This window comes from Artemia sp. Qi Xiang Cuo, chromosome 7, assembly GCF_049724085.1.
Source record: "Artemia sp. Qi Xiang Cuo chromosome 7, ASM4972408v1, whole genome shotgun sequence".
In the NCBI taxonomy this organism is placed as follows: Eukaryota; Metazoa; Arthropoda; class Branchiopoda; order Anostraca; family Artemiidae; genus Artemia; species Artemia sp. Qi Xiang Cuo.
The window spans coordinates 22850942-22908883 of NC_142800.1; the positions used below are offsets into that span (position 1 = coordinate 22850942).

General features: G+C 36.1%; 1 protein-coding gene across 1 annotated transcript; it reads left to right on the top strand.

Annotated features, from left to right (window-relative positions):
• Window positions 1-2287: 2287 nt before the first annotated feature.
• Window positions 2288-54376, top strand: LOC148950060 (uncharacterized). Its single transcript, XM_089091432.1, has 9 exons — window positions 2288-2343; window positions 3082-3241; window positions 22465-22569; window positions 27753-27970; window positions 34780-35050; window positions 41088-41279; window positions 45276-45466; window positions 51776-51884; window positions 54044-54376. Exons 2-9 carry the CDS (start codon window positions 3083-3085, stop codon window positions 54251-54253), a joined length of 1455 nt encoding a protein of 484 aa, XP_088947558.1. The 5' UTR covers window positions 2288-2343; window position 3082; the 3' UTR covers window positions 54254-54376.
• Window positions 54377-57942: the final 3566 nt, after the last annotated feature.

Here is a 57942-nt window from a genome sequence, read left to right on the forward strand (position 1 = left end):
TGGCAACGTTGTTTTTCCATTAAATTTTATTAGAAAACGAACAAAGATTAATTACAAAAAAAAAAAGTTTTTCAGGGGGAAATAAAAAAGGGAAGTTGAGACATAAAACGAACAAAAGGTATTACTTCACAACCTATCTAATATATATTAATTAAACTAGTATAAATGAGCCGACTTATTTCATTTCCCTATGATTTACGGATTCTTCGAAACCAGTACTTTACTGAAAACTTAGTCGTAGAGTATAAAAAACAGGATTGCCGATTTAAAAGAACCAAGTAAGTATGTATCCTGACAAAACCAAACGAATTTATAAGGCTTATCACAGTCTTACACCAGTTGTGACATTAGTAACTTTCAGTATACAATTAAATTATCTTAAAAACATAAGCGTAAAACTAAATATTTTTTAATAACCGAGAAGTAATTGAACAGCATATAGAAATATTGGATTGATTTATCAAGCAGTATTTTGCTCTCACCAGCTATAATACCAATAGTGGGTAATATACAGTCTTAAATTGTAAGAAATATGCTTTAGTATCACTTGAAATGGAGATCAAATAAGACATAATATGAACTCAGTGAATTTCAAGCTATGACACAAATTCTAAAGCTAGTCTATAGTCCTAATGCTATCAAGATGGCCTTACTTCGAACTTATGTACAAACTAATCATGACAGATTGTCCTTTTCAGAACCAAAACGACAGCCATTCATTGAACTGAGCCATTGTGCAGATGGGATACCAAATTAAACGTAAAAAAAATAAAGTTAAATCCTAAAATGGGTTGTTGCTTTATCTTAAAAAGAATTGATCCTAAAAGGGATTGATAATATTTTGATTCTATAAAAAGTGACCTTAATTGGTTTGCTTTTATTGTACCAAAACTCCTACATTATTTTGTGTTTTCAGTAAAGTGCTAGTTTTGTATAATCCTAAAAGCATAGGGAAACATAATTAGTTGGTTTATTTTTACTAGTTGCATTATTAATATGTTAGATAGGCTGTGAAGTAATAATTTTTGTTCGTTTTAAGTTTCAACTTCGCTCTTTACTTCCCTCGGGAAAAATTTTTTTTAATTAATTTACTCATAGTTATACAAGTTGTCCATTGCTTAATTTGTTTACATAAGGCCCTTTATTTTGAAAAGGGGGCTTGATCCCAGGTCTCCGAAAGTTGTTTTGATATTACAGTGAAACTTCAAGGAAATGTTGACAAAGGAGTGGCTGAGTGTGTTAAGTAGAAAGTTTCAGGGTGTGACGAAGAGTGTTTGGAAGGCTTCCTCTGTCTTTTCCAAATATTTTCTCCCCAAAACACTGATCGACATTTTAATAAGGTCAAAAGGTCTGATAGCTGTTCCTTCAGAAACCAAGGCTCCCACGCCCCTGGGGCAAGAATCGGGTAGTATATAAAATGCTCCTTGTTGTCAAGAAGGTTCAATGTCAAGAAGGTGTCAAGAAGGAACAATAGTCCATAGTAACTGAAGTATAAATAAAGGATTGGTATGGTCCATTACAAATGGTGATTATACAAGTTCCAATATTATCGTAGTTGTAGCGTAGCTGAAGCCTAGTAAGGAACAAACCACTGCAAATTAAACTGAAGACCAGCAGAATTAAGTTCCTGTGATAATACAATGGAACAGGTTAGTTACCTATAATAAATTTTGATCATTAAATCATTTTAGTTCTTAAGTTTAAGACGTGGAAAACAGTAGAAATATTCATTTTGCAAACCTAAAAAAAACTTAGGTAATAAAAACAAAACAGATATTAATTTAAAAAAAATGACATAAAAAAAGTTTTCTAAAGAAAACTCTTTTTCTCAATAGGCCAATTATAGTTCTTATGACAAATAATATAATCCTATTTTAGACAAAATAAAATAAGAAACGGGAATGTAAAAAAAAACTACTGTTTACTTTTTTTTAACTTCAAGCTCATGAATGCTTTCATATTTTAGCATACAAATTACTCTTAGAATGTCGGTTTTACGATGCGTAAGATATAGGCGAAATTTAAGTCAATGAAGGTGTTGATGATGCTAATTAAAGAATAAAAAAACATAAATAGAAAGAAGCGCAAAATTTGACAATTCAGAACAAAGGTCCTCTTCGCCGATTATTACCGATTATTCTTGCTTCAGGGTACTGAATATGTAATTTTGCCAACGAAGCCTAATTTCCAGGCTATTATATAACTCAACACTAACCTTTATCGATGCAAGTATTTAATTCCTTATCAAATATAGAAATTTGTTCCAATCTGTTGCTAATCCGAACTGAAAATAGTACGATTGACATTGTGAGAAGGATACAACATCTGAAGTGAGAGAAGAAAGTATGTTTACCTTTGCAAATTGATAATTTATTTGGTACTGGTGCGTTATATGGGCCTTTAAAAGGAAACCAGTCACGAAAAACCCGCCAGACGGGTTAATACAAGAGACCGCTATTTTCGAGATTTTCGCGACTAACTCACATATAATTCCCATATCCGAGATTTTCAAGAATTGATACTATTATATAATAAGTATTCAGTCTATTTTCATTAGTTCTTTCTAATCATCTTGATTATTACAGGGATTAATTTTTATTTGCTGTCGAGGTTTTGAAAACTAAAGCACACTGTTCAAATTACATAAAGTTTTCAATAAAATGGAAATATCACAGTAGGCCCTAGAAATTTTACGGCTAGGGGAGGAGGGAGAGGGCGGTAGATAAAACTCTGTTGATTATAATTTTTGTTAGTTTTAAGTTCAGCTTCAATATTAAATATACTGTCTAATCATTTTGGGATTTATTTAGTCATCTTTACCAGTGTCTGTTATCCTTGTGTTTGATATGATTATTTGTTTTAATTTTTGTTTGTTTTGATTTCATTTATTCTTTGATAGTAGTTTCTGGTCGTTTTGAGTTTGAATTATTATATAACTTAATTTCTTCTGATATTAAATTCAATTACTTTTTCTTTAAAAAATATTCTTTTTCGGAAATTTTTTTTTTTTAAATTACTAAGTTAAAACGACCATGCCTATATGCAGATCATCATAGCTAAAACGGTCACGTTAACTTTTAGGATGGACAGCCTAAAGTTAAGTGACGAATTATGGGCGAAAATTTTTAGTACAGATAAAGGTGTTACTGCAACGGAAAAGTTATCAGCAATAGAAACGAAGAAACTTGTTAATTCTTACGACGATTACTATGTGGAAGACGCTTGTGGCACTAAATACAAGGTAAGTCAAAAATGAGTCACCACTTAAGATTATATTGTAGGTATTAGCCCTGCATTCAGCAAATCTTGTTGCAATTAATTACAAGAAACTATTAAATAAACGTGATTATTGTGCTCTGTTGAACTGGCTTTGTACATAACATTGAGCTTCTTACGGAAAAAACAAAAGTATCTTGGAAACCTATAGAACCTTTGACATTAATCAAAAGAATTATTAGGTTATGCCAACATATAAATATTCCAAAAATTTTTTATCTGAAAAGGATGATCTGCAGCTTATTCAGCTCTGTAGCACAATAAGCAAATAATTATTTACAGTAGGTTTCAATAAGTGCTTTTGAACGCAATTTAATAATCGAAATTGGCGCTAAAAACTACGAAAATTTAATTGCAATAAGACAATTTAATGCGGGGTCGCTTTTGACTACTAAAAAGGGCACTAGCCCTTTTAGTTTTCGATAGAATGAGCCCTTTTTGTAGTTTTTACAACAACAAAGGGCCATCTCAAAATTTCCATCAGGTGGATTTTGGGAAAATACGAGACGTGGGATGGGGAAGTTGTCCGCCCTCCGATCACTTTGAATCTTAAAAAGGGTTCTCTGATTACCAATCCAATGAGGTCCTACCGAGGTTTTCACGACCGCCCTTTCTATAAAAATATTACGTGTCCCCCGGGCATAACTTACAAACTTTGCTCTAAGGGTTGGGGGAGTCATACTCAGCGACATAATTTCTGGACCTTTTAACTACGCTGAACAAAATAACCATCTAAAAAAAAACTGAATATGTTTGGGGAAATGGTGGGCGTAGGAGGGGGGTTGTTTGTAGAAGACCCAAGGTAAAGAAGACCAAAAGCAGCGTTTTATTATGCACTGTTTGATAGTTAATCTGCATCTACTGACAACTCATCATATTTCCAAGCCACCTGAGGTCAATGCAGCTACTCACGCTCCTGCTCAACTCACTCCATACTCCCTCCCATGAAGTTTCAATTTCCTTCGCATCTTCTCTTATAAAGTGCTCGAAATCCATTCCATGAAATTTTGCTTGGCTTCAGAAGAGTTGCATAAAACACAAATTCTGGTGGCAACCCGTCACTAGTAAAAAGCGACCTACCACTTCAACCTTGACTTCATTATCATAGGCAGCGCAATAGCGCTGCCAAAGTAAAGAACGATGTGGGCACAATGTATTTTTTTTTCTCCACCCGGGCACTTCGTATCGAAGGAGTTGTCGTAGAAACTTCGAAAAGGGCTCATTCGATTGGAAATTGGAGTGGCTAGTGCCCTTTTTAATAGTCGAAAGTGATTGGAGAGCAACTAGCCTCCCCCACGCCCATCATTCCCCCAAACACATCCAATCAAAATTTTGAGATAGCCATTTTGTTCAGCGTAGTTGATTTCCAAATAGAAAATATCTTTTTGAGGAGGATACTCCCCCACAACCCTCAGGGCAAGGGTTTTAAGTTATGCCCTGGGGTATATAAGGTTTTTATAGAAGGTGTTGTCGTAGAAACTTCAAAAAAGGCCCATTCGGTTAGAAATTAAAAGGGCTACTGCCCTTTTTAATAGTTGAAAGCGATTGGAGGGCAACTAGCCCCCCCCCAACGTCCATCATTCCCCCAAACAGATCGAATCAAAATTTTGAGATAGCCATTTTGTTCAGCGTAGTTGATTTTCAGATAGAAAATATGTTTTTGAGGAGGACACTCCCCTACAACCCTCAGGGCAAAGGTTTTAAGCTATGCCCTGGGACATATAAGGTTTTATAGAAGGCGTTGTCGTAGAAGCTTCAAAAAATGCTCATTTGATTGGAATTTCAAAGGGCTAGTGCCCTTTTTAATAGTCGAAAGTGATTGAAGAGCAACTAGCCCCCCCCCCTCACGCCCATCATTCCCCCAAACACATCCAATCAAAATTTTGAGATTGCCATTTTGTTCAGCGTATTTGTTTTCCAGACAGAAAATATTTGTTTGAGGGGGACACTCCCCCACAACCCTTGGGGCAAGGGTTTTAAGTTAGGGCCTGGGGGCATATAAGGTTTTCTTAGAAGACGTTGTCGTAGAAACTTCAAAAAAGGCTCATTCGACAAAGGCTCATTCGATTGGAAATTCAAAGGGCTAGTGCCCTTTTTAATAGTTGAAAGTGATTGGATGGTAACTAACCCCCTTCTCACGCCCATCTTTCCCCCAAACACATCTAATCAAAATTTTGAGATGGCCATTTTGTGCAACGTAGTTTTAAGCTCTGGAAATTACGTCTTTGAGGATGATAACCTCATCACAGCCCTCAGGACAAGGGTTGCAAGTTATGCCCTGGGGGCGTATAAAGTTTTTATAGAACGCGTTGTCGTAGAAAATTCAAAAAGGGCTCATTTGATTAGAAATTGAAATAGCTTGTGCCTTTTTAATAGTCGAAAGTGATAGGGAGGCAACTAACAACCCTTCCACGCCCAACATTTCCCCAAACACATCCAATCAAAATTTTAAGATAGCCATTTTGTTTCACGCAGTTTAAAGTTCAGGAAATTATACCTTTGAGCAGGACACTCCCCCCACAGTCGTCAGGACAAGGGTTATAAATTATGCCCTGGGGGGATATAAGTTATTATTGAAATCTTTCTCGTAGAAACTTGAAAAAGGGCTCTTTCGATTGGAAATTCAAAGGTCTAGTGCCATTTTTAATGGTCGAAAGTGATTTGAGGGCAACTAGCCCCCCCTCTCGCCCCCTACCTTATGCCCAAAAACCCCCATTCAAAATTTTTAGATAGCCATTTTGTTCAGTGTTGTGGATTTCAGATAGAAATTATGTTTTTGAGGAGTACACTCCCCCACAGCCCTCAGGGAAAGGGTTGTAAGTTATGCCCTTGGGGCATATAAGGTTTTACTGAACGCGTCGCCGTAGGAACTTCAAAGAGAACTCATTCGATTGGAAATTGAAATGGCTAGTGCCCTTTACAATAGTCAAAGTGATTGGAAGGCAACTAACACACCTTCCACGCCCACCATTTCCACAAACATATTCAATCAAAGTTTTTAGATAGCCATTTTATTCCACGTAGTTTAGAGTTCAGGAAATTATACCTTTGAGCAGGACACTCCCACCACAGTCTTCAAGGCAAGGGTTATAAGTTATGCCCTGGGGGCATATAAGGTTTTTATTGAAATGTTCGTTATAGAAATTTAAAAAAGGGCTGATTCGATTGGAAATTCAAAGGGTTAGTGCCCTTTTTAATAGTCGAAATTAATTTCAGGGCAACTAACCCCTCTCTCACGCCCACCTTTTCCCCAAACACATCCAATCAAAATTTTTAGATAGCCATTTTATTCAACGCAGTTGAAAGTTTTGGAAATTAGGTCTTTAAGGATGACAACCCGCATCTCCCCACAACCCTCAGGGCAAGGGTTTTAAGTTATGCTCTGGGAGTATGTAAGGTTTTCATTGAAAACGATGTTGTAAAAACATCCAAAAGGGCTCATTCAATTGAAAATTGAAAGGGCCAGTGCCCTTTTAATAGTCGAAAGTGATTGAAGGGTAATTAACCCCCCTCTCACGAACACCATTTCCCCAAACACATCCAATCAAAATTTTGAGATATCCATTTTGTTTAACGTAGTCGAAAGTTCTGGAAATTAGGTCTTTTAGGATGATAACCCCATCAGAGCTTTCAGTGCAAGGGTTGTAAGTTATGCCCTGGGGACATATAAGGTTTATATAGAAAATTGTTCTAGAAATTTCAAAAGGGGCTCATTTGATCGGAAATTGAAATTGCCCTTTTTAATAGTCGAAAGTGAGTGGACAGTAATTAACCCCCGTCTCAAGCCCTCCATTTCCCCAAAAACATTCAATCAAAGTTTTGAGATACCTATTTTGTTTAACGTAGACGAAAGTTCTGGAAATTAGGTCTTTTAGGATGATAACCCCATCAGAGCTTTCAGTGCAAGAGTTGTAAGTTATGCCCTGGGGGCATATAAGGTTTATATAGAAAGTTGTTATAGAAATTTCAAAAGGGGCTCATTTGATTGGAAATTGAAAGTGCCCTTTTTAATAGTCGAAAGTAAGTGGAGAGTAATTAACCCCCGTCTCACGCCCTCCATTTCCCCAAAAACATTCAATCAAAGTTTTGAGATATCTATTTTTTTTAACGTAGTCGAAAGTTCTGGAAATTAGGTCTTTTAGGATGATAACCCCATCAGAGCTTTCAGTGCAAGGGTTGTAAGTTATGCCCTGGGGGCATATAAGGTTTATATAGAAAGTTGTTCTAGAAATTTCAAAAGGGGCTCATTTGATCGGAAGTTGAAATTGCCCTTTTTAATAGTCGAAAGTGAGTGGAGAGTAATTAACCCCCGTCTCAAGCCCTCCATTTCCCCAAAAACATTCAATCAAAGTTTAGAGATAAGTCATTTTGTCCAACGTAGCTGAAAGTTCTGGAAATTATGTATTTAAGGATGACAAACCCCCCAGAGTCCCGAGGGCAAAGGTTTTGAGTCATGCCTACAAATGAATGTGCATTGTAAGTTTAATATACATATACTTATATTTAGTAATCATAATCTTAATATTATTTGATTTATTAAAGTTATAAAAGTAAAAACATTTATATTATTTTCAGTAAAGTGCAAATTATGTTCTGGCCTTGGGAAGGCATAGGGGTTTTGAGCCCAACTTATGTTAATTTCTGCTCGTTTTTAGTTTGACTCGGTTATTTATTGTAATTTCTGTTCGTTTTGAGTTTCATTTATTTATCGATGCTGATTTGTGGTAGTTTCACGCTTGGTATATTATTTGATTTTATTTTTGCTCATTTTTCGTTTAATGGAGTTCTTTACGTTTCTTTGAAAAACATATTTTGTGGAAAAAGTTTTTTTTAATTAATTGCCCTAAAAAGTCGAGTCTTAACACATTTTTCCTGCATTCCTTGCACTTTCATAAACAGTGTATACCAGGTCAGGTGGCAATTGATGGAGCAGTGAGGTAATCTGTGGCCATGTCACGTCTGGAGTGTCTCAAGCTGCTAACCATACCAAGCGAAGAGAGGCAAACCAATCGCAGAAGGTGGATGTAGAGAATGAATCTACAGGTGGCAAAACCGGCTTTTTGGCCACTTTGTTAAATTAAACTAAAAAAAAAAAAAAAAAGAAGTTTCTTAAAGACAAATACAGAGCTACATCAAGGACATCCGCAGAAAATTTTCCAGGGGGGCAGACGCCAGAATAGCAGTCATGGGTTGGGGACATGGGAATTTATTTTAGAATACATTTTCTTAGGAGTAAATTTATTTTAAATACTTTTTGAAAAAAAAACTCAAATAAAAAGACTAACTAAATTTGCATGCAAAATGAAACAAAACTGAGCAAATTTTAAATGGTGAAGAATGTTGAAGACGGGCCAGGAGCCCCGCAAGGACATTTCTTGGGGGGGGGGGGGAATGCTACTAGAAACTTTGTTTTCATCAATTTTAAATAGTATTATTTCTCTTCTTCTATTTATATAAAATATTTCAATATGCTAAAACATATGTAAAAATTGTTTATATCAATCAGAAAATCATATTTTAAAAGTTGTGACGGCTTTAGTCACACACAAGATCAGAAGTTGCACAAAACTTCAATCCATATGAACAATAATGCCCCTCTTTGTCCATCCGAAATTCTACAGCATTTTATAAGAACAAGTTGAACAAAAATTTTGACCATTTTGTCCAACATTTAAATTGCAATCCAACATTTTAATTCTTAAGCAGAAAAACTGGTAAAGTTGGGCGGTAATAATGAATTTACAATTAATGACACATATATTTTAACAGCAATAAAACAGGTTTTTAAAGGACTGATGCCCCACATTATATTTTGGTTAGGACTAGGCATGACTAGGAAACCAATCAGAAATTCAATTTTTTAAAAGTAGTTTTTTCCTCTGAAAGTAAGGAGCACCTTTGAAATCTAAAATTGACAAGAATTATTCTTTATATGAAGGGGACTGTCTACTTTTTTTTATTATTACAGGCTTCACGGCTTCATCACAAATAATGATTTGCCGCTAGTCCTGGTAGTTACCTTGTTTTCTAATACTGAGTTACTTGTTATACCTTCTCTTGAACGCGTCAAGGGAAAGATTTTTCGGCATTACCTCTGCCGGCAATCTATTCCATGTGGCAACCGATCGCCGGGCGAAACTCGTTTTCAGATATTGTTGGCAGGGAGTATCCTGCTCAAGGTAGTCCTGACGAGCTGTATTTCGGCGAGTTGATCCCAAGGGCTTTGCTTTATCAGGAACGAGCTTCAATAGCTCCTCTGGTGGAGAGTTATACAAGTACCTACAGAAAACCGACTTGGACGCCACATCGAAACCTTCCAGGATCAGCTGTGGGGTTTTAGCTTTCGTGTCGCCAAAGGTTGCTGCATGCACTGCTCTATTTTGAAAATGTTGGAGTGGAGCGATGTAGCTTTTTGGTGCACCAGCGAAAAGAGGAACAGGCCTGATGCACGAAAACAGGTGCACCAGCGAAAACAGGCCTGATGCACGAATTGAAAAGTGGCAGAATAGAATTATCAAGGAGAAGACTTTTGCATCTTAGGATAACTCCTAATTTCTTGATGCAAGTGGATGTAATTTTACTGAGATGCTCAGTCCATGAGAGATCCGAAGAGAAATTAACTCCAAGTAGGCGTAGTGTATCAACTCGCGTTATTACCTCTCCTTTGAAGGCGAAATCAGGATGAGCCCCCATATTACGCGCCTTAGAAATTAGAAGCTCTTTCTTTTTCGATGCGTTAAAACTTTCAAGCCATGCATCTGCCCACGCCTCAACTCTTTTAACTCTGCTCTTTACTCTGAAGTTTGATTTTTTGTCCAAATTCTTTGAGAACATTTATTACAAAACAAGGGCCATTGAATCGAAAAAAAAATGTTTTACAAAGCACTAAAAAACTTTAGCTGAATGAGTGAGAAATTTAGGAGGGGGCAGTCCGCCTTATATGCAGAAGAGGCTCAGATCATTTTAAGTTTTAATGTTGCTTCCTAGTTTCAGTCGAAAAATCCTTTTATTTGCTTAATCACATTATATTAAACAAAAAGAGATGTCAGTATTTCAATACTCTCTGTCTGGTTTTTGATGGGTTGCAAAGCTTAGAGAAAAACCTTTTGTGAAAGATAATGAAAAAGTATATCAAGTAAAGTAGTAAAAATACGTATATATAAAAAGAAGTAAAGTTATTACAAAAAATACAAAAAACAGTAGCCTTCTTATGAAAAATAAGATAGGAACTCCTAGCATTCAGCTCTAATGAGCCATTTCCATGCGTTGAATAGACATAACTTAACAACGTCAACATTTTTAAATTAAGTATTCAAACATCAATATATTTAACCCTTTTAGACTCTGTAATTGTAACAAGTAAAGCATTTTCAAAGTAGTTGGTTCAAAGTAAAGCAGTGAAACTGAGATTAAGAATATCAAAAAGAATTTCTAGTGCTGGGCGTTATTGAAAAGGGCTGCAATTTTTGAACATTACTGAGTAATACTGATATTTCAATTTAATTTTGAATATTAAAAACTGAATTTATTGATTTTCAGGAATACCAAAATTCGTCTTATTCCAACCGCTCTGGACATTCCTACAGTATATATATATATATATATATATATATATATATATATATATATATATATATATATATATATATATATATATATATATATATATATATATATATATATATATATATATATATATATATATATATAAAACGGGTTTTGAAAAAAACTGCCTAGTGAAAAAAAACCACCTGACACTGACACTGACAGGAATGTTAACTATTATTTCGGTTCGTCTTAAAAGTAAAAGTTTATTGCAAAAAGAAATTTATGTTGATTTCGAAGAAAAAGCCTCACACCCCTCGAAAATGGCGTCGTATTAAAATGAAAAGTGTACCATCGAAATCAACATGGTCAAAAATTGTACAGGGAAGTTACGGTTCCCCTCCCTGAACAACAAGGAAAATCACTTTTTTGCATCGGTAGCACTGAAAGCACATTGTACATAGCACATTGAAAGTAATATGTTCAGTTCAATTCAAATATTTGAATTATAGCAGAAAAAAGGGAATGCTAATTGAATTTTGAGTATGAAAAGAAAATTATAAAAATAAGCAAATATTTTTTACTCTGAGATAAGTTGAGCTCTCTTATCTGCAAAATGAACACTCAGAAATTTATGTACAAAAATTGTCTTTTAACGTTTAGAATTGATTTTTTTAAATACATTTTTGTGAGTTTCTTTAGGTCGAAAATATTTTAAGATTGTACCCTGACCTTAATAGTACTAACGGTGAAAATATATTGCTTTCTTAATTCAATTTTCTCTAATTAAGAACGAAAATCCTTTTGTGGGAACAACTTATGTTTTTGTGATGAACGTCATTTTTGTAACGAGACCCAAAAAGTGTTTAAAAAAAAAATCTTCCCTGGATTTGCTATAAATTTGCTGCTTACGCTGAATAACCAAGTAAGCAAATATATCAAAGAAAATAAGACGCCTGTAAGGGTATTTCAGTCCCTTACACACATGTAAAGGAACAAAAAGCTTTCCCAGAAAAGGAATTTTCTAAAATGGTACACATTTCAACTTGACTCAGAAAAACTACACTTTAATAGCATGAATCGTGCTTCAAAAACTCCGGTTTGCTACAGGACACAGGATTAATTTAAAAATAGGACGTTAGCCCAATAAGTTTTATCAAACAGTTCATGGTGTTAAACTGTAATTAAGGAGCGACTCGGCTCAATTGTAACCGAAGCCCAAAAATGGAATTTTGATAACAATTGATAAGAATTGGGTTTTATGCAGATTGCAAATATATAAATTTCATTACGTTTAATATCTACCCACCAAAGGCTCCAAGCCTCAGAAGAAAAAGGGATTTTGAAAACAGGGAGCCTGATTTTCGTAAAAGGGAGAAACACCCCCTAAAAAGTCAATAAATCTTAATGTAAATCAGACCTTTAGATTCAGCGTATAAGAAAATGTTATTGTGGGGGCTATGATCTCCTATCTTATTTTGTTTTCGGATGTTATGATTTAAGAAAAATTTAACAAACAAAAAAATCATCTTCGACTACCTACAAACGTATAATACAGAAGGAGATTTAATGTTAAGACCTTCAAACGACGAAGCGACGATTTTACCTAACGGGCACTCAGATCAGAGAGAGAAGACATTTTGATTGTGATGGTAAGTTTTCAGTTTAGTTTATTAATATTGATAACTTGTGTCTTATGTTTCCCAAAATGTTTAAGATAGTACATTTTTATATATAAAAAAAATTTGGTAAAATTCTACGGTATTGTTCTATTAGCTGTAAACCATGCAAGAAGTGAAGTTTGGTTAATGCTAATGAAATAATACAAAATAGGTTAAAAATGTAATAGTTTGGAAACAAAATTCGGTTATATATTTGCATATTGGGGGGGGGGAGCGGGTGGGTGGGGGGGGTAAAGTATAGCATATAGTAAATAAGTAACCTAACCTAGGTAGCTTTCCCCCCTGAACCCCAAGAAACTAAAGTTTAAATATTGTAAATGGAGTTGGAAACCCTTGTTTGCAATCCATTTCTCCGTTGAGATAACCTGTTTGAATAGTTTCTTTTATCATCTATCTTGCGTTGCTTACAGCTTATAGAACAGTACCAATTCTAATTTAGGTACTTTTGGCTATCATGGAAAAGGGTTAGGTTAGGAAAATAAAACTTTCAGGGATGGGTCTACAGGCTAAAGTATGGTTACTTATGTACTATCTGTAACACACGGAAAAAATGAAGTTTGGTTGATGCTAATGAAGTAAAACAAAATAGGATAAAAATATAATAGTTTAGAAGTAAATTTCGGCCATATATTTGCACAATAGGTGAGGGGATGGGGGGTAAAGCATAGCATATATTAGATACCTAACCTAACCAAACCTAGACACCTTTTCCCCCCTAAACCCCATAAAACAATAGTTTAAAAATTGTAAACACAATAACGAACCACGCTTTACAATCCATTTCTCTATTGAAAGAAACCCATTTCGAAATAAACCCACATCTTTCCTATATAATATAGCGCATGTGTTCCAGATAGTACATAAGTATCAAAGTATGTCCCAGGAAGGTATTTTGAAGTACCTACCTCCACTCCTTCTCCCTCTAGAGGGTCCTTAAATTTGCCTACATGACAGGTCTATAGTTATTGAAATTTTGACAAAACAGCATTTTACCTTAATTTTCAGTTATCAGTTTCTTTTTCTCAAGGTTTAGTTCCAAAAATGTAATTCCTGTTATTTGAGTAGAATTTTAAGCCATATCAATGTTTTTTTTTCTTCAAAATTTACGAAATGTATTTGCATATCTTTAAAACCTTATAAATTGGGATTGAGAAAAGCTGTGAAGCTGAAAACAATTTTGTTGTACTTCATCTAAGCAGAAGATCTATTTTAAAAGGTTTCAATTTTATAACACACACATCTTATGAGGAGGCGAGCAAAAGGTTTGATGAGATATGATGAGTAAATCAAAGGTATTCAGAAAAGACAGGATTCGTGGCATTATTATTGCAACCGTTCACCTTTGGAGGTAGAAACAAGGGGAGAAGTCCGTCTTTTATTTGTGCCTCGATTTGATTTCATCTTCACTTCAGGTCCGAGTGTCACTGTTTTCTTGATTGGAAGATACTTCTTACTCAAGTGTCTTCTGTCGGCCTGCTACTACGTCATTGATTTTCTGATTTCCACCATGAAAAAATGCAGCCGTTAAGAGGTCATATTATCTGGGAGAAAATTTTTGTTGTAATTTTCTGTTCTTGTAAAATAAATGAGGTTTTTTTTTGTATTTATTGATGCTTCAGAAAGAAGAAAGGGAAACTGAATCCTGAGGACTAGATATTAGACTGTAGACCTAGGAAATTGAACAACGCTAGTGATGGAAATACAATAAATGAATGAGAACTGCAGGAAACAAAATTGAAATCCAGTTAAGATCTTAACAACCAACATGTTATTTTTTCAAAAAATTGAAAATTCAATTCGGGTTTGGGAATCCAACATATTCGTTTCTCAACAAATTGGACATTCAATAATGATCATGGAATTCCAAAATGGTCTCCAATATTCAATTCAGCTGTTGAAATTCCAATTTTGTTGTTGAAAAACATTACAAACAATTTTTGTTAAATCTCAAACGATTTTTTTTTACAATGTGGGGCTATTGGGCTAGCAGAACTTCAAAAAGTGATGTTTAATGGCACTCATTTTTAAGGCATATCCCGGGAACCCAGATTTTAAACCTATTACTCATATCTACGTGCTTTTTATCAATTTTACCATCCAAAAGTGCCATACAGCACTAAAACGGCACTTTTGGTACCACTTCTTGAGTGGAAGAGTTTGGAACCGTAAAACTGTACCATTACAATAATTATGGTCCAAATACCCTCTCCAAAGATACTCCCTATACACACCCTCTTAGTAAGTTTCATAAATAAATTAGTCATATTAAAGGTAAAAGACTATTGTGGAAACAAATTAACTAAAACTAAAAACTTTTCAACTAAATATCTACCAAAAATTAATCTTGATTAAACAACAGTTTTGAATTAAACCTTCAAGATTCACTCTTTGATGAAGCCTGTGTGCTAGTTCTAAAGGCGGTAATGAGGGAAAGGGACGTCCTTGCCCTCTTAGTTTTTGCTCTTGCCTAGGTTTTGAAATCACCTTTTTTGATCATTTTATTGAAAAGGCACTTGTTTCATTTAAAAAAGTTGGGGAAACAACCAAAAGTCTTTGTGGGAATGTGCTATCAAGTCAAATTTATATAAAGCAATTAAGTATAAATATAAGCTTTTAAATGAGCCCTTAAAAAGTTCTCTTTTGTTACAGTAGCCTTCTAATTTCTGCTAATCAATAAATCTTTTACAATGCCCTGTCGTCATTAATGGCTTTGTCAGGCAAAGTCTGCCGAGTAAAAACAGATTTTTGATCCTCGATAAACATATATTCCTGAAAACATATTTTGTGTTCTAAAGCGTGGACAATAAACTTTATGTAAAAGACTAAAATTTCTCCTTGATATCAAAATGTAGTGCTGTATTTTTTTGGCCTACCTTATTTCCCCAAGTATGGTGGTAAATTGAAATTATATTAAAAATTCATTTTAGATTAAAACTGAAGAGTAGACCCAAACCATAAAACAAACATACATTTATTCAGTATAGATAAGCAAGATTATGGCAGCGTTGTTTCTAGATCAAATTTTAATCAAAAACGAACAAAAATGAATTTAAAAAAACAAAGTTTTTCTGAGGGAAGCAAAGAGCGAAGTTGAAACTTAAAACGGACAAAATTATTACTTCGCAGCCTATTTAATATATATTAATATACCTAGCAAAGATGAACATGGGTAACTTCTCAGGTGCTTCCCCCAAGCAACTCAGGCGCGTCCCCAGGTGGCGGATAGGGGAACATCCTTCAGATATGGAGGATACCCTCGAATATTAAATAAGAGGGCGCGGACCAAGGGGGGACCCAGTCTCTGGGGGTCTTAAATAGCCAGTGCACCCTTGTCTGGGGGATATAAATACGGACAGAGGAGGAGGTGAGCCCCTCTGAAAGCGATCTTGCTGGGCCCAACGGCGCGTGGATATGTCACGAAGACGTTAAACTCACCCCCAGTAATGGGATAAATTGCTTGGTGACGCCGTGATGCCAAGTGGGATGATCCTCCCAGCGAGGACAACTGCGAAGAGCGGAAGACACCCTCGAGGGTGTCAACGGTCCCGGCTAGAAGCAGAGAGGATTGGCTTGCCGTTGCTTCAAAAGCTAGCCAAGAAACTTTTCCTCTTTATGAATTATGAATAGGCAATCAATGAAAACACGAAATAGGGCTACCGCGTCCGGGGAAACCGACGGACAAGCTACCGCGTCCGGGGAAACCGACGGACAAGCTACCGCACTTCGATCTAATGTGGCGGGATGGCCTATGGCACATCCTGGCACACTACAGTTTTCTCACTGACATTATTGATATTGTCAAGAGCATGTACGAGAAGTCGAGAAGCATGGTGCAGACAAGCAAAGGCTTTACTGACGAATTCTCAACCTCTTCAGGAGTGCTGCAAGGATGCCTACTCTCCCCCATTCTATTCTGCCTATTCCTGAATGCTGTACTGGCACTGGTGCCCAATGACACGGGAGCACTCATGAGTGGACACCTCTTTGACATGCTTGCATACGCCGATGACATTAATCGCCTAAACGAACAACTAGAGGAACAGCAATCAAGCGCTAACGATATTGATCATGCAGCTAGTTCCTTTGGGATGAAAATCAATGCTAACAAGACAAAAGCCATGAAGGTAACGCGGCATATAGATACAGGCCTTCAACCCAGAAAAATTATGATCCAGGGGTAAGATATCGTGTGGTTTTACATTTTGTTTTACCTTGTATTTGAGCTGACGTCAAAACACGACTCTTCAAAAGACATTAAACGACGCCTTGCCCTTGCTTCAGTATGCTGCAAGTCATTGAGATAGATCTAGACAAACAACAATCTATCACTGAAACTAAAAAAACGCCCTTTTCAACCTCTTGTGGTTCAAGTAGCAACGTACGGAGCAGAGACATGGACCTTGAAAGCAGAAGACAAATGCCGGTTGGCGGCCTTTGAAACAAAATCCCTCAGGAAGCTTGCTTGCATCACCTACCTTGACCGAATATCAAACGAACGGCTATTGTCTTCGCTCAACTATTCCCAGAGCGTCATGCAGACCATCCAGCTTCAACAGCTTCGATGGTTAGGCCACGTTCAGTGGATGTCCCTAGCCCCACTTCCCAAAATGGTGTTTGAAGGAAGGATTGATGCCTCCCGCCCAAAAGGACGACCTCCCATGCGCTGGAGGGAAAACTTTCCCAGCCATCCCCTGTCGGTACTCCTTCGGACTGCAGCGAACAGGGAATCGTATAAGAAGCTCTACCATAGTTCAGTCAGAGGAGAAGCCTCGAGTCGGCCAATCCGGCCGGATGGGAGTTAAGTAAGTAGTAAGTAATATACCTAGTACAAATAAACCAACTAATTATGTTTCCCTATGCTTTTAAGATTATACAAAACTTGCGCTTTACTGAAAACACAAAATAATATAGGAGTTTTGGACAGTAAAAGCAAACCAATTAAGGACACCTTTTACAGAATCAAAATATTATCAATCCCTTTTAAGATAAAGCAACAATCCATTTTAAGATTTTTTTACGTTTGATTTGGTATCACTTCTGCAAAATGGCTCAGTTCAATGACTGGCTCTCGTTTTGGTTCTTAAAAGAACATGTCATGGTTAGTTTGTACACAAGTTCAAAGTAAGGTCATCTTGATATTATTAGGACTAAAGACTAGCTTTAGAATTTGTATCATAGCTTGAAATTCACTCTTGTATAGAAAGAAATAATCGGATTTCCAGAGTTCATGTTATGTCTTATTTATCTTCACTTCAGGTGATACTGAAGCCTATTTCTTACAATTTAAGATTGTATATTACTCACTATTGGTATTATAGCTGGTGAGAGCAGAATACTACCTGACATATCAATCCAATATTTCTGTATGCTGTTCAATTACTTGGCAGTTACTAAAAAATATTGATTTTTAGTGCTTATGTTTTTGAAGATAATTTTAATTGTATACTGAAAGTTACTGATGTCAAAACTGGTGTAAGACTGTGAAGAGCTTTATAGATTCGTTTAGTGTTGTCTGGCTACATACTCGCTTTTGACTCTTAAATCAATAATCCTGTTTTTTATACTTGACTTCTGTGTTTTCAGTAAAGTGCTAGTTTTCTATAGTCCTAAAAGCATAGGGAAACATAATTAGTTGGTTTATTTATACTAGTTATATTAATGTATATTAAGTAGGCTGTGAAGTAATAATTTTTGTAAGTTTTAAGTTTCAACTTCGCTCTTTTCTTCCCTCGAAAAAACTTTATTTTTTTAAAATTAATTATTGGTGAAGATGGTAGATGCAATGAAAATGTTAAAAATAGAATAGCCAAGGATCAGGGGTTTTTCCACAGTTGAGTTAAGTTTGGAAGAATAGGAAGAAAAGTCTGTGAACGAAGACTAGAATATAGAAAGCTACAGTGATGACAGTGGTCAAGTATGGTTCTAAAACGTGGTCGCTCCTAAATGTGGAGGAGGATTTGTTAGATGATCTCCAGATGAATTGTCTATCCCCCTTTATATGGATTATTTTGATTGACTTTGTTTTAAGGAGCATAGGAAAGGCAATGGGAGACCACGGAATCTAATGGGGAGGAAAAAGTCTCCTGGACTTGGATTATGTTGATGATTTAAGCATCCTAGATGAAAGTGTGAGCAAAATGAATGAAGTTTTAGACGTTTTGCGAGTTCAGGGTCTAAAATTGGTTTGAAAATTAATGTTTGGAAGACTAAGTCACTAAGGCTAGGAATAAGTGAAGATGAAAAGGTGACGTTGGGTAATGAAAAGATTGATCAAGTGGGCAGGTTCACTTACCTTGGTAGTATTATTAGTAAAGATGGTGGGAGCAGTGAAGATGTTAAAAGTAGACTAGCCAAGCCTCAGGGTGATTTTTCACAGTTAAAAAAAGTCTGGAAAAATAGGAAGATAAGTCTGCAAACCAAGATTAGAATATTAAAAGCTACAGTGATGACAGTGGTCAAATATGGCTCTGAAGCATGGACGCTCCGAAAAGCGGATGAAGATTTGCTAGATGTGTTCCAGAGAAATTGCTTAAGGATTGTTCTGGGTATCCGGCTGACTGACCGTATTTCAAACAATAGGCTATACGAAAAATGTGGTTCAATACCGCTCTCTAGGACTGTAATGAAAGAAAGGTTGAGGTGGCTAGGGCACGTTGTTCGGATGAAGGATGACAGATTGCCAAAGATTGCTCTTTTCGGCCAACCGTCTAGGGCTAAACGGAAAGCAGGTCATCCCCCTCTGGGGTGGGAGGACGTCATAAAGAAAGATTTAAAGGAAATGGGAACCTCGTGGGCGGGTGTGAAAAGGGAGGCTTTGAATAGATTGTTGTGGAGGAGGAGCTTGCGTAGCTGTGTTGGCCTCAGGCGGCTTGGTGCTGCGGTGAGTTGTTAGTAGTAGTAGTAGTAGCAGTAGATGAATTGTCTACGGATTCTTTTCAGTACTCATCTGACTGACCCTATTTCAAACAGTATACTGTGCGAAAAGTATGGCTCTATCCCGCTTAATGAGAGAAAGGTTGGGGTGGCTAGGACATAATTTTGCGGATGAAGGATGACATATTTTTAGAGATCGTCATTTTTGGCCAAAGAGATCTAGAGACTACGGATTTTAGGCCAAAGAAAAGTAGGCCGTCATAAATGGGGTTGCAGGAGGCTGTAATTAAGGATTTAATTGATATTGGAACTTCTTGGGAGGGTGTAAAGAGGGAGATTTGAATAGATTGTGCTGAAGGAGGATTGTAGGTAACCATGCTCGCCTCAGATAGCTTGGTGCTGCAGTGAGTTGTTAGTAGTAGTAGAAGTAGTCACAACTGGTTTCTAGAATTCAATTGCGAGATACAAATACATCAGAATAATCTCAAATTCAGAAATACCAACATTCGCCTTATTGCGACCGCTCTGAACATTTCTTGTTTTTGCATCAGATTTGGAAAAGTCTACGCAGAGAAATGCTCTCTTCTTATCAGATAGACGTAAAGTTTTTTTTGAAACAATTAAAAATATTCTGTTCTTAAATTCTTTCTTAGAAAAAGTTTCAAGTTTCTATTCTGATCTGCTTGACAACAGTATAGGTAAATTAAATATCTCCTTTTGTTTGCCTTTAGTTTTTGTGTCAACATGGATTGCGAAATCTCCTTATAAAATAGTAACAATATCTTCATTCAGTTTTGTCTTGTATTTATTTAGAGAAAAACATAGCATGGAAGGAAGATTAAATCGATAGTGATAAGATAATTCAGTTGCAATCGGGAAAGAAATGTGCAAGTTCTTTTTTTTTTTTTTTTTATGTGCAAACATTTTATAGGCTATTATGCAGAAATGAGTTTGGAGCGGGGACAAATAAAAAGTTCAAAAAGACTAATAAAACAATGAGAAATAATAAATGATCAGGTAATTCTCATTTTCAACATGGACTGAAAAGCGGAAAATATTTTTTTCAAGACTCTATGAATCGAAGTAAAAACGAGGGGCGCAAAACGGAATGAGCTTCACCTAACATATATATTCAATCAATACAAGCTATAAATACATAAATAAAAAAGTCGGTGAGTTGAGGAAAACCGGTTAAAACGATCAAGTCATGTAAAGCTCAGTCTGTTTTATGCCCCACATTTTAAGATAGTTTAGTAGATTCTCGAGGAAAAAAACATTTTCTACTTTTTAGTCTATTCTGAAAACGATTTTAAACAAATTATGTTTATTATTTTTTATTTTTTTTTCTTCTCTAACTCTAAAAGCCTTACGTTTTCTCTAAGAGAAAAAATCATCTTGTTTAAGATTCGAACCTAAGTTACCACCGCCACAGGCAAGTGTTCTTACCGTTGTGCTGTAAAATTTGGTGTAATAGTGTTTGTTTAATACATTTGTTTTAATAGTATTTGTGGATGTTGTATCAGTGCACTGTCATTGGAGATGCATATACTGATAAAATTTGTAAGTAATTGAAAACTTGGAAATGGTCAAAAATGGCTCACAAATTTAGCAAATTTATTTCATAAGAATACAGATGATAAAAGTAAAAAAATATAAGTTGGTCCCGTTGAGGAAGACGAGTCAAAATGTGGAAGAGCTTGTCATCATGTTGCTGTTTCAAGAAGGAGCAGATCCCATTTATACATCCCTGACCTCGTATATAATAATTTAGCTAACATTCTCTTACTCTCAGCCAGTTTTGTAAGAGGAGTCATCCCCTTTTTTAAAGAGTGCACAACAAATTGCGCACCAATATGTAGACTAGGTTGCGGAGATTGGTTATGGATACATAAAGTTGTTGCGCAAAAATAAAACAAAAAGTTGATCTCCGGGGCTCTGTTATGAATAAAGGTAAGGTAAAGGATGTGCGACTAGACCCTTAAGGTCCGAACCAGCGGCACTGGTCTTCATCTCAAGGCTCTTCAGCCAGAGAGTGCAATGGGGGGATAAGGGCCGGCCATCCTTCGCTTTCGCACACATTTCCTGCTAACATTCCCCAGTTTTCTCCAGGTACCCATTTAGGTCTGGGTCAACTCTGGCTGAGCTTACAGAGTCACACCATTGACTCCCTTCCCAGACCAAATTATTGGGTACACTAGGATTTAAACCTCTGCCCTCTCGGGCAAAGGATCCTGAATCCAGCACACCAATTGGTGTGCTGGATGCTGGATTGTGCTCGGTTATCAATACATCTTGAGACATATATTTTTTCTGAACAGTTTTTATGTCGGATCAACTTGATTATAGATCATCTACTTTTCAAAAAATTTTTATGCAGCACTAGTAACTGTAGCAGTTGATGCTTTGTTAATTACGAATGCTTTTTTTTAATACTATTTTCCTTATTTTGACGATTGGTGACTTGATTTGAAACGATTATGTATGACGATTTGAAACATTTGATCTTGGAGACAGGATGGTTTGACTCCTAAAGTATAAGGTGTCCATTAATACCCAATGAAAAATTCAAAGATAGGAATGAAAATTCAAAGAAAAGAATGAAGAAAAGGGTCGCCAAGATCTTGGATTAACCAACGCCAAACTTTAGTCAGTTTTATCGATTAAAAAATCTACTGTGTATAATCTGCTTTTAAGCCAGATTCTGTTTTTCCCCTCCCGTCTGGATTTTTCTGGCTATTTCTACTTTTAATTCTGCCTCACTTAAGTAGCTTGGACTGAGGATATAAACTTAATTCGTCAAAAGTGCACCATAGGTACTTCTTAGTTAATTTTTTAACTATTTGTAAACTCATTAATTATAATTTAAAATGTTTATTTTCTTTGGTCGTTTATTTTTATCTTCGCTTTTGCTTGACTTTGTGAAGCAAGACCTGTTTTTAACAAAAGGACACAATTAACTTTTTGTATAGATTTTAAATTTATTTTTATTCATGAACCTTATTTGAAGGTTTGCAAGCAAAATGCAGAATAAGTATTTCATATGCGATTTGACTGTTTTTCCTTTTTTAATCTTGTTATTTCACTTTAGATTGTGACAAAGAAAGTTTCTGCAATTGGTGACAATTACATGAGTGATGCGTACACCATTTGCATAATACACCCCCAAGGAATGAAATTGCAGTGTTTTGTTAAGGTAAGGCCGGTACAGCGGATTTTTTCAGCTGCCAAGTTGATAAAGTTTCATCTGGTTCTCTGTTTTTCAAACTTTGCACTGATTTGATTAAAATGAAGACATGGAGGAGTCTCGGTATTTAAGGAAGCTCAAACATACTTTTCCTGGATCAATTTTGAAAGTACTTTTTAACAGCTTTATCTAGTCTTATATTTTTTACTGCACAATAGCATGAATGTCAATTTTTCATTCTCTTTTAAACCGCTTTCTAAGGTTTGCAGTAAAGCTAGATACCTCATTCAGGAAACTAATTTTTCAGGAGTTGTCCCTTTACTCTCTCTCGAATGACTGTATATCCTTTTGTGTACAGGCTTTACTTTTTCTCACCTTCATGGTGACCTCCCCTAGCCCCTAAGTGTTTCGACTTCTTTTACTTCTAATCAAAATAAATTACCATTTTCGCAATAGAAAAAATCATATTCAGATTCCTCTTACTCCTTCACTAAGGTCAGGTTTCAATCCTGTAATGGCAAGTCAAACTATATGGAATGGAATGTCTAAATCAGCTCGAAGGTGTCATTCTTTCAGGCTGTTCCCCGAAAATTGTCGTATGTGTATTTAATCATGAATGAATCTTACCTTAAATACTGCTCCAGGTAGAAGAATTACATAAAAGAGACATACAATCTGACTTCTCAATAAACTAGTTCATTTAATTTATGAAATAAAATAATATGACATTGACTCAAGCATGAGGTACTGAACTCTATATTCAGAAAAAAAGTTCTCTGAATGAAGGTTTGAACGAACAGAAATTATTCAGTACAGTAACTATTCAGTATAATTAATAGAGTAAAATAATAATTAATATATGAATTAATATTAATTAGTATATATTAATATATTAAATAATTAACATATTAATTAATATATTTAATTAATATAGAACAATAATAATAATAATTAATTCAGTAGAATTAATACAGTAACAGTAATTATTCAGTATTACTCTCTCCCTCTCCCTCCTCTTTGCGCTAAGATTTTACTAGCGTTTTGCAAAAATTATCTTCGAGCAACTGATGTAGAAAGTTGGTAAACTAACCCCTTCATTTAAATTAAATAAATTAACCCCTTCCTTTCTCACGATATTGTGAGAAGAAAAAGATCTTATCCTGTTGCCTTTTCGCAATAGCAATTGTTTTCTTGAAGTATTGGGTAGGAAAGCCAACATTTACTGTAAAGATTGGGGACGCCTTTGTTCAGAGGGTTATTTCTGTTCTTTTTAAGCCCCAATGTCGCTTTTTTTTGCATTTATGAATGAATGAATGAATTTTATTAGAAAACAGTCTTAAAAACGAAACAAAAATAAAGAGGACGAAAAACAAAATAAAGAAAAATCAAAACTGGCCAGAAAAACAGATACAAACAGAAAGAACTGCATAATAACATAACTATTTGAGAAGGTGGGCCCACTCGTGATCCAGAAGCTCTAGTTTTTTCACGTAATTCTGAATTACCTCCTCCACGGCACTCAGAGACTCAACAATTCCATATTTCGCAACAATATGGCGGTTTGTAACAAAAGGCGGCACTTGAAGAAGATATCGAGCATACTTGAAAAATACTGACCTTATGTCTTTCTTGTTTCGTGCACTCAGGAGCTTCCAAAAAGGAGACAGGTACCAGACATGACGCAAAGCTACTGACTTATAAAGACGAGCCAAATATTTACGGCTTGAATTGCGACGGGTAGTGACAACACCCGCATAGGCAATGCGCACTTTTTTTTAGAAAGGTGTTCAATAAGCAAAGACTGGGTCTCTCGAAGATTACGACCAATCGGCAAGCCAAGGTACGTAATGTGACTAAACGGTATTACAGTACTTCCACCAAGCCTGACTGTAGCATTATCTTCAGGACAATTAAAAAACAAAACAGCGGACTTTTCTACATTAAACTGCAAACCAATATCAGCATCACTATGTATACGCACATTGTCCAAAGAGCATATCTCAAGAATGCAGACGTTTTTTCAAGACGTGATAAATTATTTTCTAATGAAGAAAGCAACCGAGACAGATTTAAAATATCATCTGCAAAAGCCAGAAGTGACAAGTCAATATGCTTGCAAATATAGCTCGGAGAGATAGCCTGTTGTGCATCATTAACACTGTTATTATACAAAGTAGGAGACGTTATAGCCCCTTGCTTAATTCCCTTATATACGGATATCTCCCCACTAAGCTCACCATCTTGCAAACGAACACGAAGCTTGAGGTTCCTATACATATCAAGAAGTGACCTTACAATAGAAAAACGCACGCCTCACTTACACAGCTCAACGAAAATCTGGGCATGAATCCCAGAGTCAAAAGCTCTTCTGACATCATACTGACCTAAGATCAAAGTTTCTCGCGAGAGATGAGCATCAAGTAATATGTTAGCAAGAAGATAAAGTACATGGGTGCACCCGAGACCTTTTTGAAAACCAAACTGGTGTGGAGGCATCTCACACTTATCATAAATCTCATCAAACAAAACAATCTCGAATAGTTTACAAAATACTGAAGATATCGTTACTGGCCGATACGAAGAAGGCTGTTCGGCTGGCTTCCCCTTCTTTAATATCGGGATAACCATACCCACACTAAAGCAACTCGGGACTATCCCTTGTGCCAAAATAATCTGAAACAGAAGGGCAATGTGATGCAATGTGATGGTAAAGAATATAGCGTCCTAAAGAAAGATGTAGAGCCCATATACTGTCCCAGCCTTTTGAGTATACCTTTTTCAGCTTTTTAACGGCCTGGCAAATTAAGACCGATGACACTGAGAAATCGTCGAAGGTGTCGGTAAGCATAGAAAACAGCTCATTCTCGTAATGAGACTGCAAAAATGGATCGGGCGCTTTGAACTCGGACTCAAAGTAAGCACTCCACTGATAAGCAGAAATATTAAACGTAGGCTTAGCTTCTTCAGGCTTAGACTGAAGCGACCAAATAAGGTTCGTATTCTTACTGAGCTTTTGCACAAAATTTTCTTTTAGGGTTGCACGGTAGGCATCTAACGCTTTATTGAAATTCCGTTTAGTATGGATTTGAATCTCGTTCACTATTCCACTTCGTGGCTTCCCGCGATCATGCCAAACTTTCAGCCATAGCTTCGCCGACGCTCAAGCTGCCGTTAGCTCTTGATTTCTAGACCACCCTTTCACCTGTGATCTATTACGGATACGCTTCACAGGAACTGCAACACTCTCCGCGATACTCGGAGCATGCGATATTTCTGCACAGTACATGTTTATCTGCAGACGTATTTCACTTTTACTGCAATACGAGTTTGCATTTCTCTGCAGCAGATGAAAAGGAACTTTTATTTTACTCAGGATATCACCAGAAGTAGTCGCAAAGAGATCATCCGACACTTGTTTCCAGTCACTGTATGCTCTCCGTTGGGATTTACACGGACCCGACAACTTTGGACAGTCCAGTGTTATTGACAATGGCAAAGGCAAATGGTCAGAGTATGAACCATCAGCTGCAACTTTTACTTCGTCACTCACCGAGAAGTTCGTTAACACATGGTCAAGATTTGAGACGGTGTTGGCATCACTGATAAATATATAAGGATGGTCCTTATCAACGACATTTAACTGATCAGGAAGGGAACCTATAACGATTTGAGTCCTTTCAGATTCGGTATTAATTAGGTCACAGTTGAAGTCCCCTATTAATAGAACTTTTGTATTCCCAGGAATTTTAGGCTTCAAGAAACAGCTTAGCTGAGTAGATGCAGCCGTGAACTTCTGTAGAGAGGCTAGATCTATAATTAGTAGGAAGATAGACGTTTATTATCACATTATCGTGAACTTTAACAGCGAGGAAGTGTTTACTTGATGCTAAAAGTTCAGCCTGAAGAGACTTTCTCACCAAAGTGGCTAAACCACCAGATAGCCGACCTCTGGATTTCACACGTTCAGCTGGCCGAATAAAACACTGGAGTGAACTTGAGAACTTGAACAGGTTAGTATTGTCCTCGGAAAGCAGGTACTCCTGTATACAAATTGCTTCATTTGTTACGCTCATAGTATCAAGCAGAACTGTTTTCTCATGTGCTTTCCCATTTATATTCCAAGACAGAATACTACAGATTTTGGGAGCGTGATCCATCTTTCAAGTTTTTTTCTGGTATCAGGACAGGCATAGTAATAACATGTGTGCCTAGTCGAATTGCAGTTCAGGCACCGAGTAGGATTTTGACAAGGGTTCTCAGGGGAGCTTGTGTGGCCAGTTTCTCCACATCGGCTACAAGTTTCAGCTTCCTTACAGTCTGCCGCTATGTGCCCCACATGATGACACCGATAACACCTTCGAGGCAAAAAGCAGAATTCTTCTAGACGGAATAGTTCGAAACCAATTTTAATCGGGTTCGTTAAGCCAGCGGACAATGCACTTTTAGAGGGTAATACATTTTAAACGCTTGCGAATTGCCGCACTTGATTGCTTTTTCACAGTCTTTTGAGAGACTTTTCAGAAGGTCCTCCGTGACGTTGCTGAGGAGACGTTTCACTATACCGGTGAACTTGGAATTACTAATGGGAAACTGGGAACCTGTGAACTGGGAACTAAAATAGACTACCCTAAAATATTTAACATACAATTACTTAACATTTACAATTTGTAGCTACCTTCATCAACAATATTTGGAAATGTTAAGTAATTGTATATTATATATTTTAGGGTAGTCTATTTTAGTTTTACATATATTTTTTAGTTTTAGTTTTTCTATTTTTTTTTCTCCTAAGCTGAAGACGCCTTGTTAGATACGAGCGAAATATTAGTTTGTGTTTTGCTGTTTTTCTTCGTCTTCATTTACTGGCCATAGACCCGTTTGTCGTCTTTATATTCATTTTATTGTGTTTTTTTTTTTGTCGTGGCTGGCCAGTTCGGCTTTAGATCTTTTATTAAGTTTCTGAGGCATCGAAATTAGCATTCACCTGCCTCAATCTTAGATCAAAAGAGGTACCTGGGTACCGAAGAACTGACTTTAGTTTTACCTGTCTTCGTGACTAAAATGTCCGGTATAGATAGTCACAAAACTTTCCAGACAGTAGCACCCAAACAATGATCTTGATGAATAAGCGTTGTTTTAAATTATCCACTTCTTTTCTTCTCTAATTTCTTATTCTTGGTTTCGCTTCTTAGGTGCTACCCCATACCAAAACTCTTCGAAACATGGCAAAATCTTCTCAACTTCATGACAGGGAAATCAAGCTTTACCGAGAATATTTACCTGCCCTTCAAGACCTCATAGATCAGCACGAAATTCAAGAAAAAATCCATCTTAAGTCTCCACGGTTATACTATGCTCATCTTGACGACACTAAAGTAACCACTGAAATTTATAAGGATCCAGATAACGAGTAAGCCATGTTTGTTAATATATTAAGATTTTACGTCGGGGAGTGAAACATGGGTGGGTATCGGAGCCCAAACCCTCTGCAACCTCAAAGTTTTTGTACTGTCGGCAAAATTTTTCATATTTCTTTTTTGTATAAATTGCCTGTTTTTTCTTATTTTTAAATTCATTCCCCACCCTGACACCATGACATCAAGAAGAAGTTACGATTATCTGTGATTAGAAGACAAGCGGCAGCGAGAATTACATATACACAAGCCTACCGTGTGCCAAGTTATATATATATATATATATATATATATATATATATATATATATATATATATATATATATATATATATATATATATATATATATATATATATATATATATATATATATATATATATATATATATATATATATATATATATATATATAACTTGTAAAGGTGGTACGTTGAGTAAAGGTGGTACAAGTTTCTTCGAAACTGTAGGTCAAAGCAGTTTACCGGTCCATTGACTTAGAAAGTTCACTAACTGTTCTTGGATCTTGTAATGCTGCGTTAAACATTCTTCTAATTAAAAATGAAATAATGATGAAATTACAGGTGCTAAATTTATCATTTTATTCTTATAATAGCAAATGAAATGTTGTTGATTCTGAAGTTGGTCAGTCATCCCCATATATACGACGTTACTATTATTCTCCATGACCACACTGCCTTTTCTATCAGAATTAAAAGTTAGTAACTCTAGAAGAATAAAAGAATAAAAGAATAGAAGAATAAAATGATAAATTTAGCACCTGCAAATTCAGCATTATTTCATTTGTAATTAGAAGAATATTCAACGCAGTATTACAAGATTCAAGAACAGTTAGTGAACTTTCTAAGTCAATGGACGGTAACCTGCTTTGACCTGCAATTTCGAAGAAACTTGTACCACCTTTACTAAACGCATTATTATAAAATTCAAGAACAGTTAGTGAACTTTTTAAGTCAATGGACCGGTAACTTGCTTTGACCCGGAAGTGATTATTTTGTTTAGTATAAAAGCAGTTTGTTTTAATTTTGATAAGTTAGTAGCTCTACTTATGATGATGACCGACTGTGTCATCGAAATATTTAGAGTTTTTGTTTTATATTTTCGTTTCACTGTCTAATAAAAGGACCTATCCCTATTTTTGGAATTCTTATTGACTTCTTCAACTACTACTTCTATAACCACAGTATATTGAGCGGAAATTTGAACTAAATCAAAAGACACTATGTGTACGCACATTGTCCAAAGAGCATATCTCAAGAATGAATTTGAATATTAAGTTGGAACTTCCAGAAAATTTTTAAAGGGGAAGATCAATTGACCAAAAGGCAGTATGTGCATTCTAATACTAATGCTACTACCGCTGCTACATTTACTACTTCCACTACTGCTTTCTGCCGACCGGAAATTGCACAAGGAAAATATTATTAATAACTTATTAAAACTATAAAGTGTGTCCAAATTATGTCATAAATCAGATCTACTGCTGAAACACAATAGCCAAAACTGGAAAAACGAACTTTTTAAAAGCGCTAATAATCTCTAGTTGTTGCTGGGGTCAAACAATGAATTAGTTTTACCGTGTGCCTTACATAGTTTTGTTTTTACCATATTGTTCTTACTATTCATTTTTCAGTCAATGTCTACGTTTGTAGTTCTATTTCAGCAGTAAAATTAATACCTTTTTCAAAGTTAGTCAAACGAAATTTTCAGATTTGCTCATTGGATGGGACACATTAAATAATGGGAGATTTTAATAGACCTGGGTACGAATATTGTGTTTCAATTTACAATAACCCATCACTGTAAATACGTTCTTTTCCCAGAGAGAATTTTAGCGCTTAATGAGGGAACAATTTCACGTTTTGTGGGTAGGGCCTTTGGGTATCTCATACCTGCTGAATTTCTTTGCATAGATTCTAAAACGAAGGTGGTACTTTTTAGAGAAGTTTATTTCCTGTTTCTACATTATGAAACTTTTCCCGAGTAAAATACTTTTAATAAGTAACTTAAATTAATAATTTTGCATATTCAGAATCAGCAGGAATAGTGAATTTTTTGTTATATATGTTTCAATTTAAATTTTTTGGAGTTTCGGTTTGTATTGACAACGGTTGCTCTTTACTTACGGTTTTGTTAGTACCAGCTCTTTAAATCGAGGCTTTCTTAAATATGAAAGGGGTCTACTACTCACTCCTTCAGATCACATTTTTTACATGTTAGTTTAATATTATTAGAACAATGTTTGGAGAATGATATTCATCCCCTGAAAAAATTAACCCCTTGAATACTTATTAGGGGGGTGGGGGATCTGAACATAATAAACATTGTATATGTAAACACATTGGAAATGAGAAACACTGCCATTTAAACCCAGTGCAAACAAACCTTCTGATAGCACTTGTTAACCTCCCACCCCTCCTTTCACCCAAGAAATTTTCTGGCGACTCTCATGATGTCTCACCCAACTTTTGCACCTTTGTACTGGTAGGCATGTAGATGCAACCTTTTATGCTACATATAAAAAAATGTTGCAAAAAGTACGATGCTTTCAAACTACTACTACTACTACTACTACTAACAACTACTAACAACTCACCGCAGCACCAAGCCGCCTGAGGCCAACACAACTACGCACGCTCCTCCTCCATCCCAATCTATTCAAAGCATCCTTTTTACACCCACCCACGAAGTTCCCATTTCCAATAAATCTTTCTTTATGACGTCCTCCCACCCCAGACGGGGACGACCTGCTTTCCGTTTAGCCCTAGATGGTTGGTCGAAAAGAACAATCTTCGGCAATCTGTCATCCTTCATCCGCACAACGTGCCCTAACCACCTCAACCTTTCTTTCACTACAGCCCTAGAGAGCGGTATTGAACCACATTTTTTGTATAGCCTATTGTTTGAAATACGGTCAGTCAGCCGGGTACCCAGAACAATCCTTAAGCAATTTCTCTGGAAAACATCTAGCAAATCTTCATCCGTTTTTCGGAGCGTCCATGCTTCAGAGCCATATTTGACCACTGTCATCACTGTAGCAAACACCCTGAGCCTTGGCTATTCTATTTTTAACATCTTCACTGCTCCCACCATCTTTACTAATAATACTACCAAGGTAAGTGAAGCTGCCCACCTGATCAGTCTTTTCATTACCCAACGTCACCTTTTCATCTTCACTTATTCCTAGCCTTATTGACTTAGTCTTCCTAACATTAATTTTCAAACCTATTCTAGCTCCCTGAACTGGCAAAACCTCTAAAACTGCATTCATTTTGCTCACACTTTCATCTAGGATGATTAAATCATCAGCATAATCTAAGTCAAGGAGACTTTTCCTCCCCATTTGATTCCATGGTGTCCCATTGCCTTTCCTGTGCTCCTTAAGACAAAGTCCATCAAAATAATCCATATAAAGGGGATAGAACACAACCCTGCTTAACTCCTGATTTAATACAAAACCAGCTGCTAACCTCATTTCCTACCTTAACCGCAGCAGTGTTATTCTCGTACATAGCACTAATCACTTTAATGTATTTGTCTGGTATACCGTACAAGGATAAAACCTTTACTAAAGCTCTTCTATCAACAGAGTCGAACGCTTGCTCATAATCTATAAAACTGAGGACCAAAGGTGTTTGAAAACTCAGGCACTTCTCAACTATTTGCCTATGACTGAAATTCTGGTCGACACATCCTCTACCTTTTCTAAAACCGCACTGCTCTTCACTTAAAACTTTGTCTACGGCATCTCTCAGTCTAAAAAGTATCATATTACTAAGTAATTTGCTACCTACAGAGACCAGACTTATGCCTCGATAATTACCAAACTCACTTTTATCACCTTTCTTATAAAGTGGCTTAATTAAGGTTTTCCTAAAATCGTTAGGTCCTTCCCCTTTTTCAAAAATCATATTCATAATCTTCTATAACTTATTTCTAACCTCAGAGCCCCCATATTTAAGAAACTCATTTACCACCCTATCATCACCTGGAGCCTTATTATTTTTTAATCCTTTTAGTACTGTTGCTAATTCCTCCCCACAAAAAAAAAATCTTCCTTCAAATCCAATGTATCACAAACGTTTTCATTTTCCTCTATATTTTTTCCTGCAACTCTATCTCGGTTAAGCAAGTTCTCAAAATGTTCGGCCCATCTCTCTTTAGTTTTTTCATTATTGCTAAGTGTGATCCTAGTACACTGTTTAACTGGGACAATCTCACAATGACTGCTTCCTCTTAATCGGTTAACATGCCTGTACAGTATTTCACCGTTATGTCCTTATACTATGTTTTTTATGCCCTTGGCAATTTTGTTTCTAACCTCAACCTCATCACTCTTCAGTTTGGATTTTAATGCTTTCCCCACTGTCTTTACATTTCTTTTGTTTTCATATGATCTATCGCTAAGATAATTCTTGTAGAAGTCCTTTCAAACTACACCACCAATTATTAAAGTTGTAGACTAAATGAAACCCGGAAATCAGGAAGGATTAGAGATTAATTTCTAACCATTTCCCCTCTCTTGCCCATACTCATTTTATATTTATTATAAAGCTGACTGAAAGTTAGGAAATTTCGGCATGGAAGTACGTTTTGAGGCTTTAGCAACGCTCTCTCAGCCCACACAAATATCCACTGGCTCCCCTCAATAATGGCTGATGTGCAATTATACACCACATTACATAATTTTTATCAGGCCTAACATGTCAGTCCTTTTTAACGGAATAATTTCTGCTCTTTTAACTTTTCAATGTTGCTCCTTACTTTCAGTTGAAAAAACTTGTTTTTATTTAATTGCTAACCGTTTTCAAATTATGCCGAGAAATCCCATTCCCTATACATATGTGTAAAATTTCCCCAGAATCTTTCCTCCCCATGGACAATTCTCCCCGTGAAAAATATTACCTTGCAGAATTCCCCCCCCCCCTCCTTTCCCTCCAAAAAAGTCTGTATATTTGCTAATTGCAAATACTATGTGTGAATATGAATATACTATGTGAATATACTATGAGGAAAAAGTCTCCTGGACTTGGATTATGCTGATGATTTAAGCATCCTAGATGAAAGTGTGAGCAAAATGAATGAAGTTTTAGAGGTTTTGCAAGTTCAGGGTGCTAGAATTGGTTTTAAAGTGAATGTTAGGAAGACTAAGTCACTAGGCACGTTGTGCGGATGAAGGAGGACAGATTGTCAAAGATTGTCCTTTTCGGCCAGCCATCTAGGGCTAAACGGAATGAAGGTCGTCCCCTCCTTGGGTGGGAGGACGTCAAAAAAAAAGATATAAAGGAAATGGAAACTTCGTGGGTGGGTGTAAAGAGAGAGACTGTGAATATATTGGGATGGAGGCGGAGTGTTCGTAGCTGTGTTGGCCTCAGGCGGCTTGGTGCTGCGGTGAGTTGTTAGTAGTAGTAGTAGCATGTGTTAATATGAACAAATTGCGTAACTCAAAACACTTTCCCAGTGGCGGTTCTGGCCTCCGTTTGTGCCCGGGAAAAAAAACTTGATAACGCCCCCCTCCATTTTTCTCCCCAAAATTTTCAGAGCAAATTTTAACAAAGTTTCCATTTATTAACAAGATTTTTCATTTATTTATATCTGACTTTTCTTACATTAACCTCTGCAAAATTATTAATTATTTCGTCCCAATCGATTGTTTCTAACTCTTCCCATCTTATGCTCATTAATGCTAAATTATTTAGTCACTCCTGGCCCATGGCCAATCTGAGGTACGTTAGTATTACTTTAAGCTTCCCAAACGACCGCTCATTACTGACCACCGCCACTGCAACTGCTAATAACATTTGATAGGCAACTTACGTTTGCTAAGACCCCTTCATCTCCGTCTAAAGTGATTATGATCAAACCAAAGGAAATATAGCAGAATAGAGAAAAACCGTCGAAAAAATGTGTGTTAGCCCATGGTTGGCTGCCCGCCAATGGGTTCTGAACCGTCATAGGGGCAATATTGGTTCCAATTTCTGACTGAATGAATGGTTGGTTACAATGTTTGACCCCCCCCAAAAAAAAAATTCCATCTCGTAAAAAATTACAAAAATACATATAAACTAATTTGTTTTGCATTTTCTGAATATTTTTGGTACCCCACCCGGAAAAAATGACCCCCGCCCCAGTGGCGTATTTAGAGAGGAGATGTCCAGACATGGACACCTGGATAAGCACGCATTGATGGTTCGTTTACACTTTGCGGAAATTCAAGCAGATTTAGCAATCCGTGCGGAAATTCCGTCCGTTTTCGTGCTAGAAAAAAATCTCTAGCTTTCCGCAACGTTTTGGTCAAATCAGGACTGAATCTTGGCCAGGTTTTTAAATGAATAAAACCATGAGTATGGATTTTCAAAACTACACGATCTTATAACTTTTGTTCAAGGCTACTCCAGCTTGTATGATCCTGCGCACCCAGGCTATGAGAAAACTAAGAAAAACGGTGTCATTTGGGTCTCAATTTCTCAACAGCTTTCAGAAGAGGGTAAGAACATAAGTCACGCTGTTGCAATAATTTGAAATCTTTGCCTTAAAACGCAGCGTTATTTTAGCCATAGTTCGAACAGAAACAGACGGATTTCCCCATGGATTTCCGCAATGTGTAAAGGAAGCATGAACTTACTGATCCTTTTGCAGCACTAGAGGCACCTGGAGCATCTTCACACGCCTAAGATAAAACACATAAAGTTTCTCTTTGGGGTCAAAATTAGCCAATTAATAAAGCCACCATCAAACTTGAAAATCCAAAGTGTTTTCCTCCACTTAGCCTTAATGTATTTACAGTAATCCCTGGTCCGCACTCATTAATATGGATGACACCGATGATTTTGAAACTATCATCGTACTAGAAGACCTCATAGCATCTGGGCATCGAATGAACAACAAGCGAGCAGGGGCAGATTTATCACACGTTCGTATCGCACTGGATGCCCTCGCGCAATATCATGCTGCAGGCATCGCTTTTCTCAGGAAATATGGAAAACCCGTACCTCATATGAAGTGGTTATCTGAAATTACGATAATGGAAGTAAACCCTCAATACATGTTTGGAAAGGTTAGATTTATTTTATTTGAGCTATTTATTTATTCTCTGTTTTTTGTTTTGCAGAACGAAAGTTGAACTATTTCTTTGTTTCGCCAAATTTCAATCTATAACTCCCTGTAGAATCAGTACTTTATTCACTCTAGCTATTTCCATCTCGAGCAAAACTTTAAAAGGGGCCAAAGTTATTTGGAGCAGCCCAATGAATAAAATACCTCGATGTGGGTAAATATTCAATTCGCTTCTGTCTTGAATTAGAGTTGAAAATGTGTTTCTTTGGTCGGCAAAACAGTGGTTAAACCTCTTTTTGCACCTTCGAGAAATCCAAAAATCCTGAGAAGTCCACCATCCTATATATTTTTTTTTAATATAATATTTCTATAAAAAAAAATAGAGATCCTGAATCCGAAAAATCCAATTTTTTTCCCTCTTGAGCGCTGTAGGCTGAATATTATCAAAACCAAGAAAACCGGGAAATATAGATGACTCCAAGCCTACTGCAGAGTTTGCTAATTCTACCTCCAGAGGCGTAATTTGTTATAAGGTAGGAGCAACCACCCCTCCCAGACCTCAGTTTACCCCAGGCCCTAGTTTGTCCTCTCTCCCCCCAGTTGAAATTTAGTTTCTCCAAAAATCTTGTCAAAACTAAAATAAGCCTGCATAATTCAAGCAGTCACAGAAACGAGTAGTTACTATAAAACGAGTTTGTTATTATATGGGTCATTTTTCAGTTTTCACTGTCATTTTCACTTCACTGGGAAAATTGGCAAAACTAAAATAAGCCTGGATAATTCAAGCAGTCACAGAAACGAGTCGTTACTATAAAACGAGTTTGTTATTATATGGCTCATTTTTCAGTTTTCACTGTCATTTTCACTTAACTGGGAAAATTGGCTCAAATTTTCTACCCCCCCCCTCCCTAGGATTTTGACAAAATTACGTCATTGTCTGACTACCCATGGAAATCAAACAGTTCGTGGTAACGAACTGTAAGTAAGCGACCCGGCTCAATACAGTAGCAACCGAAACTCCGATACATTAATCTGATACCAATAAAGACATCACAAGAACCAAATTTTTATGCTGATTTCAAATATATAAGTTTTATCAAGTTTAGTCTTACCCATCAAAAGTTACGTGCCTGAAAAAATTTGCCTTGTTTTGGAAAAAAGGGGAAACATCCCCTAAAAGCCATAGAACCTTAATGAAAATCACACCATATCAGAGAACCCTACAGCATATCAGAGAACCCTACAGTAGAGGTTTCAAGCTCCTATCTGCAAAAAATGTGGAATTTTGTATTTTTTTTTTTTTTGCCAGAAGAAAGATCACGGAAGCGTGTTTATTTGTTTTTTGTTTTTTTTTCCAGGGGTGATCGTATCGATCCAATGGTCCTAGAATATCTTTGGAGGGCTAAATCGAACGGAAATTAACAGTTCCAGTGCCCTTTTTAAGTGACCAAAAAAAGGGATGGCAACTAGGCCCCCTCCCACGCACATTTTTCCCAAAGTTACCCGATCAAAATTTTGAGATAGCCATTTTGTTCAGTATGGTCGAAAAATGTAATAACTAGGTCTTTGAGGATCATTAATCCCCCACAGTCCCAAGGGGAAGGGCTGCAAATTATGAACTTTGCCCAATGTTTATATATTGTATTTATTATTGGGAAGTATACAGACGTTTTCGGGGAGATTTTTTCTGGTAGTGGGGGGGGGGTGGTTTGGGGGTTACATGGGAGGATCTTTCCATGGAGGAAGTTTTCATGGGGGAAGAGACATTGCTATGAAGGGGACACCGTATTTCCCAACATTATTTAAACAAGCTACTACTACTACTACTAACAACTCACCGCAGCACCAAGCCGCACGAGGCCAACACAGCTATGCACGCTCCTCCTCCATCCCAATCTATTCAAAGCCTCCCTTTTTACACCCGCCCATGAAGTTCCCATTTCCTCTAAATCTTTCTTTGTGACGTCCTCCCCCCCCCAGGCGAGAACGACCTGCTTCCCGTTTAGCCCTAGACGGTTGACCAAGAAGAACAACCTTCGGCAATCTGTCATCCTTCATCCGCACAACGTGCCCTAGCCACCTCAACCTTTCTTTCATCATAGCCCTAGAAAGCGGTATTGAGCCACATTTTTCGTATAGCCTATTGTTTGAAATAGGGTCAGTAATCCAGGTACCCAGAACAATCCGTAGGCAATTTCTCTGAAAACATCTGGCAAATCTTCATCCGCTTTTCGGAGCGCCCATGCTTCAGAGCTATATTTGACCACTGTCATCACTGTAGCTTCTAATATTCTAATCTCAGTTTGCAGACTTATCTTCCAGTTCTTTCAAACTTTTTTAACTGTGAAAAAACACCCTGAGCCTTGGCTATTCTACTTTTGACATCTTCACTTCTCCCACCATCTTTACTAATAATACTACCAAGGTAAGTGAAGCACCTGATCAAGCTTTTCATTACCCAACTTCACCTTTTCAACTTCACTTATTCCTAGCCTTAGTGACTTAGTCTTCTTAACATTAATTTTCAAACCTATTCTAGCACCCTGAACTCACAAAACCTCGAAAACTTCATTCATTTTGCTCACACTTTCATCTAGGATGCTTAAATTCTCAGCATAACCTAAGTCCAGGAGACTTTTTCCTCCCCATTTGATTCCATGGTCTCCCATTGCCTTTCTTGTGCTCCTTAAGACAAAGTCCATCAAAATATTCTAATTAAGGGGGATAGTTCACAACCCTGCTTAACTCCTGATTTAATAAAAACCAGCAGCTATCCTTATTTCCTACCTTAACCGCAGCAGTGTTATTCTCTTTCATAGTACAAATCACTTTAATGTATTTGTCTTGTATACTATGCAAGGATGAAACCTTTACTAAAGCTGTTCTATCAACAGAATCGAACGCTTGCTCATAATCTATAAAACTGAGGGCCAAAGGTGTTTGACAACTCGGACCCTTCTCAATTATTACCGTAAGAGTTAAAGTTTGGTCGACCTACTCTCAACCCTTTCTAAAGCCGCACTATTCTTCTCTTAAAACTTTGTCTACGGTATTTCCCAGTCTAAAAAGTATTATATTACTAAGTAATATACAACCTACAGAAAACAGACTGATCCCTCGATAATTACCACACTCACTTTTATTACCTTTCTTATAAAGTGGCTTAATTAAGGTTTTCCTAAAATCGTTAGGTACTTCCCCTTTTTCAAAAATCATATTCATAATCTTCAGTAACTTATTTCTAACCGTGATCGTTTAAAAAAAAAACGATCAAAAATTAAGTAAAAAAAACAAGTTTTTCAACTGAAAGGAAGGAGCAACATTAAAAATTAAAACGAACAGAAATTATTGCGTATATGATTGGGTTCACCCTCCAGTCAATACCTCGCTGTTTACGTTAAAGCTTTTTTTTTGTATTTTCATAAGGACTTTTTTTTTTTTTTTAGTATTTTATGGCCTTCGTGATTAAGGGGCCATTCTTAAAGAATAGAAAAAAAAATTTGAACTTTAGCGTAAAGAGCGCGGTATTGACTAGGGGCGAACCCCCTAATATACGTAATAAAAATATACGAATATAGAAGTTCGTTACGTAAGTTACGTATATTAATTACTAATAAAAAAATTCGCAAATAAAATCAAACAACTTTCGAGAAAGCCATTTAACCAAAAAAAGGTAGAATTAGTATGCAAATTTTGTTTTAATTATTCATGTATGGTGAGCCAAAATCAAAACCTGCATTAATTCAAAAACTTTCCGAAATTAAACAAAAAAAAAACAAGTTTTTTTAACTGAAAGTAAGGAGCGACATTAAGACTTAAAACAACAGAAATTGTTCCGTATATGAAAGGAACTATCCCCTCCTCAATGTCTTACTTTCAGTTAAAAAAAACTCGTTTTTTATATTTAATTACACTAAAAGCTACAACAGGTTACAGGCTACGAATGAAATGTATGGTAGTAACTAAATTAACTAAATATTTCTCAACTGCCATTGACTTGAACTGCCTATTCCACACATTTTCCTGAGAGTCATTTTGTTAAGAGGGAGGTACTAATGTTATAGCACAAAATCAAATATTGCACTAAATATTTAAGAAAAATACAGGGATCATTTCCTCTTTGTAGGAGTCTTTGTAAGCAAAATTCATCTCTTTTGCAGGATCTTTCATCTTTTTCTATCACATTTGAAGGCGCTTCATTTTTTTCAGCTTCTTTTTGAAGGTACCATAAGAAAAATTGTAAATAGGTTTTTGTTGAAAGATCAGTTGTGATTAAACCTCGCCGGTGAAGTTTTTGTTTTAACGAAAATGGTGTAGTCGATGCATTTCCTGATTATGAAAAGTACATTAAATTTGAGTATTTGATTTCATGCAAAAACATAAGTATGGCTTGGCAAAGAAATTGGTTTTGGGATAATTTCAATATTGAGACTCCAGTCTATTGATTATATTAACTTATTTACATTACTGTCAAAATGTTGAGCACTAATTCTAACTGGTTTGAACCTAATATAAACGTTTTCTGAACTTAAATTTCCTGCGCTTATAAATTAAAGGCTTCACTGAATTCTTCCATATACATTATTGACAAATGTTTTTCTAGCTAAATGTATTGTATAGGTAATGATCTCCTGTTTTACAAGTTATGATCCACATTATTTTGTTGATTTTTCTGAGCATCAAAATTTACAACCGGCCTGCTAGTTTTAGGGAGGTTCAAATTCCTTGGGTGTGGAAATTAACAGTCAGCCGTCCGAGATTTAGCTGCATGGAGCCCCAAACCGGATACAGAAGGACCAACGTTACTTTCACCGGTTCCCGACAAAAGACTGGATTTAGTATATTATTGTCGGTATTTTTGAAGACCACACTACCTTTCCATGAAGTAAAAATAACAGTTTAGTAGGGATTAATCATTTTATTTGACAGTGAAATAAATGAAAATCTCTTCAGCAGATAAACTGAATGATTTTGCATCTATTTGTTTTTATAGCCCATAACCTTATCCAGTTAACATGATTCCAGATTTGAAATGAACCTGTGTATTCAGATTTCAAACAGTTTATGATAACGAATTGTAAGTAAGGAGCGACGCGGCTCAATAGTAACCAAAATTCTTAAAAACAAAATTTCGACATCAATAAATTCATCAAAAGAATCGATTGCTGATTCCAAATATATAAGATTCATTAAGTTTAGTGCTACCCAACAAAAGGAACGAGCCCGAGAAAATTCGCCTGATTTTCAAAAATGGGAGAAACACCCCTTAAAAGTCAAGGAATCTTAATGAAATCACACCATCAGATTCAAGGCGTAGGGGAGCACTGCTGCCTACGTTACAAGCTTGTATTTTAAACATATGTCTTCACTTAGTTAAACCCATAGATTTATAACCAGATAAAAGATAAGACATTGCAATGCACGAGCCAGTAAATAGTCACTATAGAGCTGACAAGAATGCACAAAACCAAAGAAGCTTGTAGAAAATTGTGCATTTCTCATCTATTTATTCATCCATTTGAGATCCGCTTATGGTTAATCCCTTCAAAGAGGGTAAACTTAGTTTTGGAATTTTAGTTGCAAATTTGTTGCATTCTGAAGAAAGGGCAGAAGAAATGAAGAAAGGGCAGAAGAAATTGTACATTCATTAGTAATCGCTAGAAAAAGTTAAAGTTAAAGTAACAAATGCATTATGATTTTATTTTATTTTTTTTTTATTTTTTTTGCTGTCCAGCTATTTAGATCAGAATACTTCAGCTAAAACAGATAAACTTTTGACTGTATATATTTGTAAAATGAAAGAATTCTCCATCTCTTTCTATCTCTCTTTCCCCTTCCCTTTCGCTGTCTTGGTCTCTTTCTGTCTCTGTTCTCCTTTCTTCCTTTCATTCAAGATAGGATTATAATTGGCTTGCCATAGACCAACTCTGATCACAACGAAGTTCGAAAATTCAAAATCCACTCAGGATCTTTTTTCAAAGTATGGATAAAGCCAAGTTTCTTAGAAATATAATGACAGTCACTATTTCTCATCCTAGGCAATGCCAGGTCAAATCGGATTTTTACGCCAATGTGGCGAGCCTGGGCTTGCTGACAGGTTAGCAGTGTTTACAAATAATATAAACAAAGTATTGCGTTATGAAGAACCTGGATCGATGGGACCTCTTGAGACGATAGTTCACGGAGACTTTTGGAACAATAATATGATGTTCTTGTACAGCAATGACGAGGTAAAAGCTTTGTCGGTAAATATTGAACAATTCACATAAATGACCTACCATTAAAATAAACATACCATTCGATGCCTTTTTTATGCTCTTTCCAAAGATAATAATTGCTTTTGGCACAATTTTAGTTCTAAGTCCTTTCCGTACCCTCGACGATGATACTGTTTTCTCTTATTTTTTTTTATACGGTTTATATACCTCTGTTAGTGTCACTCTTGTTAAAACCGGATTACCCAGAAATTGAATCGTCGGTGACAAAATCGACAATCAATAAATGCATGGGAAATATATAGTTTAGACTATATATTTTGGTAATGTTAGAAAGGTTAGGTTAGGTTAAAATTTAATTTGCGCCAAAAACGATTATCATATTCGAAAAGAGCATTAAAAAGGGCATCGAGTGTACTTTATTCGTAGGTTATTTATGGGAATTATTCCATATTTACCGCTTTGTCTAAAAAACTAATTATTACCCAAGTCTGTTTATTCACGTATCGATAGAGTATACATATAAATCATGGAAAAATATATTTTCATGCATTCAGCTTGAATATTGTTAAATTGGAATATTGTTAAATAACTCAAATTCAAGGCGTTAATAACAATCATCAAATTTAATAAAATTATATAGTTCATTTATAGCTAATAAAGAATATAAATCCCCAATCAAAAGACTGTGCGTAAAAGACAAATATAATGTGCAGTTCATGTGAAAAATACTGCAAATTATAATCTTAGAGAAACGATGTGCATATGGAGCTTTGTTTGCCCTTAAATTGGTTAAATCCTTAAGTAAATTTTCGTCACTAAAACTTGAGCCATTTTTTCAGTGAGAAACAACGCTTTAATTGTTGGATCCAAACGTTGTGCTCATATCAGATGATTTATTGAAACTACAGGTGCAGATTTCTGCTTTATACTTGTAATCACAGGTGCTTACACCTAATACTGGATGCTTTCAGCTTTTCTGAAAATGTACCTTCCGTGAAAATAGTTGTGAAAACCCTTTCTGTGAATACAGCCATCTCCTCAGAAGGACTGGGGATTTTGATTAACAGTTGGATGATTGAAGTCTTCTATTTCAAAACTTTTTCAATGAATGGCAGTGAATTAGGCTCAATTATCTAATTCTTGTCTTGTATTCATAATCAAATTAAAAAGAGATTAAGGAACGTAAATAAAGACGTTAGAAACTTAAACAAAAAAAAATCCCCTAAATATAAAGAGGACTCTGACCGACCATAAACCATAGTTAAATATAGCCCCCGTTACAAACACAGCCAGTTGGTTACTGAACGTGTTTTAGTTTTATTGCTGATTGCCTTTCAAGGCATTTGAACGGAAAATGTTAGCGGTAAAAAGAATGATCTTTTCTTGTCTTTGAGCCAGATCCAATAGTCTGAGAGCTGAAGTGAAGCCTTGAAGTTTAGGTTATAGAATACTACTTGAACTTGCTCTGACAAGTTACCATTTCTTTGAGTCATGCTTCTATTGTCAATCAGAAAACTCTGATTAAACAGGTCAGCTGTCAGGCAGATTCTTCGGGTGAAGGGTGACATATTACAAAAGATTGTCCTTACCGGCCAGCCGTCTAGGGCCAAAGAAAAAGCAGGTCGTCCCTGAATGGTGTGGAGGGATGCTATAAGGAAAGATTTAAGGGAAATAGAAACTTCTTGGGAGGGTATACCGAGGGAGGCCTTGATTATTTTGGGAAGGAAGAGGAGTGTGCGTAGCTGTGTTAACCTCAAGCATCTTGGTGCTACAGTGAGTTATTAGTTTTATCAGGCAGGAGTTTCAAACTAAAGTTAGACTAAAACCTAGAAGTTCTTATGATAATTATTGATCCCTTAGCCCCATTACTAATCTATTTTCTTAGCATCTGATACAGGAAACTTCACAGTTCCACCAAAGGGGCATTTTCTCAAAGGTCTGAAAGTGCTGTCAATTACATGTAAAAGGAATTTCTGTTTATGATTTTCTAAACTCGGTGATTGGGCAAACCAGGTTGGGTCTCTTTTTCAAGGATATTATGTCAAGGCAGCAACTTGTTAGTTTTAGTACCCATAAAATTTAAAGTGGCCTAAAATTTAGAATGCCTATTGGTAATTCTGGCGATCAGAGAAGTTATTAAAGTAATGTAGATAAAATATTGTCTGCAATAACTATTTTGCAACGACGAAATAAATTGATAATGTAAATCGGAGAAAACAGGGAATAAATATTCGTTTGTATAATATTGGACTCCCTACAAAAGCCTGAAAAGCAAAGCCATAAGAATAAAACTTTAATGTACGCGACAATATGCTCGTGGTTGCTCTAACCAAGAAAATATCCTGGAAAGAATTTTAACACGCCCCTCGAATCCCAATTTAAATAATTGTCTGATTTCAAATACAATTTAATGGATTTCCTAGTGCACCAAAATCAACAAGCTGCTATCCCGACTTTTAATCCTAAAGAGCACCGCACCGGGTACCGAAGATGCAATCGCAATTAAAACCACAAAATTTTCTGTTGCATGTTCACCGTTTGGGATTTCGCGTTACCCTTACAGTATAATCTATTATTATTTTTTCGTATTTATTATCGCTTTTTTGTTTTTATTGGAAAAACTTTATTTTTTAGTAAAAATTCAGATTTATGTCAAATCTGGAAACGAGTCTCATCATCTTCTAAGAAAGCTTGCTAGTTGTGGGGTACCTGTCATTTAATAATATGACTGCTGATCTTTAGAATATGACAAAGTTTCTTTCAATAATAATAAACTTAAATCAAACCCAATATCAGCTGGATTTTCGAAATACTGTCTAGCTCAGTTTTCCTTGATTTACGCTTCTTCTTGGCACAATCTTGATTATAATAAGGCCTATGCCTAATTTAGGCTATAAGTTATAACGGATAATTATATTACAGATTAAGTGCTTTATTCAACAAATATCAGTTATCCAATCTCAAGTTAATGCTCGTATATCCCAAATTTTATTCGAAACAAAAAATTGCTGACTCTTTTTTTTTATCTGCATCTATTTTCCTTATTTATCACTCTAATGCTGAGGATAACAGGGACCATGAAATCAAAAATAAATGAAAAGACTGTATCTAGCCCGGGCTACAATAACTCATCACAGATGAGTTAAATTATCATCTTTTTGGTTCGAAAAGGAGAGTAAGAGGGGAGGGGATTGAGGTATTAATAAAGTTTATTGTTGACACCTAAAATCTCGCTGCTTCATAAAAAAGAAAAGGAGAGGGTGGTAGTGGTTTTAGACCTCATGAAGTGGGGAAGGAGGCAAGGTGTACAAAAATTACAATTACAACAATTTTTGAGTCAATTAAGTATCTTAATAGGATTGTAAAAAAGCTGCCCAGCTGCCCCCTACCCAGGCCTAGAACCGCCACTGAGAGGGGGACTCTAGAAATGGTCCTGATTTGTAGTTGAGAATCCCAACTCGATTTGACTTTTCTTACATATGGTTCAAGTGATTTCTTTTCAAGATACATTTAACTTTTTATAGTCGTAATAGTAGTAATGCTTCATAGATTCGATTTTACTTTATTAGGGATAGGGACAAGATCCCAGTAATTTCCTTAGATGAGTTCAAATAGACCTCGAAATAGCTTTATTCCTTCACCATCTTAACGAGTGCTTTTTTAGAGTAATAACTAAATTAATGTTGAACCTCAGAGGGAGCACAGCATTACTGAACGTCTCCTTAAAAGCGTACCTGTTGAAATTCGAGTCGTAATTCCATCTAAGAGAGCAGAATTTGACTGTGCCTTTCGCATTTTTTTTTTTTTTTTCAGTTTAAATTTATTGTTCAACTAAAAGACGTCCAACCGCAAATCTTTTTCCCTTTTCGCATTCTTTTTTTACTAAAGTCAATTCTGTGACTATTTTACAGTTATCTGATTTCTCTTTTTTTAGGGCGGGGGGTGAACATAAACGCTTACTTTTTAGTATTTTTCCTGGGGAAGAAAGCTTTATCTATTAATTTCTAGGTCAAGAATATAACCCTTGTTGATTTTCAAATTGTCCGACACGGCCACCCATGCAATGACCTTGGGTATTATTTATTGGCAAACACAACAGGAGAATTCAGAAGGAATCATCTGCAAACAGTCTTACAAGAGTTTTACAGAAATATAATAGGTTATGTCCGATTATTTGGAATTGACCTGGAGAAGGAAGGGTAACTAAACTTCTAGTCATTTTACACAGCTTAGAAAAACATTTTTTTTTCTTGTCTGAAAAAAACTATATAAAAAGAAAAAAAAATCCAAATGAACTTAACAAGATCAAATTTGACCTTTTTTATTTTTACTGTAAGTGTAGATTTTGCATTATCAGTAATATTACACAAAATAAAAATAAAATTAATGATAAGGATCATCCAGAGCCATTGCTGACCCACAGGGCGTCCAATTGATGTTTCAGTTTCCGGGTCTTTTTACCGGGACAAGTAGCAAGCTTGTCGTCCAACCTTGCTGCGGCAGGGATCAAAACCTGGGCCAAGTATTGCCAAGCAGAGCATCAACCTGCTGTGCTACAGCAGGGTTTTACACGAAATATAAGTACAATATTATACGAAATATGTTACAAGTACCTCGTATTCTCAAATAGAGGATCAGCAGGACAATATAGAGCAGGAGCATCAAAGTACAATTTTAAACACAAAGCCTGGCATAAGGATAAACACAGATACGACGATGTGAATGAACATGATTGACTATATTAAATAGACAACATTACTCTATTTCACTGAAAATTAAGTGTGAGATCCACCTATACTTGAATCAAAACATTTTCATGTATCTTAGTATTATATTGAAGAAAAGTATCTTAAGAAAATTTCACTGTGAAAGTTTTATAGTTTTATTTGATATAACAGTTGGCGGGAATTTGAAAGAACGATTGATCTCCAATGCAATATTTGTTCCCCTGAACCTCATCAGACAGAGCCGATGGCCATGGAAAGTTGGGTTAATTCCATCGTAAATTGAAATTTCTAATGGCATTTCTTAGAGTCTGAATCGAACGAAGGGCAACTAACCCGCTTTTAATGTCCAATGTCCAAATTGGATCAAAATTTCAGTCTAACGATTTCCATTACTAAGGTAAAAGAACTCAAAAAGTGGGCTTCTAGGGCTGATGTGATCAATGCAGTCTTAGGAAAAGGGGCCTCAAATGGTGCAAATATCAAATGGTGCAAATGATCTCAAATGGTGCAATTATTAATGCAAAGGATTCTATTACGTTGTAAGATCATGAATATAGAATCATCAGGTCCATGCAAAAAATTTTGATCTGCATAATTGAAGGGTTCTGGAGTCCTCCCCTTTCTTCAGATGAGTAGAAAATCTTGTGCTTCGTTTGATTCTTGATTCTTAGGGGCTATGTTGGGAATGATCTTAAATAATGTTCACTGCGACGCTATCATTAAATTAAAAGAACGATATATTCATATTTTGCACATGATGTTTGATCACGTGTCGGAATATAAAAATCAAATGATTCCTTGGTCTGTGTATTTTTTGTATTTGTTATTGGAGTGCAAAACCAAGGAATATGGGCCCAAGATCATGGGCCCATATGTAGTTACAAACATTGTAAGTAAGTATTATATAAAATACGTTAGATTTTCACTAACGTTGGTATTTTTGCATAATAGACCAAATAATTGCAAGTGTGAGGCTATAATTGCAATATGAAAGTCCTAAAAGAAGACGAAGTACGTTACCAGATGGCTTCCAATTTCCACCATAGTTTATATTAAAGGATTTTGGAGACAACTGTTTACAGATCTGAGGCTAATATTACAATACCAGCAAAATTTTTAACAATAAGAGTATGGAGTGTATTGTGATAGTACAAAGTCTGTAGCCTACATTTTCACAATGAATTCCACTTTCCACCAAAGTTTTGTGGTTAAATATTTCTGAGGAAAAATTTTGTTGAAAGAAGATGCCTTCCCTCACCCCCCTGCCCTTTACAATAAAGTTTGTATATTTTTCAAAGATCCAGAAAACAATATATGAGCACAAGAGCAAAGTGATAAGTTGATTAAAATTTCTCTTAACGATTCAAGAATGAAACACCTTATTAACTTAGAGTTACTTTTAATGACAATATCTTCAATTAAATTTTTGAAAATGCCAATTGGTAAGTTAAATTACAATTAAATTACAACTACATTAAATTAATTAAATTACAATTAAACTTTCAATTACTAACTAGATTTATTTCCCGCACTCTAAAATGGTTTCAGGTAAGAACCATCCAAACTTTAGCCTAAAGATCAGAGACTAAGAAGGGAGGGAGGGATCAGATCGAATCATAAATAGAATATTTGTCACAAATAGAATAATATATGATCGTTTTAAATGTCAATATCACTCTTTCTGTAAAATTCTGGAATATATCATTATGTATAATAATTTTTCAATATTTCTAATTTGATTGAGAACCCCTTAATTATCCCCTAAAGCTCGGTATCCAAGCCAAAGCTTGAATTTTTTGAAGCCTTTTTGAAGTGAAAAACCTAGCTGGATAAGTCCCCATTGTCCCCGCTTCTGCCTCAGATATCTATAATTTATATATAAAATACTATACTAAAAACAAAATATATTTGTTGTGAACAGCTTTAAGCACAATAAATCTACAAATACAAATAGATTTCCGGTGCTAAGACCCCATTAATTTTTTCATTACTTTTGACCATTGGGTGATACTTTTGGAACAATGTTAGCGATATCATTTTCCATTTTAGGCTTAAACCCTCTAAAAGCGCAACAGAAGTTGTAAGTTCTAATTCCTTGCATTGAGATCTAATTATCCCTTCGTATGGATGCGGATGACAAGAATTGAGCCTTTCCCTCAAAGAGTTTCGATCAAGAATAGACAATCTAGGTAATAACTGTGGCTGTTGACCAGATTTTGTAGAATACATTTCACCGATCCATCTAGTTGTTAATAGATTTAGGGAAAAAAGCTTCCTCAGAGGTAGGACCGGGAACAATCTCCAAAAATACAAAACTAGAAAACTTTATAATTTTCCACCAAGTTCGGATGAGATCCAACGGCCCATTATTTTAGACTGGGCCCATCATAATTTGGAGACCTCCTCCACAACAAGTAGTTGACCTCACAGAAGTCAAAATGGTCGCAAACCCCAAACAGGCTAGTAATATAAAGTCTAACGCTAGCCTTTTTATTATTAGCCTGAAGGCCAGCCTTTAAGAATATTTTTAGCCTTAAATAAGTCAGGCAATATTGATCATCAAGCGATAAATTCAACCTACATGGGAATGTTTTAAACCATCATCTAAGGGTTAACATTGCCTAATCGATCCAAAGCCAAAGATGAGCTTAAACACTGTCCCCAAAAAGGGTACTACTAAAACATTTACTAGCCCCATTTTCTACACGCCCTGATAAAAAGGAAAATTCCTCCCCTCTCCCTTCATATAAGAGTGGGACCAGGTCGTTGTTGTAAAAAAAAAGACACAAGTAAGTGCCAAGTCCTTTCCATTACTTTCAAGCAAGTATGGTTAAAATCTGACAATCAGGATATTAATATATTAGGCTTTCTTAATCTTTAACTGATTTTTTTTTCCACTGTTTATAACAGAACAGTATTTACAAAACTGAGTTTCCGCGTTAAGTATTGAAACACACGTGGATTTTAAAAATTATTTCTGGCAACCAGTTCTGGCACATGTTGTGATGGCCAAAATTTAGGGATCCATCCTACAGACAAAAAAAAATAATGAATATTGACACCAAAAGGTACAACTAGGACACTGAATCTCACCTCTAAACAAATTTGGCTGAGATCCAATAACGCGTTCGGCCAAATCCCTTCCATACAAAGGTCAGATTGGATTCTGATCCCCAAGAAGCATAGTCATAACACTAGCTCTTATTTTCGGTCAAATCTCGTTAATATCCACCTACACTTTAATTTTTAACCTAGTGATAACAGCCCTAAGAAAACATCTTGCGTTTTTTACCGTGACAAAAAAAAAAAAAAAAAAAAAAAATGGTAGAAACTCTGATAAACAGAAAAATTTTTTTCATCTGATCATTGCTAAAAATCACTTTTTATATACTGGCCATAAAGGTATTATTAATGTCATTGATATTTTTTTACCCCGGCATACCAGTTAGCAAGAAGAATGAATTCTCTATAATAGATTAACCTGTAGCGAACGATCTAAGAAATCAAATGGGTTCAAAGGTGGGACGATTTTGGCTTCAATCATGTAATCAGCAAGGATTACATACTTCTACTGCTGACCAAAAACAACTCCTACGACTTTCCCAAAAGGCATTATTAGGATACTTGCTTTTACTTCCCCCAGTTTTGATTGACATCCAATAATTTTTTTTGGTACACATCCTGTTGAACATCATTTAGGACTCCTCCCTCTCACACTAAATTCAGAGAGGGAAGTTAAACAGTACATTTAGGGCACTTGACGCTTACTATCCACATAGCTTGCTTTAGACCCAACAAGCCCTTCTATAAGGCATCCTAATGAAAGAATTTAAGGAACAACCTTCTTTTTATCATTTGCACAAGGGTCGGTTCGGGTTTTGGTCCTCAAAAGCAGAACTAGAACACTATCTCTGGTTTCCCAATCAGTTTTTTCGAGATGCACCATTTTCTTTTAGTAGAAACCTTGCTCTTCATAGATGCAGCGGTAGCTGTAACCTAGCAAAGGACGAACCACGGCACACAGTAGCCAAAAATTTAAAAACACATTTGAAAAAATAATACTATAGGCCTCCCCTTTGTAGAGGTCGGACTGTCCCTGAACACCTGATAAGATAAGTTCGGAAACCATTTTTTTCTTTTCATTACGTTAAGTTTAGATCTGACAACCTCTTCTAGTAGATGGGCAACTGATAGGAGTCTACAAACTGTCATTTTTACCCACTCCCCCCTCTTTCTTTGTGAGCTGGATCACAGCTGGACTTGTCACAGTCTACTTATGGGTTCGATGCTTATATTTTTTATCTAATATAAGAGGTTGTTTCTTAGAGCTTATTATGTGTTGTTTCTAAGAGATTGGACTCAAATTCTATTTGAGTCCAATATTGCATAATCCATTGAACGAGTTATAATTTTATTTACTGATTGCCTTTCAAGACATTTGAACGGAAAATATTGGCGCTAAAATGGATGTCCTTTTCTAGTCCTTGAGTCAGATCCAACAGTGTGAGAGCTGAAGTGAAGTATTGTAGTCTGCATTAGAGAATACTGTTTGAACTTGCTCCGACAAGTTACCATTTTTTTGAGCCATGCTTCTACTCTCAAGTAGAAAACTCTATATAGGCCAGCAATCAGGCACGATCTGAGGATAATGGATGACATATTGCGAAAGATTATCTTTACCGGCCAACCGTCTAGGGCCAAACGAAAAGCAGGTCGTTGTTAGCGAGCTACAGACCACTGGTCACACACACACACACAAAAAAAATGAGTAATAAATCAGGTTTGCTTTTCAAAATAATTACATCAAGTTAATAGCAATTCAAGTAATCTTATAGTTTTTAAAGCTTTAATATAGTGGGAAATATTTCCAGGTTATAATAGACCTTTTATTTAGAAAGTCCAATAGAAATGAACACTGGAATTTATTCGAGAGAAGGGGATTGAAAATGACTGGAACTCATACGACTAACAAATACAAGGAGACATTGGGGGGGGGGGCAAAAAATCTTGACATTTTAGAGAAGAATTAGGTTCAAAGAGCTTCTCCTCCTGTAAAGGCACAAGTTTGAATCTGCTTTTCAGTTTTTGTAGAATAGCTTTCTTTTCGTTATAAGTGGAAAACACTAATAGTTTATTTATATGTATATAAATATCAAAAAGAGAGTTTATTCCCTAGCACCTCTTCATTTCGAAGAGAGTGTTTGAACTAAGCTTGTAATATGGATGCTGAATGGCGACAACTGCTCTCTTAGTTCATAGAATGTAAGAGATTATGCTCTTTGGCTTACCTTAACAGAGGTGGCAGGGAGGTCGGGATGGTGTAAAGGTGGGGTAAGGTAGCGATTCGTGCCATTGAAAAAGTCTACAGGTTTCTCCCAGAATAAAAAAAAGGTTGAAACATGTAATCAAGAAATAAATCGATGATAGACATATCACGTAAATACTTTTCACGTGAAGTTATGACGAAAATTTATTTACAGGATTATACATATCACTTTATTAATTCTAACAAAATACAGTAATATACTTTTTTAAAGTCCATAATGGCATTTTTAGATGGTATTCCAAAAATGTATACTTTGGCTTTTTATGAATCTTGCACATGAGTCAAATTCATTATTGTCACAAACTTTTTACATTAAGCTTCAGTTCAAAATATTTCTAGAAATATTGAGGTTTGTTGAGCATTGGTCATATTTGGGACCAGCAAAAATGGCCAAAATCAGTTTTTTTCTATTTTAGTAAAAACTGACATTTTTGAATTATGATTTTTATTTTTAGATACTCAGAAACACAGTTTTTTGACGACTGGAAGGCACGTTTAGCTCGGGGTTTTCTATTTGCCTTAATGGTTTTACCAGCTATTCTAGGCGACCAAGCTGAGATGCAGGTAGGAAAGTTTTTATTTGTGTCTTATGGGGTTTAGCGCGCTAGACTTAAAATGCTTTGTCCGTGAGAACAGAGGTTCGACTCCTGATGTTGCTCATATTTGGTTTGGAACAGGAGTCAGCAGTGTGACTCTGTAAGCTCAGCCAGAGTCGACCCAGCTACAAAGAACTGCATTATAACTTGAGTTTTGCATTTTAAGCTACAGTGCTCCATTTTACCTCTTAGTACTATTTATTGTTTTGCCTCGGTACTATAGGAATCAAAAATTGTTAATAAGTTTGATGCCATTGATATTTTGATGTCTTATAGAAAGTTGGATACAAATTTAGAAGAAGGGGCTTATTGGCGGTTAGGCCCTAAGCGATTGTTAATATTGATATTAGTATGTCTCTTTTTCAATTGTTCTGATATTTGATACTTTTGGCCACCCTAGCCGAATGATTAGCGCGCTAGACTCGAAGACCATTTGTCTCCGACGACAGGGGTTAGAGCTCTGGTTATTTGGTTTGGAACGGGAATCACCGGTGTGACTCTGTACGCTCAGCCAGAGTCAATCTAGCTTTAAATAGGTACCTGGAGAATGCTGGGGGGGGGGGGGGGGGATGCGGGGAGCGTTGGGTGATTTGTCCCGGACAATGCATTGTTCTCCCGTCCGAAGGCAGTTAATCAAGAGATCGGTACCTTCGCTACGCAGACCATTGGTCAGCACGCAAAAATGTTAAATCTACGTTACAGGGTCTTCATACGGCAACGTACGAACTTGCTATGCATTACAGAACTTAATATTGTAATAACATTAAGCTGATTTCAATTTTGTATCAAGTAAGTTGACCCCCCCCCCCCACACACACACAAACAGCTGTATTTTTAAGGCCTCAGAATATCCCTGTTTTAATTAAGTGTTCTTATATTGATTTATTTTGTTATTTGTTAATGTGTATTTTATTTTGATTTTTAATAACAAAAATAATCTAGACTGGTTTCTGGTTGGTGGATTATTTTTTACTGACAAAAAACAAACGAGGCTATTTAGTAATCTACGTAATATAAGCTCTTAAATAGTAGTGTGAACTCACTATCATGTTTGCATAACCCTTGGTTTTCACTGAAGTGTAAAAATGAAAACATTCACCAAATGAATATTCCCTTGAAAGATATGGATATAATACTACCTTTAGAATGTAGAGATTGGGGAGAAATCCTTCCCTAGCCCAAGACTGGCCCATAGGACTCCCCAGGAATCAAGACCTCAAAATGGAAATTTCGAAAACTCTCGAAAAAAAAGAAGATGTCACCCCCCCCTCCCAAGACACACACATCCTGAGTGTATTAACATATAAAAAGAATCAACCCCAGAATATACTGTAGTAAATGCAAATCCATGGAAACAACCTTAAATATCAACAGCCCCAATTCTAAACTTAGAGCCTACCAAAGTAAGACATTCATATATTTAGTGTCTTCTTTTAGTTTTGTATATACTCAAGGCCTATATATGGGACCACCAGAGTTTGGTACATTTCATGACCTGTAGCTTACTTTCTAAAGAATGTAGGAAATTGAGAAGGGCTGAATGTTTTGCTTTTAAATATGATTTTAATAAAAAAAAAAAAAAATAAAAAAAAATAGCGAGATACAGTGCAGCGTCGCTCAGCAACAGTAAAAAACAAAATCAAAGAAAGCTAAGTTTTATTTTATTAAAATACATTTCAACCCATGCTTTGAATATAACTGTAAATTAATTTATCATTTCGAATGAACAATCATCTTTAACTTGATAGATGTGAAACTTTAGACATTTCTTAGTTTGAATCAGTTCAACAAGCGACATTCAATAATTACCTCTATTTCAAATATTCTATGTAAAACTAGAGGCATTTTTTTTTACATATATTGATTTATTCTTTGTCAACCTATAGGTATCTCTAACTTTAGGTTACTTAAAAGAACAACGTTATACATATCACTGAAAGTAGCTTCAGTCCGTCTTCATCTGTCATTTTGAATCAATCAGAACCGCTTAGAAAAAAGGAAACAACTTGTGATTGGTCGAAAATAATTTTACCCAGACATTCATGGCTAGCAATGCACGCGTATAAATTCAGCTCTAAGGAACAATTTTTAGCAATAACACATTAAATGTAGAATTTCTTACTTTAGGAAAAGCTTGCTGCTAACGACAGACTTATGAGTGAGTTGAAGCCATCCGATGATGACAGTGATGAAGTGAAAACAGCGAAGAAAGAAAGCCTCAAAGAACAAACAGAAGCTCTATTCATGGATATGTTGGACCACATGGTAACCAATGAAAATCTAAAAACTCGCCTCCTTGACGTTTACAGAGAAATGGCTGAACAGAGTGTATTTTGAGTCTATTTCAACTTGATGTAAATTGTTTTGCTCTTATATTGCTCAAATATATTTTAGTTTAATAAACAAGCGCTTTAAACAGAACAAGTTTACGTATACATAAATTAGTTTAAAAGGAGCTATGCTTCTTGCTTTGTAGCCAGGGCCGTTCAAAATGGGGAGGGGCGACCAGTGCAAGCTGTCCTGGGTGCAGTGGCTGTGGGGGCACCGCATTTTTTATCGATGTTGCAGTTGGTAGATGGCGGGGGGGGGGCTTCATTAATTAATTTGGCCACGGGCGTCACCAACCCTAGGAACGGCCATGTTTGTAGCTATAATACTTATATACATCGCTTTACTACAACACTAACGAAAAAATGAACTGTAACAGACCTCCATTTTTTAAGCAATGGCTGGCCTCCAATGATAATATTTTAAATATGTTTGAATTTTTTCTGTGTTATGATATTTTGTCTGCTGATAATGACTGTATAATTAAAATATTCTCGTTTTTCTTTTGCTCCATTGTTTTGAACGAAAAAAGTATACGACAACTAACAACAACTCATCACACCAGCAGGCATCTGAGGGCAATTAAGCTGCGCACGCAGATCCTCAACCCCAACCTCTTTAGAGTTTCAGTATTTACTTCCTCCAATAAAGTTCTAGTTTCCTTCAATCCTTTTTCACTACATCTTCCCATCTCATTTAAAGAGTCCTGGCTCAAATCCAGACAGAAAAGAGTTAACACCAGAAGACCGGTAAGGAACATAACACTACAAAACTCTAGATGGATTGAGAAAGCTACGGCGTTGAAGAGAATCGTTTAAAAAAAAATTAAAATTATGCCAGTTAAGTTTGCTTCAAGACGCACTCACTTCAATTTGAAGGCAGCATATCAATAAATTAATCTTCTTTGAAAAGTTAAGGAACTTTAGAGCAATGGTGTAATTGGTCAGTTACCAATTACAGTCAGTTAGCTGGCTGGTAACCCTGCCAGCTAATAGCCATAGGGCTCCAGCTCGTGATCTTCCTTTAGCTTATCAGCACTTTCACTGAGGTACCTGTCGTTTTGCTAAGCATCCAAACTGCTGGAGATTATCTAATTGGCAAAATTAGTAGAATTTCACCAGGTGTTTCAAAGCGCTATTTGTGGCGTGTCACCAATTCGATGGTATATCACATAAGAAGTTCTGAAGAACAACCTCTTATGTAAGATCAAAAATACGGACTTCGAGCCCAGAAGTAGACTGTATCAAGTCCAGCCGTATTTCAACTCATAAAAAAGGGGTAAAAATGAGAGTTTGAAAATCTTGTCAGTTGCCCATCTACCAGGAGGGGTTGTTAGATCTCAACTAAACGTAAATGAAAAGAAAAAGATGGTGTCTGATCTTATCTCATGGGATGTTCGGGCAAAGACCGACGTCTGCAAAGGGGAGGCCTATAGTATTATTTTTTAAACGCGTTTTTTAAAATTCTTGGTTGGTATGGGCCGTTATTTGTTCTTTACTAGGGTACAGCTACCGCTGCAACCGTGATCAGCAAGGTCACTACTACCAAAAAATTATTTTTTTTTCTGACAGACTTAATAAAATTAACGCCATGGGATTGTTCCTTAGCACAATAAAGTGCCTAAAAATTTATTCATCCCTTTAGCTAATTGATCTACAGGCGCCCGTAAGCGGGATTTTAGGGGGGGGCTTGCCTGGTCTAATCGGCACTTTCAATGCTTCATAATAGAAATCTGAAAAGAGAAATATAAGGCAACGTCATTCGGTCGGGGGGGGGGGGGGCTGCCCCCCTCTTATGGGTGCCCTTGTCTCTTTCACTTGCACGCGATACTAAGAAATCATTAAAAGCTGCCATTAGATAAGACCTAAAGCCTTATTAAAGCTATAGAACTGTGGTTATTAAAAATGGTTTTCAAAACGTACAAAGCCCTTTTAGGTGTAGTTAATTTGTCAGGTTTTGTTCACCTCCAGAAACTTTGCATCATATTTTTACAATCGCTGAGTCTGATAAGTAGGCTATTTCTTTTTCTGATCCATCCCCTTCCTCTTATAAAATTATTCAAACGAACCTTAAGAAATGCCTGAACTCCCCGTCTTGATGGAAAATCTTATATCAATCCGATAAATTTTCGATTGTACAAACCCTAGACTGAGTACAACCAGTTGTTAAACCACACTTGTACATCATGGGATGATTGAAAACAGTGATAAGCAAGCAACTCGTTACGCAATGATTTTTAGTCCCCAAAATTTTGTGTCTGGCACCACTTCTTCTTAAAAGAACAATCTTTAATTTCCACTTAATTTTGTGTAAGTGCCACCTCCATTAATTCAATGAGGTACCCTTGCATATTGTTATATTCTGCATTATATACTTCAGGACTGAACCATTATAATTTGAGCAACAATAATCGTAAAAAATAGTCATTATTTTTACAAAACTAGGCTTTTATGCAGGCTCGTGTATTTTAGAGAGAATATTTTATACTGTTTATGAACTGCTAGTATTTAGAAGCATATTTCTTTAATACGTACATACTTAGAACATAGGAAGCCCAAAGAACATCAAAAGTATACAAAAGCCGCAGACTTTGGAGAATACAAAGGCTTCTCTGGTGGTATTCAGTCATAGCTGGCTACAAATTAGGGATCAGTCTTAAAACATGATGTTTAAGATTACAAAAAGAAATCTAAATTACAAAAAGCTCCCTGATGAATAAGATATTACCTTCACTCATTTAAGTCAATAGTAAAATCGTTAATTGTGAACACAGTATAAATATAACAAAGTATGGAAAATTTGGTTCATAAAATGGACACATTACAGCGCGCGGAAAGGGAATTTTCCCTTTGCGTCACAGCAATAGCTTCATTTGCTACTTGGCACTCCCATCGCAATGGGCTAAAAATGTCTCATTGCGCACGCACGAAGGCGGAGTCATGAGAAATGTGCAAAACTGATCTGTCCCAAAAATATTTAATGGAGAAGATGTGAATTTCCCATACTGTATAATATTTATGTTGTGATAGTGGAATGGTAAATTGTCCCAGACTAATCAAACGCTAATGATGAATTATCTTAAATAATTAAGTAAGAAACGAGTCAATTTGACAGCAAAATAGAAACACTGCGCCATTTAGAACGGGAATACTATTATAGTCTGGTCTTGTGCCTCTTGAAGGCTGTACTGGCCGAGGAATGATTAGTACACATCCCCTTAAATTTTTGTCAAACTAATTCAATCAGCTATTGCGTCAGAGCAATAGCTTCATGTGCTACTTGGCATTCCCATCCCATATTTTAAATAATTTTAAATAAGGTTGAAATGGATAGGACATATTCTGCAGATGAAGGATGACAGACTGTCAAAAATTGTCCTGGTTGACCAACTGTTTACAGCCAAACAAGAAATAAGTCATCCCAAATGGGGTGGGAAGATGCAAGGAAAAATTTAAGGGAAATGGGAACTTCTTGGGAGGGTGTAAAAAGGGAGGCTTTAAATAGATTGGGTTTGAGGAGGAGCATGTGTAGCTGACAAGCTTGTTTAGCATGTGGAGCATGTGTAGCTTGTTTGGTATACTGACACGCTCACATTAAGTTAAAGCTATTTAAAAACAAAATTCACCGCAGCGTGCAGCCGGAGCAGCACGAAGCTGTACTCTTGGCTATGTCTTGACTATTATAATCTGGTCTTGTGC

Excerpts from the sequence above, each read along its gene's own strand:
- LOC148950060 (XM_089091432.1), top strand. The coding sequence starts at position 3,083 with ATGGACAGCCTAAAGTTAAGTGACGAATTATGGGCGAAAATTTTTAGT. Across the intron at positions 22,570-27,752 it reads AATTGCAGTGTTTTGTTAAG|GTGCTACCCCATACCAAAAC; the intron begins GTAAGGCCGGTA and ends TTCGCTTCTTAG. Across the intron at positions 27,971-34,779 it reads TATAAGGATCCAGATAACGA|TAATCCCTGGTCCGCACTCA; the intron begins GTAAGCCATGTT and ends ATGTATTTACAG.